The sequence below is a fragment of the Elaeis guineensis genome, chromosome 6, assembly GCF_000442705.2.
Source record: "Elaeis guineensis isolate ETL-2024a chromosome 6, EG11, whole genome shotgun sequence".
NCBI lineage: Eukaryota > Viridiplantae > Streptophyta > Magnoliopsida > Arecales > Arecaceae > Elaeis > Elaeis guineensis.
The window spans coordinates 118,544,505-118,616,593 of record NC_025998.2 but is presented as its reverse complement, the minus strand read 5'-3'; the positions used below and the strand labels follow the sequence as shown (position 1 = coordinate 118,616,593).

At 36.0% G+C, this 72,089-nt stretch overlaps 2 protein-coding genes and 1 long non-coding RNA gene across 4 annotated transcripts; 2 read left to right on the top strand and 1 right to left on the bottom strand.

Annotated features, from left to right (window-relative positions):
• The first annotated feature begins 20,648 nt into the window (after positions 1–20,648).
• Positions 20,649–43,914, top strand: LOC105032038 (uncharacterized). 2 transcript variants are annotated; one of them, XM_010906372.4, is made up of 16 exons: positions 20,649–20,893; positions 20,986–21,171; positions 22,439–22,615; positions 22,989–23,397; positions 23,631–23,749; positions 28,367–28,444; positions 28,646–28,786; positions 28,909–28,953; positions 32,725–32,891; positions 37,866–37,944; positions 38,024–38,109; positions 41,806–41,935; positions 42,026–42,158; positions 42,309–42,457; positions 42,859–43,054; positions 43,303–43,914. In XM_010906372.4, the coding sequence occupies exons 1-16, from the start codon at positions 20,774–20,776 to the stop codon at positions 43,506–43,508; spliced, it is 2,421 nt and encodes an 806-aa protein (XP_010904674.1). In that variant the 5' UTR covers positions 20,649–20,773; the 3' UTR covers positions 43,509–43,914. The 2 variants fall into 2 exon arrangements, with proteins under 2 accessions (XP_010904674.1, XP_010904672.1); XM_010906370.4 differs by having other exon boundaries at positions 42,309–42,475; positions 43,303–43,730.
• Positions 43,915–46,580: 2,666 nt separating this feature from the next.
• LOC105032037 (uncharacterized) lies at positions 46,581–48,885 on the top strand. Its single transcript, XM_010906369.4, has one exon. The coding sequence runs from the start codon at positions 46,875–46,877 to the stop codon at positions 48,567–48,569; it is 1,695 nt and encodes a 564-aa protein (XP_010904671.1). The 5' UTR covers positions 46,581–46,874; the 3' UTR covers positions 48,570–48,885.
• Positions 48,886–65,849: 16,964 nt separating this feature from the next.
• Positions 65,850–69,024, bottom strand: LOC105032036 (uncharacterized). The gene is made up of 2 exons (XR_829721.4): positions 68,885–69,024; positions 65,850–66,170 (listed from the first exon to the last, which is right to left on the bottom strand). It is a non-coding gene; the product is annotated as an uncharacterized lncRNA (long non-coding RNA).
• Positions 69,025–72,089: the final 3,065 nt, after the last annotated feature.

The window sequence follows — 72,089 nt, the reverse complement described above, 5'->3', positions numbered from 1 at the left end:
TTCCCTTGCCGTGGGCCCTCCCTTGGGCATCCACCTTACTGGTGTGAGGCATCACACCAGCAACCTCTCCTCTTGTTTGGTTGGGTTGCAAAAGTGCTTTGATTAGAGATCATGCTTTGATCAGAGGTCATCCCACTTTTCTGTGTTGTCTGGCGTGCATGCGAAGTAAAAGACCTGCACTTTCAAGCCTACGTGAAGGTTGAATCCAGATTCTGAAGATTTGATCCCCAATTTTGCTGCAATACAGGTAAGGATTTGATCTTTATTCATATAGATTTGTAAAAAAAAATTTAGATACAACCCTAGTTATCCGTGAGAAACAGGTTTTCTTCCCTTCACATGCCCACTACAGTCACGCTCGCACATGGCACCCCACATCGCATTCTCCCATGCTCACCTATGCGTCGTGCATCCGCGCTTGCAGGCCCACGCGTCAATGCATCCACCGCACTCGGCCCCATGCATTGGGCATGCGCCCGCACATTCGCATTCTTTCGTGGACCGCATGAAGACCGTGTGGACCACGCACGGGAGCCGCATGGTCTGCCTCTCCCTGCCTACACCCAGTGTCTTAAGATCCATGTGCGTATCAGGCTCCACCACCTGACAACTCTCCCACTTGGAGACTAGGACATCTAAACATGCATCTATCTGTAAAAAAAAATAACTCATATAACATAAGTTAGTGCTCTGTGCGGCACCTCCATTCAATTAGCTTCAGAAGCCAATTGAGGCCATGCATAGCCCCAATTTCTCTACAATGACTGCTTTGGTTAGCATATCGATTGAATTTTTCGAGCCCTATATCCTTTTCAATGACAAGCTTTCATTTTCAAGCAATACTTTGATAAAGTGGTATCTCAGCTGTATGTGTTTTGTTCTGGCATGAAATATTAGATTCTTAACAAGATGAATAGCACTCTAACTGTCACTAAATAACACACTGCAACTCTACTCTCTTCCTAATTCTTTCAATAGATTCTGCAGTCAAATCATCTCCTTACTGGCTTATGTGATAGCAACATATTCTGCCTTGATGGTAGAAAGAGTCATGATCTTTTGCAAGTATGAAACCTAGCTCACTACTGTCTCGCCAATCATATAGACATATCCAATAGTGCTCCTTCTGGTGTTAGCATCACCATCCAAATCTACATCTACAAAATCTTGTAGTGTTTGACTGTCCTTCTTGTAATATAAACCGACGTCCTTGGTACCTTTCAAATATCTAAGGATCCACTTGACAGCTTCCCAATTTTGTTTGTCCAAATTCGTCATGTATCTGCTCACAGCTCCCACTGCATATGCAGATCTCGTGCATACCATTGCATGTATTAGGCTGCTAGTAGCTGAAGAATAAGAAACCCAAGTGATTATCTTCAAGTCATCATCATCCTTGGATGATTGCTCTTTTGAAAGTTTGAAATAACCAGCCAAAGATGTCTTCACAGACTTTGCATTTGTCATGTTGAACCTGTCCGGCACCTTTTCGATATAGCTAGCTTAAGTAAACTTCAGAATACCAACTATCATATCTCTTTCAATCCTCAATCCAAGTATCTATTTTGCTATGCCCATATTCTTTATTATAAACTCTTTTAACATGTCCTTTTTTCATCTTTCAATCTCTCATATGTTCTGTCCGACTATTAGCATGCCATCAACATACAAGAGCAAAATAATGAAACTGCCATCGAGTATCCTGAGATAGCAGCAATGATCTTTCTAATACCTTGTCAAACCATTATTAGTCATGAATCCATCAAATTTTTTGTACCACGATCTAAGGACATGCTTCAAACCATACAAGCTTTTCTTCAGCTTGCACACAAGATCCTTCTTGCTACAAATTATAAAACTAACAGGTTGCTGCATATATATATCTTCATCTATCTCACTATGTAAAAAAGTAGTAGTAACATTTAACTGTTCTAAATATAAATTTTCAACTACTACTATACTTAGAATCACTCTAATAGTAGAGAGCTTAACAATAGGAGAAAAGATTTCAATGTAATCAATATCTTTTTTTTTTATTGGAAGCCTTTTACAATCAGTCTAGTTTTGTACCTCTTGCTACCATCATGCTCCTCTTTGATCTTATAAACTCATTTGTTGTGTAAAGCTTTTTTTTCTTCTGATAGTGCACTAAGCTTCCAAGTTTGATTTTTGCTCAAGCATTGTTCCTGGATGAGCTTGCCTCATAAAAATCTTACTTATTCAAATATATGGGGGGAGACACTCACCTAGTATATCATAAGCACCATCTTGTTGATCAGGTTATGTTTTTCCACCTTATTCTAGAAAGAGATGTTTGTGGAGGGAATACTAGTAATCTCTAAGCATAATGGGAGATTTAGAATTCATTTTTCACAATGCTACCAAAAGAATTGTCAAGAATTGCTCAGATAAAGAACGTGCATCTTAAAATTCATTACACATAATCAAATGGAATCATAGATCTGATTAGAAATTGTTCTTGCTTGTGTTATTTGCAGGGTACATATTGAAGGAGAAATTATTTTCCCCTCTCCTTATCTGTGAGTTACTTTTCGAAGTTACAGTTTTGTTTACTCTTATTGTGGAAATATTATAGTCTGATCAATGTTGAATTTGATTCTCTTAATCTTCCTCAGTAAGTTTAAGTTTGATAGTAATATGAATGTCTAATGGTATTTTGTCTGAAATGTATTGTACAGCTTTTGACGGAAGTCATTTTCATTTTTATGTGACTTAATGATAAATAATAACAGACTAAAAATAAAAATTTAATTACTAACATCAAGCAATAGTTCTATACCTTCTGTAAGTACACAAACTTTTCTTTAATACCTTAATTGAGTGAAAACAAGTGAAGATACGAGAGTTATCAACATGTTTTGATGTTTAAAGGTGTAATTAATCTTTTGATTAAGCTTAGTTGGGGGAGGGGGGTGCTATTATTCATATGACATGAATATAAGAACATAGGCCTGACAAATTGGTCTTCTTTACATTGTTATGTTTATTCTCTTATGATTGCCCTTTACTTGCTATAGGTTTATTTCATGGTGGATTCTTTATAACATGGCTTACATCCGTGATGATGAGCTTTTTAATTTACAACAATTGCATCATATGGCCATGGCCCAAATTGTTTGTGTTGTTGTTTATTGGTGGTTCTTACATCGAAGGCTTAAGAGAAAGCGACTTGAAATTTCTAGAGAAGTTATGGAGAAGAAAGATATAGATCGACAATTATTGCTTGCTGATCTTGCTAATGATATTAAATATCGTAATATTTATAGAATGGGAATAATGACCTTTCATCAATTATGTCACATTTTAAGATCGGAGTGTGGTCTTCGACCTACGCAATGAGTGACTGTAGAAGAACAGGTTGCTATATTTCTTATGCTAATGGGGCACAAACTCAAGAATCACCTAGTACAATTCATGTTTAACCGATCTGGGGAGACAATTAGCCACCATTGCCATACTGTTTTAAAGGCTATCATAGAACTAGAAGAGAAATTCCTATAACAACCCAGTGGATCTCAAGTCCCTGTAGAATACTTAATAGCTCTCGGTTCTTTTCTTTTTTTAAGGTGAAAGATATACTCTGAACTATAAGTTATTTTATAATATATATATTATATCTCATCAAGTAACAAAATTTTAATATCAGAATTGTGTTGGTGCAATTGATGGAACACATATTCATGCAAAAATTTTTCCTACAGTTGCTCCTAGGTATCGGGGTAGAAAGGATTATCCTACCCAAAATATTTTGGCTGTCTGTACTTTTGATCTCAAATTTACCTATATTTTGTCTGGATGGGAAGGGACTACATCTGACTCTAGGATTCTAAAGAATACATTAACACAAAGATTTTCATTAAAAATTTCACAAGATAAAAGTTTAAATCAACAGAATAATTTAAATACATATACATTCCTTATAGTGCATATATGATCAGTGTACTTTTTTAGAAAAATTCTATCTTACTAATGCTGGCTTCATGATGAAGGGTGGAATAATTTCACCTTATAGAGGAGTACGTTATTATGTAAAAGAGTATTCGAGAAATTCATCAAGAAACATGCAGGAGTTATTTAACCTTCGACATGCATCACTACGCAATGCAATTGAAAGGGCATTTGGCATACTTAAGAAGTGATTTTTAATCATAGCAAGTGCGATGAATATTTTTTTTTGTATTGAAACACATAAGCAAATCTTTATTGCATGTTCTATCTTACATAATTATTTGATGAGCATGGATCTAGATGAGGGACTTATTTCTGAAGTAGATGAAGAACTTAATAATCAATATCTTGAGCCAGAGCTCATTTCTGAACCTTCTAATGATGCAGAGGATGAACATTGAGGAGAAGGGATTAGGAACTCAATAGCAGCTGCCATGTGGATGGATTACATGATATAATATTTTTTTATCTTTGTATTTCTTATAATATCAAAAATTTATCATGTATTGTACTTTGGTTTCATTTACCAGAACTTATGTATGGTTAAGAAATTTTTAATATTTGAATATGTTTCATTTTTATTATGGTGTGATGGATGATGAAGTTAACTACTTCGTTGTATTACTACTTTTTACATTATACATGTAAATGCTAATTTTGTGTAGGTATCTATATGGTACCTAAAAGAAAATCTTTAGAATTAAATAGCAAAGAAGATTGTATTATCTGGACAAATACCATGAATGATGTTCTTTTAGATGCCTTATAGCAAAAAAATTATTCTAAAAATCGAGTGAACAGCACATTCACTACGTTAGTATATGACAACATTCTTCAAGAGATGTGGGACAAATTTTCGGACAAAAAAATTGATAAGAAAAAATTAAAAAATCATATCAAATATGTCAAAAAGAAGTTCGCTCCAGTATGGGACTTCTTTAAGAGTGGTTTGAGTGGTTTTATTTGGAATCGAGAGACTGAAATATTTGATACTGAAAAAGAAGTTTATGATGCACTGATTCAGGTATATCTATTAACTTCAAGGATTAAATTTTTTTTGAAATCTTTTTCTCACATTCAAGTTATCTTACTAAAGTTATTTATTATTTTATAGAGTAATCTTGAAGCTTAAGAATGGAGGAACAAGCCATTTCTCAACTATGATAAGCTATGCATGCTTTATGGAGCTGATAGAATGACTGATGAGCAAGCTGAGATAGCTTCTAAGATAAGGGAGAGGTTAAGAAGGAAAGATAATATGAATACTATTGATGATATAAATTACATGGTATCAATAAATCAAGCATCGATTCATAAGGATGATGGAAATGGTAATGATGAAAATTATGGTGATAGAATCGGTGACGATATACACAATGTGCATAGTTCTCCCTTTGACTCTTCTCCCTTTTCGCCTGATACATGCTCCCAACAATCTGATGTATCCTTTAAAAAAGCTAAGAAAAAAGCTAAGATAGATGAAGTTGAAATTTTGAGGGATGGGCTCAAGAGTGTTGTAGATGCTATTGAAGCATCAACAAGAAAATATCGGCTTCCTATTAAAGAGGATGAGATTGCTGCTCTAGTTCTTGAGCTAGGCATTGAGGATAGTCTTTTTGACAAATGCTATCTCTTTCTTATAGATAATCCAGATAAGTTGAGAGCATTGCTTGGATTACCAATAGCAAGGCGCAAAATTTTTTTGATCCAGATGGTTTTCGGTGCTAATCCCCCTCATCCACCTACTTTTTCCTCTCCACCTAGCATTTAGTTTTTGGACTTGGTGTTGGCATACGATAATATTTTGTTGGATTGTGGTATGTGTAGTAATGACATTTCTATATTATGATATTATGGTTTGTAGTGATGACATTTCATTTTTATTTTATTGAATTGGGGTAGTGATGACATTTCTATGATAATATGGTGATATTATGGTTTGTGATAATGAATGATTTTTCTATATTGACATGTGATATTGTGATGCTTTTGCTCTGAGATTATACCCTTTTGCTATGAGCACCAATTTATTCAGGGTGTGTAGCTGTATGGTATGTTATGGTTAATATATACAGCTATCAGTGTTATGTATTTATTTTATTTTATATATATATATTGTAACACATGAGTGTTGCTTATATACTTTATAAATTAATATAACCACTTTATAGGTTAAAATATCATGTCTGAGAGTATTCGGCCAAATTGTTGTTCAAGTTACTAGTCAATCGGAGACCATCAATCAGCTAACCTATAATGAGTTTGTTGATGAAAATTTCACATTCTTTTGGATTTGTTCATAGCCTGCCTATATTGTAAAAGGTGTCTAAAGGTTGGGTTATATTGGCTAAAATATTTGAGTACAGAAGAAAATACTATGGGAACATCAATCTACCTAGAAATTTATTTTCTTTTACTTAAACTATCTAAAAATTTATGTATTAATTTTTTTATTTGATCTAGATATGGGAACAAATATCTTAAAGAACTAATATTTTAGGATACACATAAATATTATTCATGAAAACCACTATGAGCAAATTTCTTCCTTTAGTATAATAGCAAAATCAAAAAAAATAGCTACTGATATATAAATTCAAATGATGATGATCCAGAACGGTCATCAAACTTGATATAGATTATTTTAGCCATTATAGATAAAGTTGGATATGATCCAGGAGTGAAATTCATCATATTAGAAAGTTGAGTCATGAATAAAAAAAAAAGAATGGGCATTTGTCAAATGAAATGGATATTTCAAAAAGTTAAAATCATTCTCGAATAGATTCATATGAATGCCAAAAAAATGAATCAAAGAGAGCAGATTTGAGAAGCATATCTGTCAAAAAGAACAAACATTTATCAAAATATCACAAATAATAAATAGTACATCTATTAATGAGAAAGGATATATTTGTCAAAATATATATAAAAGTTTTTCTACCCCTCCCTTAACCCCTCTATCCAAACAAGGATAAGGTATGTATCCTTCTTTACCCTTCCCCTTCCTTTTCAAATAAGGATTCATTACCCTCTCTCCTCCCTTTATGAACTCTCGTGTACCCCCAATCCAAATAAAGCATTAGGGTTTCGAAATTATCCTCCTCATCAGATTCGGGCAGTGGGTGAGAGCTCAAAGGTTTGATGAAGGGTAAGGAATTAGCATCCGAGGAGGGAACAGAGAACCGCTCCTGAAGGTGGCGGAGGAGATCGACATCGTCGGTGCTGCTGCTCTCACTGTCGGAATCTGATTCAGAGTAGTTGACGGTGGTGGGATCATCGTCGATGAGCATGCAGGCCCTCCTCAGAGCCTCCACGTTGTCGTCGAAGGCCTCATCCTCGCCGCTCCCAAAGGAAGTTGAGTAGGACGCCATGAGAGAAGAGAGGCTGAGGAGTAATCGAAGAGGGAATTAGGGTTACGGTTGGGGTTGCGAGGGTGTGGGAGTTGACGGTCGGAGAAGATCTCGGCTGGGTGGAGGAATAAGCCACCGTCAAGCCTTCAAACCTTATAACATAAGTCGCAGTATTTAACTGAACGAGCAACGGCATTTGGAGCATAGTGATGAAAGAAATGGGTAGCGGAATGGGACATGGCCCATGAAACAGAAAGGAACTCAGGGAGCCATTAGCGCCACTTTTATTTCTTATTTTTTATTTTTAAAAATAAAATTATAAAAATTGAAAGAAAAAATATATTTAATGCTATTATTTTTATTTTTAACTTTAAACCCACTTTCATTATTTCTAGAAAGATAAAAATAAAAAAAAATTTATTCCAATATTTTCAAAAAATAAAGACTTATTATTTTATCACTACTATCAAAAATTTTCTTCCAACTACAATTGCCACCACTTAGCCCCCACAACTATTAGTATTACCATTATGTCTATTCCTACCACCGTTGTCACTACATTTGTCATTGCTATTGCCATCATTACCATCATCACCATCTTCACTACATTGTTAACACCTCCACTACCACCACCATCACCACTATTGCTATCATAATTGTCTCCATCATATTACGACAATCATAGCTATCACCTTCACCGCATCATTGGTGCTCTTATCACTATCACTATTATCACTACTGCCACTATCACTATCTCATCTCCATCCACCACTATCATCACTATCTTTATGATACTACCATGATACTTGCTATCAACACTATCACCATTTCTGCTACTTTCGTGGCAACTATCATCATGCCCATTACCATGATATGTTTATTTTAAAAAATAATTAACTATATCCAATATATTTATATTTTTATAAATTTAAAAAAATAATAATATTTTTATTTTAAATTTTGAAAATATAAAAATTGAAAGTGATACCAAATGATACCTTAAGAAACTGAATCCAGACCAAATACATAATCAAAAACCTAATCTTCTTCTATCTTCTATTTAACATTCAGAATTTGAGTAGGTTTGGTCCGATCTTAACCCACGGGATGCCCAAGGTATGATTTTTTATTCTTTTTCAATTATTTTTGAAATGCAAGATCCTAATATATCAAATTATAATAGATAAAAGGTTTCAATTGCTAAATTTTTCTTGCATATTAAACAATAAGTTTAATGATTGCTGAGCAAAAATTTTTATCATTAATGTACTAGCATTCATATGGCAAATGAAGAATTTTGCATAAGTTGAAACTTTGTGCAAAAACTCTCGTCATTAATATCATCTTTGTTAACAGCAACTTCTCGAGGTGTATGAGACACAATTTTTTTCTCATTTTTCAACTATTTTTAAAATATAATATAATAATATAATATAATTAATAAATAGAAGTTTCAATAGTCAAATTTCTGCCATGCATTAAACAATAAACTTTAACAATGACTAAGCATATTTACAACATCATTAATATCTGCTGCCATGTCTGAGTACATTAATGACAGAGTTATTAATACCGGCATCCATATGATAAATGAACAATTCTGCACATATTGAGTCTGCATTTTAGATATATATAATAGCATATAATCCGTGCGATGCAAGGGTACAATTTGGTTGACCTTATGGTCTAGATCATATGATCAAGTATGGAACAAAAACGCTCATCCCATATGAACATATCATTATATTCTTAATCTCTGCCTAACCTAGCTAGCATTGATTCTGTATTCTCAACCCTTTATCTTATTTGGACAAAATAATCGCCGAGGCTCGCTAACTGATATTTCATGTACATTCTCTTGAAGCAAAACATCAATGTCTTGAATTGCTCTCTTATGGCCCGATCCACATGTAGCATGTCGGATGCTTCGTTAGATAATTAAATGCTCGGATCCGTTACTCAGCCGCCCAATTCTAACTCCCATAAAAAATTCCTTTGCATATGTTGCTTAAATATTGACGCCTCATATTGCTCTCTTCACTCAACAGTCCACTCTTAGCTCCTATAAATTTTGCTACACTAATATATGATCTATTGCTAGATTATTTTCTTTGCAACCTCAAGAAAAATTGATATTTATTTTACTCATCAGCATAAAAAGAAATGTAGATGTTACTGACAAAAGCAAAAAGAGTATTATTTTCTTTAAGATCTGTTCAGGGATATATCACTATGAAATTTTTCATGCATCATTAATATGGTATTCACATGGTGAATGGAGAACTTTTCATAAGCTAAGCTTTCATTTTAGATAGAAAATTTAATTCTCATACTCAAGTAAAATGTGAAACGGATATACTTCTTGCTATATGTAAGATGCAAGAAGGATTTGAATCCCATATACCACTTCTAGTTCACTGATCCTATTATCAATAGAAGCGTCCATGAGGTGAATTGAGAGCTCAGCACAAGTTGAGCCTCCACTTTTAAATATATATATATATATTAGATAATAGATGAACTAGCTTTGGATTTGGTTCCCAGATAAGTTCAGTTCTCTCTATGCTATGGTGATAGACCTTCGAAATATAATTAATAATTTGCATAAAAAATATGATGAATATAAGAGTTAAATTATTGGGCTTGAATTGGATTCAAATATGGATTGGGTCAATTTGTACAAAATGAGTCCCGCGCCTTTTTATGTTATGGGGTCCAAATGGAGTGGATCTGGGTCAACTATATACTTACTTTCTTGGTAGGCTTGGACGAGGTTTCAAAAATATGGTCCATACCAATTTAGTGGTTATGATCTGTGGAATTAGAGTCATCTAGAGGGAAAAGAAGGAGAAGAAAAGAATAGCAAGAGAAATAAGAAGAGGAAATAATGAAGTGAGAGAGTGATGCAGCCCAGGGTCATGTTTTAATGGAACTAAAGAAAGAAGATGCTCGAAATAAAAATAACAACAAATAAGAAGAAAACTCATTTCTAGAGTTTTAAATCAATATAAAAAATAGACCGCCTACAATGTTAGCCAAGAGCTTTTATTCATAACATAAAAAATCCAAACTTGATGCCTAGGCTATCTCAAATATTCCAGATTTATTCTAAATACAAAACAGGTAAAAAATTAAAACTTCCAACTTATGTAGGATCTTTCAGGCTCCTATTGACTTGTCAAAAAAATGAATCTGACTCCAAAATAGAGCTATAACGACAAAACATTAGGCACATAAAGCATGAAAAGAATTTTTTTAATTAGGATCTTATAGGCGATTCTGACACCGGATTAGAGATTTATGCTTATTTTAGTGCGGCTGGGTTAAAACCGATAAGATCAGATGTAATCAGCATGATTTCTTATTCTTTCGGATCCGATCCATCAAATTAAGATATTTACCAACTAAGGTATCTATGACAGAGCGTAAAAGGAACAAGGGTTTCTTTTTGGCCACTTATTAAGCAAGTTGAGCATTGGAGCTACATGGCTGAATGAAACCAAATTAAATCATGATATGGGATAAACAGCATCCCTTGCCTCATGTTCGAGATGGATAATCTTTCATTCTTTTCTATATATTTTTTTGCCTATCTTCTTTTCTTCTTTAAAGTAAATTCTATAATATGAATAAAAGAAACTAGGTTTGAAAAGTTATTAGATTCCTCTTCTTTTAAATAGTACTGAGGTGTTAGGATGTCTTTCTCTTTTCTTTTTTTGAATATTTAGGAAAAAATTATTGATGGATTCTATAGTTTTCCTTTTCTAAAAGCTATTGCTTGATTATTAATATTAATCTCTTGACAAAGGGAAGAGACATTGCAAGGTCTTGTTTTATGACTTCATGTAATTACATACTTTGGTATTTTCAATTGAAGAGGCAACATATTTTGAGAGAGAACATAACACATGAAAATGCAAAATCAAACCAATATGCTCCTCTATAATTAAAAGCTAGGGTAGGTTGTTTTCTTCTTGATTTTAGTATCCATTATAGTTGATACTATAATTATTAGTTTATATAGTAGGAAGGCCTTGGATGCCAACTTTGCATGGCTAGCCTCTAAGGGTTGAAGCTATATAGCTTCAACACCTCTCTATCAAAAAAAAGAAAAAAAACCTTTTGCATTTTCTTTCCACACATAATGGTTCTCTATAATACTAAAACAACACATATTTTCACCCACCATAAACTTTTGAGCAAAAATTTAAAGAATAAAACAAAAAATGAATCTAAAGTATGAAAAATCAAAAAGAAAAAAATAATTATATTAAAATATCAATATCATTAAATTTTGTATGTATTCGCATGATTTTTTTTTCAAATTTCATGCAAATTTGAATTTAATATAATGTTTGTTATTTCTACTATATAATAAAGTTTATAAATAAAATCGTCAGATAGTAAATACTATTTAATATGATAAGAGGTCTTTGAGATTTTGTGAAGGCCATCATTAGTTTAGCATTTTCCTAATCTCAGAGAAGGAAAGATTTCAAGAATACTCGAATATCAATAATACCACTTTATCAGAAAAAGAAAAAGCATTAATCATGAAAAAAATCTTAAACTATTTGAGAATTTTTAATTTTATCATGGACTTCAATTTAATGCAATCAAATCATCAAATTTTTAAAAAAATTCAATTTGGATCTTAGCCATGCATTCTGTTTGCTTGCTGTTATGAAAAAATCATGTGCGCTCATGTGATAAAGGTACATGACAGAAAGGACGGATATAGACAAAATATTTTTCTCTTTTTTTTGTTCATTTAGAATGTAGAATTCTATCATTCCTTCCATTCCTAATGACTTAATACTGGCAATGGTTGTGAGAGTGGTGGTTTGCCAGTGGGCAAGAAAGTGGTGATTAGTCCTCCCATTGGTGGTAATTTTCTTACCTTACTTTTGTTCTTTCTTATGGGTAGGCATTTGCTTTTCTCAATCCATCCATTCTTCCCATTGGCAAATGTTGATCAACTATGATTGTAACTTACAAGAGCTTCATATCAGTGAGAGAGAGATAGACAGGAGAGTTAGAAGAGATGGCATCTAGAAGAATTAGAAGGTCTTCACATAACTCTCCACTCTCTCATATGGACTCAATTGGAAGCTCCGAAGCTCTCAGTCAATGCAAGTGTGGTCTTGTAGCTGAAATATAGACTTTATGGATCGATGATAATCCTGGACGAAGGTTTAGAGATTATCCAAATTATTAAGTGAGTGTGATCAGTATCTTGAATTTATTTTTTCAATTGCTTAATTATCGAATTATGCTAATTTAATTATCGAATCATTATCAATTTTTTAATTATAGAAGTTGTTTAATTATAATGTGGATATTAATTGGTTGCAGAATGATTTGTATTGTGGATATTTTATTTAGATTTATTCGAAGATAAGAGGTCGAGCCAAAGTAGCTCTACTTGAGAGAAGGGATAAAGCAAGGGACTTGAAAGTCGATGTGAGAAGATTATCTGCTATTATTGGAAGATATAGAGAAAAAAATTTTAGTTTAAAAGAATATATGGCAAAGCTTAAAAAAGAAATAATCGATTTATTAGAAGAGACAAAAGGATTTAAAGAAAAAACTAGTGACATCAAAGATGAGGCAACAAGAGTGAAGACAGAATGTGCAGAGTTAAAGAGGAAGCTTGAAAAGCATGCTGCAAGAAAGAAGCTATATGTAACTGCAATCATATTTTTATTCATTCTACTAATAATAGTGGTCATGTTTTAATTGATTTCCATGTATGCTATTATGTAATGTTTTTAAAAATGGTAGTCATATGGGGGATAAGCTCTAGTGCATTGAAGGTTTTGGAAATCATCTTTGTAATGAATGTTATGCATCAATATTATCGAATATATACTTTCTTTATTGTTGACTATTTTAATTCTTATTTAATAAATAGTGAGCTTTAGAATAGGTTTAATGCTTAGCACATTATGTAATTGTATATAACAAGCAATGCTGAAATGGCACATGCATGGAACTAGCAAGTATGAAATGGCATATGCATGAAACGGCATATGCATGAAACTTAAGTAGGTTTAAATGGTCCCTACTATTAATTAAGCGGTAGACTCTATTATTAAAAATTATGATTTGAAATATGGAATATTAAGGTTTGAAAAATATTTAATGCAAACATTGTACTGTTATTGAAATGGTATTGTTAAGCTCAAGTTGCGTATACAACTTATAAAACTAAACTCAAATGGCATTGCTAAACTCTAGTATTATTGAACTAGTTAACAAGTGGTAATGAAATATTCTGAATCTTTTATTGAGCCACTGAGCAAGCTATGAAGTTGAAACATTAGTGCTTCTATAGCAAAACTTCATAAATGACGTATATATAGGTTGCTTCTCATACTTGAGTTTCATTTGAATGATACTGAAATATGAAATAATGAGAATTGAAAAACATTTCATGCTATTATTATTAAAATAGGACTGTTAGGTTTCAATAGTATATGCTAGAGCCACTACTAAAATGACATATGCATAGCAGTTGAAATATGAAGCAATGGACAATGCAACTGCTATAGCCACTGCTAAGATCAATGTATACTGCTATTGATACACCTATTGCTAACTCCAAACAATCAAACTAGGCTTGAATTTTTGAGATTAAGAACAACCTCTGCTCTAAATATTATGTTAAACATGAACAACCAATATTTTCTCAATAAAATGATCAAGTTTGTAAACAAATGAGCATTCTTGAACAGTATTTGAGAAGTGCCGGTGAAATATTATGAGCCTTAAATCTGAAGTATTATGAGCTCTGAACCTGAGTATGATACTGAAACATAATGAATCCTCTATTCTGCCATTGAGCTCTAAATCTAAAGTATTATGGATCCACACTGACTATAGGATCCACATTGAAGGTAATAGTTAAACCAATAACATTACAAGTAATAGTTAAATTTTGATCTGAAACATCTACAACCACAATAGATAAAACATGATCTAAAATATGTACAACTAGTAGATAAAATTTGACCTTAAAATATGATCTAAAACATTAAACCTAAAAAGCATCCACAGCCCATTGAATCATAATGAAACATGATTTGAAACAATGACATAAACATGCACTACCACAATTCTTCGAAAATGATCTAAAATATTAAAACCTATAAAACCATTGAACTATAGTGAAATATGACTTGAAGCATGCCATAAATATCATTTGACCAAGAGTCCCTCAAAGATGGTCTGAAACATTGAATATTCCTTATATATAACAAATATTGTGTCAAAAAACAATGCATATAGACTGCAAGCATTACTAGCCATAGTCATTGTACAGCCACAACCATATATAACATCTAGCCACAAAATATTACACGATCATAACCATATATAACAAAACATTCTACTAAGGAATATAGCATTATGCCAAAGGACAAAACATTATGCCAAAGGATCAATTGTACATCGAACATTACATAGCATTGAACTAACATCGAAAGTATATTGAAATTGACATTGTCTCAACATTGAATTGATATTGTTTAAACTAAAATATAAAAGATTAAATTAACATTGTCTGAAAGGTTACCACTAAAGTGCAAAGAACTGAATATTGACATCTATAAAATAAAAATAGTTTAATCTGAACAAAAAGCCGCACTCTTAATACATTGTTCCATACTTAAAACATTGATATTCTAAATCCAAAAGTATTCTTCAACAACTTCTAACATCCATATCAACCAAGATTGCCAACACTGCTACCTTGAGTGGCTGGCTGATCAGATAAAGATTGAGTGGATCCTTCATTATGATTTCTCTTTTTTACATCCACATGAGCTCTTAATGAATCCATGATAACTTGGGTTGTACTTCTTTCACTCATCTGTCTCATCCTACTTGGTCCTTACAAATGCACTCAATATTGAAATTAGAAATGTAAGAATATATAACTGAAGGGATAATAATTATCTGACTATAAAAAATCTCTCTTCGATATTTGGTGAGACATATAGCCCATAACCCTCTGGTAGGATTTCTGCTCTTGCTCTCTTCTTTGTTTGAGTAGAATCTTCAATATGTTGCTACTCAGAACTTTCATTAATAGTTACTTGCCCTCCTTTTCTCTTTATTGATAGCTTTGCCTGTCTTTCTATATTGGCTCCAATAGATATCATCTGACATATGACAATTTGATAATGTCATGCAATCAACTATATAATAAGGCATATTAAATAGAAATAAAATTATTATGATAATCTAATTTTTACTTAGCCTGTCTCTAGGCCTCTTTGGTGGTGAACAATGACTCGGATCAAGAGTTGATAAATCACTTCTGTTTAGGCCTGCAAATGGATTGGGTCGGATTAGTTCCTGAGTGATCATGATCTGATTCGATTTCTTAATCAGGTGTTGATATTGGACCCACATCCATCCCGATAAAAAATCAAATTAGGTCGGATCTATGGCCGAATTTATTGACCCATTGGATTATTCAGATCAGGTCAGATCCATATATAATCCGATCCCAATCCATAAAATATGGATTCAGTTCGGATCCGATTGAATCACGGATTTAATTTATTTGAAACCTACCATCAGTGAATACTAATGCTGGATGACAACTAAGAAAGGTCTTTTTTTTTTCCTCCAATCCTCCAACTATAACTTTAAATAATTAATTATATTGGATAGCAGAGGAAAACAAGTAATTTTTTAGAAGAATCAAGATTCCAGATGTCCACACAAAAGAAGAAAAAAAAATAAATTTTATATAGTGATATAATTGTCCCAATCTAAAACATCATACAAGAGAAATACTTGTACATGATTAAAAATGAGATTGTATATACTATAGATGACACAATATCTGTGCACATTAGAGCATGCTTTGAAATTTCTTAAAGTTAATAAAATGAATTGAAATTCAAGAAGTTCTTTTACTTTTGTACCTCATGGCACAGTAAACATAAACCAAAAGGTTTAGAAAACTGAGCCAAGCAAGAAGCCAGAAGAAGTAATCGAGATATCTTTCATTTAAATTATCAGGAATCCATCAAATCTTTTCTCCTCAGATTGTTATAGATATTACAACAGTCAGAATAAAAGAACTAAAGAGTTTGAAAAATTTTTAATTTTGGAGATTTTTAGTTTGAAAATTAGATGGAAAAGATCGAAGAATTTAAAAAATTTTGACCTAAGCCCAAACTCCTATTCGGGTGAGTAACTCTAACTGAGTTCGAATCCTATGTTTGGGTCCAGATCGGGTCGGGTTGGGTCCAAATTCAAAAAATTCAGACCCGATCAGAAAAAGGCAACCGATCTAATTTTTGAACCCGATCCGGCTCCACGGGTCTTTTAAATGGGTCCGGGTCGGGTCTAATTGGATCGGATCCGATCGGATCATGGATCAATCTGACCCATTTGCAGTCTTACTTCTATTGGGGCATTCTTAGTTGTTATGACATCTTTGAAAGTGTACTTGATAGGTCATTTGTCTTTCACATCTTGAAAGCTTACGAGGATACTTAGACTCTGTATATGGGTCTTTTCTTTTATTCTTTTTAGACCTACTTGGCAGTACTCTTAGTGGTGGAGGTAGCACTGCCTTTGCTTCAATCATAGGCTATAACTTTTCTCTATTGATAAATTAAAGGACAAACTTATCACACTACCTCCATGCATCTTTGGTATGACAACCTACCACATAATCCTCTACGTTATTATGTTTATGCATATAGCAGATATGGCATGGGCATATGGTATCCCTGTAAGGTTCCATTCATTACATGCATAACTTCTATCAATCAAACTTACTTTGTATGACTGTTCCTTACATATAACTTCATATTTTATATCACCATTATAAATTGCTTCACATCATTCGCTCTCGGACTTCTTTCTCTCTATCTTTTCTTGAATTCATGGATAAATTATTTCATGCCACATCTCTATGTGTTCCCTTTTCTTTGCCATCGGACCATTAATGCCCTCCGTATATCTTCAAACATCTTAATTAGTGACTTTTTTCTTGTTTAAAGTATGTAACCATTGAAGGTCTCAGACATATTTTTATCAATGACATCGCATTTTAGGAATGGACTGAAAAAAGTCTTGACGAACTTTCTTAGGTTTACATTTGTGAAGTCTTTCCATGCTTCTTTAGATAGTCCCTTTAGCTCATCCATGATATTTAAAAAGTCTCCTTCTATTGTACACTTGGTAGCCTAGAAGAAGGTCAACTTTAAAACTCTGCCTTTGTACTTCTTCTTCCAATTTCTATATATATATATATATGTCTTTCATAATGTCTGTGCTTAGGACATGGCAATAAATCACTAATTGATTAAATCAATCCCTATATAGAACATGCAACAAGAGGCGATCTGTGATAACATATAAATATTCTTGAATTTTATCTTTTATTGATCAATGATAAGTATAATGACAAAATATTATACACAATTTTCATGTAAATATTCTTGAATTTTACCTTCTGTTGACTAATGACAATAGTCTAATGTAAACCATCTCCAAGCTTTAGATCTTTAGCTAAGAGATTAATGAACCAACTCCAAGAATCCTTACATTCTACCTCTACAACCCATACAATTAGAAATATTTGATTGTTAGCATCTCTACCAATGATAGCTAAAAGTTCATCTTTACAAATCCATTTCAAAAAAATCTATCAAGCCCAATTATAGGATTGCAAGTACCAAAAAGTCTTTTCTAAGAGCTTCAAAACCAACATACAATCTTTGAAATTCTAACCTATCAGTAGACCTCTCAACCTTCATGATTCTTATTGTGCTCTTGTTGCTCTTTTGAATCTCTTCACAGTAATCAGGTAGTCTACCATAATATTTGCTATAAAATCCTCTAATAGTCTCCAAAACCATTTGTCTTATCTTCCAACATTTAGTCACACTTACATTAACTTCAAATCTTGTTCTAATATCATGCTTGATCTCCTTAGGCTTGTAATCAGAACAAATCTTAAGCTTTTCTTGTAATTTCTTTGCAATCTATTTAGCTGTCACTTGGCTATTCTTATGAATTCTTACACATCTATAGTCATTAATATAAGTCTTACTTTGAAATTTATCAATACTTTTTTCATTTGAACACCATATTCTGAATAGACAGTTTTTGAATGTACATTTTACCTCTACTTTAGTAGCCTCATTCTTGATAAACTTTACATCATATCTCTATGTTACACTATACTTGATCACAACATCTTTAAGCTGTTCTATAGTATTGAATGTCATACCTTTATAAAATCTAACATCTTTTATGGCAGTTTTAGGATTGAAAAAAATTCACCTCTTCCTCCTCATAAACTCATCAACATCATGGTCAGAACTTGATTCAGATATTTCAAATTTAGATGAATCATGATAGTCACTATCATACCCAGTTTGCTCTTCAAGTTCATCTATTGGAGCAATAATACTTGGTTCTATAATTTGATCCTGAGATGGTGGTTACTTCTTCTGCACCTCATCATCTTTTTTTAATTTTCTTTCCTTGCTTCCTTCAATTTGTCCCTTATAGCTATCAACTCATCATCAATTAATAGCTCATCAACTATGTAATAGTTGTCATCACTCTCTTCCTCTTCACTATCACTATATGGGGTGTAGTCTTCATCCTCAAAAGATTTCTTAGAAATTCTTTGATCCCTAGGTTTCTCAAGTATTTTTTCTTTTTTTTTCTTATCACTACTTGCTGACTTTGTTGAGTAATTACTTTTCTGCCTTTGCCCCTTGCTATATACTTACCAATTTTTTTGCTTGTCACTGGTTCCATACTTTTCTTCTCGCTGATCGTTTTAGCAAGACTTATAGTCTTTGGTCTCTCTATGACTACTTTATTCACTGATTCTTCATGCTCAACATAAACATGAAGATACTCTTTTATATCCAGTACAAATTTTATCATTTCTTTAAGCTAGCCATCTCATACATTAGCCCCATTTCCTATTTGTTATTAGGAACATAAACCCTACAAAATAACTTTACAATCTTATCCATACACGGCTTCTCTATCATATCTTGTAACTTCTTATAGTATATGCTTTTTGTCTCACAGATATCAAAATAAGCTACATTTCCTCCAATATGTCCCATACATCCAATTTTGTTGACAAACAAGCCACCATAATGCACAGCAATGGTTAGAGAATCCATTTTGCATGATATATGAAAAGATTATCATTAAAATAGAATTATTATTAAGAAAAAAATTATGATCAAAATCTATAAAGTAATCACACTAAGTTTTTTCAAAATATATTAGTTGTTAATGGAGTCAATAAACATTAAAAGTCGTATCCATGAAGGAACATTTTAAATGGTAGCTATGTTGCTTATTTTGCTTTACTAAAGCATGCTATCTTGCTATAATTAGGTACTCTCTCTTTCTACAGCAACATATATAACCGAAAATGATATGCATTCCTCTATTTTTTTTAAAAAAATAGATGTCTTAGTAAGATAATAATAGAGAGACAACAATGATAAGTAAATAATAAAGTTTTACCAAAGATGTATGACTACATGGAGATGATAAATGGCGACCATATTCAACAAAATCCCAAAGCTTTAAAAAAGCTTTCGGATGACATCGAGACAGCTTGGGATCACATCATGCTTCATTAAATGCTTTAACAAAGTTTTGGGATCATATACAAAAAATATCTTCAAACCACATACATACACTACAAAAATATATATTTTTTGGATCACTTTTTACGGAAAATCACTAGTAACATTTGATGTTAAGTCAATCTTTATTGTTTCTTTTTGAGAGAAAAGAATTATGGATTACGAAATGAATCTAAGCTAAACCCTAACAAGTAAAACCCTAATAAATAAAACCCTAATGTAACATAAGAAATTACCTTCTTTATGGAAATAGAGGATCGGTCATCATACAATGTCGTTGCTCGCCGACTGGCAGACCACCACTCCATAAGGATTATCGATTTTTGTTACCAAAAAAAGACATCCTAAATGAAGAAAGAAATAAACAGAAAGAAATTGTTGTCTATAAAAGTTCTTTTTGCCACATAAGCCATTTCTACCACATGCCTCTATCATGTGAGTGTATATGATTTCTTTGTAACAGCGAGTAGATGAAATGCATAGCTAGGATCCGAATTCATGTTTTTCAAAAATTTGATGATGTGATTGTATTAAATTAAAATTAAGGATGAAATTCAAAATTCTCAAATAATTTAGGATTTTTAGGGAGGAAGGTGGCCCGGCGCTAACTTATTCCTCGGGCACATCAAACCGACTAAAAGCCCTAAAACCCCATTCCTCGTCGTCCTCCCTTGATTTCACTTACTGCCGCCTTCTCGCCTGCAGTTATCGCGCCATCGGGAGTCCCAAGCTCGTAGACGAAGAAAGTAGAGAAAAACCTTAATTTCCCCTCTCTCAAGCAACGCTAAAGCCATGATCACAGGCGGTCAGAGCTTCGTCTCCTCCCCTCCGGCCTTCTCGCACGATGGGAAGAAGCTGTTGGTCTGTACGGGCCGCACCGTCTCGGTCATCAGCACCTCCACAGGCATGCTGGTAACCCGTTCGCTCTGTTTTTCCTACCTGTATGTGTTTTTTGTGAGGGTCGGATGTGGGTGGTGAAAAAAATTGGCGTCTTGGTGTCTCAGATAACTGAACTGGAGGGCCACGCGGACCGGGTCACGTCCATCGTGGTTGTTCCGGTGGCCGGTGCCGCGAGTAAGTTTGTGAGCTACTGCTGGACCTCGTCGTTGGATGGAACTATCTGTTATTGGGATTTCTCGGTGCCGGAGTTGGTAAAGAAGGTGAAGGTTGGGCTTCCAATCTTCTCTATGGTAAGTAGAATTCACTAAATCCCTTTTTCTTCCTTCCTGTTGCTAAAACAATTGTTAGCTTGTATAGCAGGCGGTTGCTGCGTAAACTAAATGTGAATTTAACTTTTTGTTCCAGTATTAGGTCAAATGTGACCCTTGAAATCCAAGATTAGGTCTTTATAAGATGATATTTGAGAGGGTTCTGACTTCTGACTGAATACTTTTGGTGTTATCCGTGCCGTTTTATCTTCTGGATAAGACGATTGACGTTCCCTCACTGGCTCTTGGTAAAAGAAATACTTGTCGAGGTTAATAAAGTTTCTAGCTGAAATACTCCTTTTCCTTATTAATCGACAATCAACTTGTAATATTTCTTCCTACTTTTATAGTGATAATAAAGTACAATTAGCTTCCCTTTGAACAGTACTTGTTCACAAGCATTTGTATTATATAGAGTCAGTCATATAAAAGAACAGGGTAGATGCTGATAGAGTTTGAAAGATGTAAATGGACATATGATATTGATTTCTCATGTAATCGGCCTGTGAACATGGGAGACAAGAAAAAAAAGAAAGACCAAAATTGGGGGTGTTGTTGGAGCAAAAGAATGAGGCTCATACATTTCTTAAAAGTGATATTAATGGATTTGTGTAACTGTAGGAAAGAGGTAGCTTAAGACCAGCCTAGAGGTGCCAATTTGATCATTCCAGATGATATGCATGAAAGCCAGGGGCCATGCTAAATTAGAGAATTCTTACTGTCTGGAAGGGCCTGAAAAGGGAGAGGATAATATGAAGAAAATATGGATGACATGTGATAGAGATGATTAGAAAGCTCACATTAATGGGCTGTGAGTTTTGACAGATTAGAAGAATGGATCAATAATACTGATTACGTTTATGATAATATTTTGGACCTTCTTTGTTCTAGAAGTATGTCCAATATGGATGCTTCCCTTGGGAGGTGATATTTATATTGTGGAATTTCTTTTCTTATGAGATGATTCTTATTTGAGTTTATGTTTGTTCCATACCAAATAATGGTTCAAAGCAATGCTTTTGTCGACTAAATATTTCTGTTGACTGAATATATAAGCATAATTCATGAACATGTTTGCAAACACATCTCTTCAATTGCATGCAAGTTGTTAAACAGTTTTTCCTCATTGTATTTCCATTTATTATCTTTTCATAACACAGCGATGTTTTTTTTTCTTTTTTATGTGCTATAAGATATTGATCATGATTCAATTGAGCGTGAGCCATGTTATATTATCATATTCCTTCAGGTAATCCCAAATATATCAAGAAATCCAGTTGGGAGCAAGGAGAAGACATCCGCTCTTTATGCATTTCTCTCGGTTGAAGATGTAAACAAACCGGCTGATCAACACAAAGCTTTGCGTGGACAGATTCAGACATACAATTTAACCAACTCACATCGTGTTAAAGGATTGTTAGCCGAGGTGTGAACGAATAGCAACAATAGATATTAAAATCTTTTTGCTCATAATTTTCTCATGCTATCACTTGGAATTGATTGTGATATATAGTTTTGTAGAATGCCTGCTCTGCTGTTTTCATTTTGCAATTCCTAATGGAAATGTACATTTTGATCTTTAGATCCATTATTGTATAAATTTGGTATTAATATGCAGCATCTAATTGCAATTGAATACAGTCAAATACACACACACACGCACGCACGTGCACGCGCACGCACACACATATATATATATATATTTACCATTTAATGTTGCAGCCCTTATGTCTCACTTTAGCATGCTATCTAAAAATCAGCTGCCTTTTGTCACCTAACATGGGATTTTATATCTACAGACCCTCAACCCAGTGTGCATATCTGTGAGTAAATCTGGAGAATACATAGGTATTCCTAACAACCGAAAACTTCATATATGGAAGGTTCCTGGAAAAGATTGTAAGTGTAATGAAATAAAAAAGATCAAGCTGCATCACACGAAAAAGTTGAGTTCTCTTGCCTTTCATCCAAATGAGAGAATGGTGGCTGGAGGTGATGTAACAGGGAGAATTTTGATATGGAGAGGTTTTGGAAAGAGAAAATTCTCAGAAAATTTACAAGCAACTAGTAAAGGAAGGACTGCTTATGAGGAAGAAAGACCTGGGGTGAGGGGTGATGATGATGCAGACTCTTGCGCAACATGGCATTGGCATCCAAGTGAAATTAAATTTCTCTTTTTCTCCTCTGATGGAGCTTATTTATACTCAGGTATTACATGCTTCACCTCACCATGATGAATTTTCTAATGATGTAGAATGTACTATTTTAAGTGTTAACATTTTATGTTCCTTTTTTTGTGGTTATAGCCCATTGTTCAGTTGAATGAGGGTGATCATGCGGTCACCTATTAAAGATGACATTTTCTTTTTCACGATTTTTCTAGGCATTTACTTTTTCCATGTATCATTGTTTGCCATTGATTTTTGCTTGGATTTAATCAGGTGCGAATGAAGGAGTTGTTGTGATTTGGCAACTTGACACAGGAAAGAGGAAGTATAAGCCCCGTCTAGGATCCCCACTGTTATACTTTACAGATTCTCCCGATCCTTCTCTTTCTTGTGTAAGACAGCTTTTCCCTACATATAATGGCTTTCTGTTCATGAATGATATGCTATATTTGTTGCTTTACTCGGTGAAGCGATGTTTCAAGATGTAAGTTACTTTTTCCCCCTTTTAATTTTAAGGTCAGGTTATGCTGCCAGGGGGGCAATGAAGCACTTTTTTTTTTCCTTCTGTAGGCTTTTAGACTCTTGCATGTTAGCTTAATGCTAGTTGCAACACAGGAAACATTGTAACATTGGTTTCAGAAAGATATTACCTCCTCCAGCAAAACGGATGGAATCTATACTTCCCAGAATCTTCTCTGAAGATTTCACAGCTGCTTCACCCTTGATTTTTGATGCTTTTACTCCTCTACTCCTTTTGACATCATTTTTCCTTGCATAGTTTTATTAAATTGCTTGAAACTCTTGTTCTATGTCATGTCCCATGTACTGGTGCTTGATCTTGACCATAGGTTTGCTGTTTTATTTGCTTGGCTGAGGTTACGACATTTTTGAAAGCTTCTGCTACTTGGTTATTGGCCTTGGCTTTTGGTGTTTAGTGCTGAGATTAAATTGGTGATTCACCAATTGTTTGCACCTGGACCTTGGTTCTTACTAGGGTTTTCCTTTATAGCCATGCAAAATAGTGAGTTATGGAGCTACGTGGTTAGATTGCTGTACTTCTTGGAGCAACCTGACAATCTTAGTACCTGCACGATCTGTTGTAGGTCCATCCAAAGAGATTGATCTAGGGGAATTTTGGGAATGTTAGTTCTCTTAAGCACGTGGTAAACAAGTTTTCTTCATGGCTGCAGGCTGGGAATAGTGATGGCAGCTGGGTGGGTTTTTTTGGATATCCTACCCATCCTGAACCTTGAAAGGACCCATTTAGCAAAATCCGATGGTGTTTGGGATTTAAAATTAAAACCCGTAAGGGTTTGGGATTTGACCCTCGGGTACCTGCTATTTGAACCCAATTATATATAATATATATATTTTATAGAATTTTATAAAAATATATATACAAGAGAGGGGTGAGCGGACTTGAACGCTAAATGCCAAGGACATCTAACCTCTACCATGTATTATTGATTTTAGTCGGATGCATTATTAGTTATATTATTGATTTTTTACTTGATATTAGTTATATTTAGATCATTATGCAAAAAACTTTCCCTTTGTCCCCACCCCACTTCCTTTTTTAATTTTTATTATTATTATTTTTTTTGGTACTTTTGGGTTAGGTACCTAACTCGACTAGAATAAACCCAATCTGAATAAAGATTAATTAGGTGGGTTCGGATACCCGATGGGTTTAGCGTTTCTTAATGGGACGGGTTTGGGATTTATGGGCAAATTTTTAATTGGATATGGGATGGGTTCGGGTATTAGGATTTTAAATGGGTTTGGGTAGGGTAAATTTTGTGGGTACCCTAGTTGTTCCCATTCCTAGCCGGGAAGACCAAGATTGATGGAACTAGAACTTGTGTAGGATTGAGAATTGCAAATATTAATGTGTAATTAGCAGTCTAGTTGTAAGGTGGATGCCACATTCTCCTTGATGCTTTTGGATGGGCCAGTTCTGTAATATATCTGAGTGCCATGATTTCAGTAATGGGTCCAAATGGCAGGATCTGCTTGAACTGTATGAAAACTTAAGTTGAACTCACAAGGACTAGGTTTGTTAGGTTCTGGAGACAGAAAATAAACAGAAACTGCCACTTAAAATTTTGCAAAGTGTCTTTGAATGGAAATGGAAATGTCTCCATGCTTCATCAAGGACATGCTTTTTGTATCTATCTAGCTGGACATTCTAAACCTATCCTGCTTCCATGTTGATGATTATATTATAGGACAAATGAAAGATGGTCTTCTCCTTTTTAAAACATAATACAATGTTATGCAATACTATATTTTATTATTGTCTCCTTTGGAAAAGTGTTCCTATCTCAAGCTGTTAGTTCACATTTTTAAAGCCTGCATTTAATTTAACTGATAAACATGCAGTAATAGTCCTTCTATGCTACAGAAAAGAGTGGACATGAACAGGCATTGTAACATCAGAATAACATCAGAATGGCACAACTTGTGTGACTGGCCTAAATCTGGCAACCATTCTATTACTGTTATACATACTTATCAGAACTGAATCTGGCATGCACCTGGCCATTGGCTGAGTCACTGGGTCACTGGTTCAACCTTCGGGTCAGCTGATCAAACTGGAGACATATTCAAAATATAAATAAATTAAAAACTACAGAAAAAGCAGATATTAGATAAGAAAAACATGGAAACTTTGTGGACAAAGTTCTAATATTCTAAAGTAAGAGTTTTGAAACAATTCCTTTCATGATGATTTCATAAGCAAAGAGATTGTCTATGTCCAACTCTCAGATACAATAATTGTCAAACACATCTATAAAAACTATGAATGATAAACAAAAGGCAAATATGACAATTGATGTTGCAAAAGCATTTGGAACAGCAGTGTGCATGGTGCATCACTAATTTTTCATAAGAGTTTCATGTTAGATATGTTTTAGTAAATCAAGCAAGCAGAGGTAGCAAAACTATTTAAGAAAATAAAGAAGTGCCTTTTGAAATGATCTATTTTTATGTCTGCCTAAGAATCTGTATTTTTTTCCCTTTCAAAGAGTCTTATTTGTAATTGAGGTTTTAAAAAAGCATCTGTGGTGTATAGGTGGTTAAGGTAAAACACAGTGCATCTGAGGTATGCCGGTGCATTTGTAGTTGGTATGTAGAAATTTTTAAAAACAAAAAGAATGCACAAAGTTAAATAAAAATAAGTTAAAGTTCTGAACAAATGAGTAAAAATATCAGAAAAATTAAAAAAAAATTATATTTACACTTCCACACTTGTTTAAGAGCCTAGTTTAGTATCGCATGACATGCCAAATAACATACTTCCCTATGACCTATGCTCAAATTTCAGGTATACGAGTGGAACAAGCAGTCTACAAATTGTCAAACTATGATAATTTGTTGAGCTGAGTATCAAATTATGAACAACCAGAGAACAAGCAACAAGGTGCATGATAACTCAGTTTAAAGTACGTAGATAACAAACAAGATATTTAGTATTTAAGCTACTAATTTGGAAAAAAAGAAAAGATGCTTAAAAGTCAACCTTCTTTTGGAAGTGGCTTATCATCAATCATCAACACAACCAATATGTGCTTTTGCCTTATTTGCAAGTTACTTGGGCCTATATAGATGCCTGATGGCTCACCATATGGTCCTGTCCCAAAGCGGTGTGATCACAAGCCTGCATATACATATTTGGGTGCATATGTAACTGCATGAGCTGCATTTTAAAACACATGATAGATATGGGTATGGTACTTGATGCATGTCCGCCATAAGTATCATTGTCAAAGAAAGCAAACAATATGAAGCTTTGCAACAATTTTCTAGCAGTGAAGTGCTCGTTGGGGGTTGGGGGTTGGGGGGGGGAGGTGGTCATAATAGAAGGTGAGGGAGTCATGGAGCTGGGGATGGTGTGGGACTTGGGCCAGTCAACGGAGGCAGGCAGTTGGATTTGGGGAGGGGGGGGTGGTGTCGGATGTCAGGGGACAACAAGCTGAGGCTAGAGGAGGGGGGTGGAGGAGTAATTGAGAGGAGGGGTACTGAGGTGAAGGGACCATGTCCACAATGTTGTGTTCCACACTGCTACTGGCTGAATCATTTGGAAGCCAGACTGCCAGATAGGGGGATGAATTTGGGATTGAGAGAGAAAGAGGAGAAAAGGAGTCAGAATATCTGTGAGAATCGGGGATTGATGGTTTGCTTTTATTGTTCTCATTATATCGAATTCCCTTTATAACCTTAGATTGCAATGGAGGGTAAAAATGTCATATAGAGTTGGTTTAAAATCTGGCTGTTTCTTTAGGAGCCAACTGACCTGTTCTCCAGTTCAAACCAAAATAAAAATATGGCTGGATTAATGGTTATCTCTGGTTTTCGAGCAAATCCAATCTTTTTAAGGAATTGGGCCAGCCATGGGTCTGCTTCTTTGGCTTCCCAGTCTGACTAGCCAGGCCAATCTGGTTTTGATAATTATGCTTTTATGTTAATCTTCAATTAAACCTTTGATTCATTCTGGTCTCATCATCAGTCTGCAAAATAATCAAACTGTCAGATATTAGATGGTTGCTGATGGTACTTAACAGTAGTAAAATTCCTGGCAATTCCTTAGCCGCTGTAAAACCAGGACTGTTTAGTGGTTTTGTACTAGTAGAGCAAAGGTGCACGACGGCTAGGAACAGTTATGGTGGTTGTTATTTTCCTTAGGTGCATGAGAATTCCTGTCAAATCCTTGGCTGCTGTTGCTGAAACCTGTTCTACTTAGCTACAAGCTCTTTATGAAAACTACACACTAAAATTCTTTCAATCCTTTTGCTTCTCGGGCTACCTCCCCCACCCCCCTTTCCCCCTCTCTGTAGTTCTTGTGTTGAAAAGGTTCTATGGAAATCTGATTGCTTGATGTATAGAAGTTTGTTTCTGCTCTTCTTCCATGCATTTTGATTTGGTACTCTGTTGCATCTTCTATAGTATGTGTATTGCATTTTGGCATCTTCTTAGATGATTGGTTCTAACTGAAATTGGTATTTCAGATATCTTGTGCAGATAATCAAATACATCTATTAAAAATGCCAACAATGGAGATTAAAAAGTCTATTGCAGGAATTAAGGTTTGTCATATCTATTTATACAACTTAACTTGCCATATTATATTTTATGTATGATTCAATTGTTAGTGGATTATAAGTGCCATGAGACTCAGTTTATTACTTGTAGACTAATTCTTTTGTTTTTTTTTTCTTTTCTGGTCTAACACTTGCTGATGGGATTTTAGTACTTATTAATGTAAGCTTACATTTGTCTGTTTTCAGCTACCTTTCTCATTTCCAGATGAATATAAAGGCTTATGCAGTGAGTTTGCCTATGATCATGCTGCTGGGCTAGTTGCCCTACCAACGCAAGATTATTGTGTGCAGTTCTTCAGCGTACATGACAACCTTGAGGTTTCCCAGGTAAGCTGTTTCGTCCAAGAGCAGCTTTAGCTTTATGTCATCAGAAGAATTGACCTTTTTATATTTCATTTCCTATGTATATAATTGTCAGAACTGATGGAATCATTGTTGATCTTTTCCAGGTGCAAGTATGTGAAAAAAATTTTCATCCTGTTGATGATGTCACAGTAAGGCACTAAATTTATTCTATACTATTTGATTTTTCGCAAGTGTTTCTCTTTTGCACAATTTGGCTTCTTCTGCCTCTTAGTTCTTTCCTGTTTTCTTTTCATTTGTTCTCACTGGGCAAGATAAAAAACATGAAATGTGCCATTTCTTTCCTCCCTGTAGATGGGCTATGCTGACTGTTTGCCACTATCTGCAGGAGTGGGGGGCTTAGGAGCCTAGAAGTTCCGATGATTGTCATTTGAAAGTAGTCTTCTGGGAAAACAACTACTTGATATTTGGGGAAGAAACTAACATGTCGTTACTCCCTTAGCATTAGAAGAATTATTATTTAAAATCATAATAATAATAATAATAATAATAATAATAATAATAATAATAATAATAATAACTGTTGGAATTTTAGAATATTGTGATGGAACCATATTGTACAGGTTTAGCAAGTTTTTCATCCAAGAATATTGCATTGCCACCAGGATTTTGTAAGATACAACAGAAGATAGGGTCTAGTGCTCTTCTGTATTTTAAAGCTAACACTTTAATTCTTGCCTAATTTGTATGTTGTCTAGATTGTAGATCAAATATTACAAGTTTAATATTACAAGTTTGAGTGCTTTCTATAACGGATTCTCCACCTAGTCATGGGCAATTTAGGGGCCTGCTGTGAAACCTAGAACATCATTTATTGGAAGGGAGACCTTCCTTTTTGGTAATGCAACTTAAGCTCAAGTAAATTGGGGGATCCGTTCAATATTTCACTAAACTTGGAAGAGTTTAGAATCAGGTAAAGTTCATTACTGGGAACTGCCTTTATCTTTAAATCACATAGTATAAGCTGGAGAATGAAATCTAAACACTCAATGCTGTAGGAAATTAAGAAATTCATGCCATGTTCTTTTAAAAACATCAATGCTATTTGTTTTACAAACAAATATGATAAGAAAGATCATGCCCAAGGAAATGCTTTTGATCGTCTCTATGATGTTCGATATCCCTCATGAACCTTCAGTGTATATATTCAGTGAATTCCGAAAAGCATCAAGCTGAGTTAAATTGATCAATAATTATTTAAGGCAATTACAAAGAGCTTCAATATTAACTCATTAGACTCTGGTATTGGAGGACAGCTAAACCAAAATTTATGGGCCCATTCGGGATTGTTTTTGTTTATCTGCTTTTATTTCTTTACAATATAGTGAAGTACAACTTGAAGATCAAATTTGGTAATGGCATTTGCCAACAACCTGTGCTTCTTCTTCTTCTTCTTCTTCTTTTTTTTCATTTTTTTAAAAGCTAAAAATCTTTGCTTCTAGAAGTTATAAAGATTTTACTAACAATTTGAAAAAGAGAAAGGGTTTCATCATACTGTTCAGGCAGTCCTTGATTTTTGTGATCTTCACCTATCTCTTGAAGCTATTTGAAGTTGCGATTATTCCTTATGTGGTTCTTGTAGTCATACATGAACTCATGTTGGTTGATTCGCATGGTAGCGGCCAATTCATGCAACATAAATATGATAAATGACAGACCCGATCCAACTATTTGCTGGTGCCAGAAGTGGCAAGTAATTTTGACAAATCAGAATCTTGAATTGAACTGTACTTGATTGGGTAAATGCCTGTAGCACATGTATTTGTCAAAATGTAAAATCAGCACTTTGTTGGCTGTTTGTGACTAAAATCAAAGTTGCCTGCTAGTAGGCTAAAAGTCTGAAGTTTCAGCAAATTGGACAGTCCAGCATGTACAACCATTGAAATCACATTTATGTGTGAGTTGACTGAAGATAAATATTATTGCATGCATGGCTTGCTGTTCCACCTCGTACCAACTGTACCATACCGGAGGAAACCGGTACAGAACTCAATTTTGAGTTGATACAAGCCGCATACCAATGCATACCATCCTGTACCGAGGTGTACTAACCTATACCGAGGCATATTAAGGTGTACCGAGATGGTAACGATTCGTACCGAAGTGTACATTACCTGTATTGAGGCTTACCGAGATAAAAATTGAGAAAAATGGTTAGAGATGGGCACGGCAATGGGTTGGGTACCCGCAAAATTAGTCCTACCCATATCGAAACCCGTTTAAAATCTTACTACCCGAACCCATCCCAATCTTGGCTACAAAATTGAACAGAAATCCCAAACCTGTCCCATTTAAAATTGGTATACCCGTTGGGTACCCGAACCCGCCTGATGGATTTGGTATTACACCATGGATTTGGTATCATATTCATATTATCATGAGAATAGAACATAAATTGAAAATTTTGGAGCCAAAGAAAAATCCTTTCGGTCAAAAATTCCCCAAATCACACAAAATACCATGCTTCTACCAAGATTAAGCTCTCGAAACCTCAACGTACCAACTCACACCACCACAACTCCCATGAAATCCCATATGCCGAAGAACAAAACCCTAACCAGAACCTAAGAAACCCCCCCAATCTCCCTCAGGTGCTATCCTTTCCCACAGATCTCCGAAAAAAGAGAACGGGATGAAAAGATAAAGAAGTGAAAAAGAAAATAAAATGATCAATCTATGTGGGAAAAGGTCTTATGTTTCAATTTTTCCTGCTTTTCCTTTGTGTTCCCTGCTTTTTCCTTTGTTTTTTTGGGTCCCTAGCAGTCTCAATCGGGTTGGAGGCTTGGAGTGGCCGAATAGGGAAGCTTAGACGATGGCTAGGGTTTTCATAGATTTTTCCTATGTTTTTCCCTGGTATTCCCTTCCATTTTTCCTGTCCTACAAGTCGTAATCAGGTGGGAGGCTTGGAGTGGCAGCCGAATAGGGAAGTGCTGAAAGCTTAGACGATGGGTAGGGTTTTATGTTGGTGTTTATACATAAACAGGTTCGGGTAGTGGGTACCCAAGCGGCAAATGCCAAACCTGTTCGGGTTTTAAGTTTCAGTCCAAACCCATTCCAAACCCTATAGGATATTGCTAAACGGGTTCTATTAGGGTTTGGGATGGGTTGATACGCAGAAATACCCACCTGATTGCCATCCTTAATTAGAGATCTATTTTGGTACAGGATGCATACTGTACCGTACCGAACCAGTAAGAAACTAATACGATATCTGATACTGTGATTGCGGGCACGATGAACATGAAGAAGTAAAACCAGTAGTTTTCTGATTGCCAAATAATTTTTTTGTTCAACATGTGTTGCTGAGAATGCGTTTCACTTAGGACTGAAGTGATGTGTATTCCAATTGGTATACATGCCCCAAAACTCACCAATATTGGCTACCATTTGTATGTACCAATGATTAGTCATCATTGTTCATGTTTTTCTGTTTATTTATTTGTAAAAAGTGACTAGCAAGGCTTAATAAGATACAAGAATGCGCCGTACATGTAGAGAAGTTTGTTAGATGTGACTTTAACTATCTAAACAAAATAACACAAAAATTGGATAGAAATTTCCATTTATTCCAATCATGGAAAATTAATTGTAACTTTTTTGAGATAATAAATTGTAACTTAAAGAACAAAATGCCTTATGAAGCAATCTCTTGAAGGGAAGTGAAATCAATATTTTTTTTATTGATATCATGCGGTCATACTCATAGATCATACCGATAAGTTTCTGCTATGTTATGTGCGATTTTGACTCGGCATACATTGTTGACACTATCTGGTTAAATACTGAGTAGAAGGTGCTGTTGCCTTCTATTAAATTATGCCAAAATCTTTTTGTTTTTAACTATGAAGTTCTTGTGGTATACTCCAAATTGTGATCACATTCCCTACTTCTAATGGTTGCAGATATATGTGGCTTTGATATCTCTTTCCACTGATGGCTTTGCGATGGGCACGGTTGATGTTAAGCTTCCTGAAGAAAGATTAGGAGGTCTTGTAAGTCTAAAATTTTGGAAGCATGAGTCTTGGATCGGAGAATACTCTCTATCAACTGTAATATATGAGCCTCACAGGTTAATGCAATTTCAGAATCTTCACTAATTAGACTCTCGAATTCCTGATATCCTTATATATGTGCTTAATTGCTGATCTTTTAATTATAGTCAGCTGCTCTTTAATTTTAAGGTTGTCCTCCTGAGATGTCTCTTTTATGCTCTGTTAGGAATCAGTTCACTTGTTCTATAAACAACTTATCTTCTAGCTTTATAAAATTTAAAAGACGTCTTTTTAGAAAAGTATGTAATGAAGCTAAGATGTTAACACTTTCTATAAGAAGGAAAATTGCTCATGACCCTAAAAGGTCCATAACATTACATAGGGAACAAGCCTCTGAAGCTTCTTTTTCCTATACTACCAAGTTGGACACCACATGAAAAGCGAACAGGGCACACAATATTTATTGGAAACACCTAATGCATTACATTTGTGGAGTCTTGAAGAATTGGCCAATTCAAAATTCCAAAAATTCATGGCAAAGTGTAGATTAGTCTCAAACAGTGGTATCTTATCTATGATTGCCTTCCTAAAAGGGACTTCCAGTTTAGAAGGGGCTATGAGTAGTCCAAACAAAAATAATTTGGTTTTAGGGTACATCTTCATTAACAAAAAATTTCATCATTAATTTTTAAGAAAAGGGCACAATTAGTTTGGATTTTCTTTCATCCTAAGTTGACATTTCAAACTTTTTTTTTTTTGATTCTTGAGCTCTTCATGCAAAGACACCTTTATTCGCAAGAATTATAGTGTGGAAGTTCGACACGTATCTTTGCATTGGTAGTGAGGTTTGCTAATCCATGCCAAATTGGATTGGTCGGTTACCGACATGGTTCACTTCTTATATTTGGTTTGGAACTTCTCCCTCTCCCTTCCAAAAAGCTCCATTGCTCTATCGCTGAAACCTTCCCTTGAAAAGCTCTCCTCCCTAGACAGTTTGATGATGGTGACAATGCCGATGGCAAACCCACCCCCCCACAACAAAAAAAAAAAAAGAAGAAGGATGACAAGGTCTTTCAAGCTTTCTCTCTCCCTCTCTTCCTTTTTCCTCCCTCTCTCTCTCTCTCCTTGTTGAAGCAGGGGGTTGCCCCTATTTTGAATGAAATAAGGCATGCCCTAATTTTTTTTTTTTTTTTTGTGTATGTAAATTTCGAATTGAAATCATCAAATGATTTTCTGACTTTACTCAGAAGAAAGCTGGCAAATGGTTTGCTAATTTCAATTTGAAATTTACAAAAAGGATTAGGGCATCCATTATTTTGAAACAAAATAGGGGCAATCCCTATCATGGCTTTGGAGCCTTCTCTCTAACTCTCGGTCTTTCTTTTCCCTCCCTTTCCCTTTCTCCTTCCCTCCCCCTCTCAATCTTCCTCTCTCCCCTTTGTCACGGCTTTTCCTGTACCGGTACATCCTAGAATGGCATGGTACGGATCTGTACTGTGTTGAATTGATCGCTGGTCGGTAACCCCTCTAGTATTGATTCAGCAAACCTTGGTTGGTAGTGTCCATATTATGATTGCAACATAAATTTTTTTTTCGATTCATCATATTCATGCATTCAGTGATATTTTCATAATGGTAAATTATAATGTACGTGCTTTATTTCCTAGGACACCTCGTACCTGTTGTTTTCAAATTTAGCACATAGGATCATGCGCTTCTTTTGCATGAGGTTATGTGTATGTATAAATTGCATTTCTGTTAATGGTAGATGATATGTTGACATATCTATAGTATGTGCAGAAGATTGGTTTGTTAGATTATCGCAATACTTCACCATTTTTTCTGGAGAGATGCATAGAATGCAAAAGCAACATTGAATCTTTGACAAAAGATTTATTGATTCCAAAAACAATGAGAATCCACTCAAGTTGAAAATCCACACCTTGAGTTTGATCTAATATCTTTTAAAATTGGCAAAAGTAGAAATCATTAGTTTTTGAGACCTTTAACCTACACACTGGGTGAGCACAAAAATGAGCAATGCCAATTATATTAGAATGCCAAGGTATATAATAGGGCAAATAAATTGAAGATCCACTTCACTGATCATGATTTGTGTTTTGGAACATGGGTAGATTTGAATTCAATAGATTTTGGTGATTAGATCACAACAAAACGTAATATTATGTTATGACAGCTATTTGCATCTTTCCCATTCAATGCCTTGGTTAAAGACCACCAAAACACATGATGTGTGGTTTCTAGGCTTGTTTTATAGTCTAGACTCTAGATCATATTAATGATTGAATCTTTAATTTGGATGGTTCATCATTGATTTAAATTGTTAATTTCTTTTACCAAAGATTTAACATTTTTCATGCAATCCAACTATTTATACATATACGTGAACAACCTATCATGTTCAATGCATGTGCAACCTCCGTATATGAGCTTGGTGGATTGGAGAGAGGGTATTCCCAAACCTTTTAGGGTCTATTTGGCTGTTTAGGATTTATAACCTTAGGATAAAATTCATGATGGGATGTGGGTTTTGATTCCATAGGATCATACGTGAAACCCTATTGGGAGAAAAAATTTATTGTAACGAATCCTATTCTATATTTGGATAATATATCAGGATTTCCTCCCCATCTCTCCTTCCTCTTTCCCCTTTTCTCTCTCCCCCTTGTTTTATTCTTTTCAACATTTCCAACAATCAGACAGATGACTCAATCTGATATGATCTTAAATATCAAAATTATTGCAAGAGTTATATGGGAGAAAGATATGAACTAAAAATAAAATTTAATTTGCTAATTATTGGAAGTTCTTTAAAATTATGTGACTTAATAAAATAGGTTTTTGAATTTTAAAATATTCTATTTAGTCTTTCACTTCTATTCTTTTAATTTTGATTGGGTTGGAAAAAACTTGCCCCGTTTAGATCAGGTCAGATCAGGTATATGATGGGTTGACTATAATTGTCATCCCTATATGTGATTTTGTGAAGTATGAGGAAACTTGGGAAGGTCAAAAAGATAATTTTTAAAAAAAATAAAAATAGCAAACTAGAAGAAATCCCATGAAATCCCCCATCTCTATATAAGCCAAGATCCGCTATCTCGATAGCGGATACCGTATCGATACCTTACTAGTTCAGTATGGTATAATCGGTGTAGTACGATATGTATCCTATGCTGAAATAGCTTCCAAACTATTTTTCTCAATTTTTATCTTAGTACATTTTGGTTCAAGTTGGTACGCACCTTGGTATAGGACAGTATGCCTTAGTATGGGGCGGTATGCCTCAGTATAGGACGGTATGTCTCAGTACGGGGCTTGTACTGACTCGAAGTGGGCTTTCGTACTGGTTTTCTCCCATAGTTCCGGTACAATACGGTATGCCCCTGTATCGGACAGTACGACAAACCATTATAAGTACTTAGGCACATGGGATGAAAATCTTGAGTGATAATATTTTTTAAGACTTGACCCTGACATTGGTTAATTTTTCAAGATAAAATGATGCTTAAGGCATGACAATTAATGCTCAAGGCATGGTTTCTTTCCATCCCCCAAATGACCATCCAAAAGATGACAAAGAAGTCACCTTAATTAAGCTTGTCCAGTAGCAGGCCCCATTATCAGGCAATATCTTCAGGATAATTTCGATCTCTCTGACGGTCTATGATCATCTATCATATATATATAGCAGCATTTGTCTCTTCTAATCTCTCGGTTCGCTTGCTCCCCTAAGCATGTCAGGCATCTTCCCTCTTGGCTCCCACAACCAATCCTCATTTCTTGCACCATCGCTGTTAGCGGAGCTCTGACCATGGTGGCGATGAGCTGCTTCTCCGCCTTCATCACTGGCGAGCTAGCTCTGGTTGCGCTCCCCCATGGGGCTCGTCTGCCCTTCGCCGTGCTGCGGTTGAGTAGATAGGTAGCTGCGGTGGTGCTATGCAGTGGTGTGCATCGGACGTTCGAGGGGACGGTCGGAGATGGTGATCGGACTTTGGAGGAGGTAGGGAGAGATGTTGATGGCTGTTGGATTCCAAAAGAGGTAGGTTGAGAAGAGGAGCCCAATTCCATCAGAAAAAGAAGAAGAAGAGTCCGATGAAGAAGGGATAAAAATAATGTCCTCTTGAGGACATTATTTTCATCCTAAGGATAAGCATATACCTATAGGTTAAACATCCTTAGGTTTAATCATCCAAACACCCCATTCCCATTTTTACTGTATTTTTATCCTTGGGATTGTTAAATCCTATAGGATTAGCCTAAATCCCATAGTATCCAAATTGGGCCTTAATTTGAATTTAGCTGGGGAGATAGCTCTAATTCTAGAAATAATAACAGAAAAGAAAAATTTGAAGGAAAATCTTGGGATGTGGTCTGGGTGGATTGGTTAGAGTACTCCCAAATCATTTAAATTTGAAAGTTAGTTGAGGGAATCAATAAGATAGAGCAATACTAATTTGCATAGTTCTCAAATAGAAAGATAAAAAATAAAATGGATTGCTCTAGATATTTATGAAACTTGCCACCGTTAACGTGATTTATAATTTTTTTTCCTGAAAAAGGATACTTTGGTCAATAGACTTGATATATAGAATCTATTCAGCATATTCCCCTCTCTCTCTCTCTCTATATATATATATATATATGTATGTATGTATGTATGTATGTATATATATATATATATATGTATGTATATATATATGTATATGTGTATATATATGTATATATATATGTATGTATATATATATATATGTAGAAAGAGACTAGGATCTGGTTGGCCGGTTTACGAGTTGGGTCCCGTCAGGTGAAATTGGATCATGAGGGTTCAACACCAATGATTTGAGCTGTTGAATGTGATCTATTACCTCTAAAGTGCTTACATACTAAAAATTATGTAATTTTGAGACAACAAGCATCTGCAACCTTATAATTTTAAATGCCTATGATCATTGCTAGTGTTCTTTGCTGTTGAAAGCCTTTTGACTTTGATATGGAATTTTCTTTTAATTTGCCTGTTCTTTTTCATATAGTGATGCTGGAATTTCTGCTCTTGCATTTCGTCCTGGCCATGACATGGCCGTGAGCTCTTCTTTTGGTGGTGACTTTAAGGTAACCGTTGTTTTTAACTGTTTCTTGGTTTTCTCTTTCTTGATACATATGAACTTACTATTTAGTTTCGATTTTGTAGGTCTGGATTCGTAGTTCTTATGCTGAAGATACAGATCAAATGCTTCAGAAATCTGGTTGGAGATGCCAATCTGTTGGTTCATACAAGTATGCTTTCCTTTCACAGGACTTGATATGATGGCTGATCACATTCTTTTATGAATCATTAGTTTGTCCGTTTCACTTTTTATCATCTCTTTTGACATGGCAGAATTGTACATCAATCTGATTCAAGAAACCAAGTAACTTTTAAATTAGCCTGATAAACATCATTCACCGATTGATCTGTTGATATTTTCCCTGATTCAGACTGGTGAAGGCACAAGGGGGGAAAATCCATACATGAAAATAGTCGAGAAATCACTTTTCATTTATATATGCCTTAGTGACGCCTTTTTGCGCATGGTTGCACATGCATGCTTGTATGTATTCTAATATTATTTATCTGAAAACGTGATTCTCAGTTCTTAAATTGGGGCTTAATTTTGCGGACATGTGGTTGGGAAATTTAATCAATGTTCTATTTCTGGATCTGATGTACAATCTGTTACAAAATTACAACATGGGTTAGGGATTAGGTCCTAATTTGCATGGGCAGCATATATCTGAGGAGCATATATGCTTGAAAAGTTATGGTTCTTTTATTTTTGACATCTGGATATGGACTTTTGAATCATCCTTTGTTGTGAGTCTCAGTTGTCCTTTTCTGCAGTTGGTATTCTGGATAAATGTAAGGCAACAATCCCATAGGAAAATCTTGAATCGGACCAGAGGCAAAAAGTTTGGAGCTCGTCGTCAATAAACCAAAGATATGGGCTAGTGAAGAGTACTTGGAGGGGCAGATACAGACCGCATGGCCTGTCAACTTAAATGAAGTAGCCTATGGCTGAAGAATGTGAAAGAAAACACCACTTTCATTTATAGATTGATCAGTGCATGAAGAAATGCTATGGAGACTCAAAGAAGTTTGTAAAACTGGTGGAAATTATAGAGAAATTCACGAATTGTTATACTCAATGGGGTTTTATTCCTCAATAATGGAGATTGGAGTCATTGGGCATTTATTCTACATATATAATAATGAATTGATAAACTACCTAGGAAGAGTCTGAAGTGAGATGAAACTTTTGGGGCCACTATTGGAGCAATAACTTTATCTTAATTAGGAAAGTGAGACAAATAAACAAAATTACAAATATTCACAGCCAATGATCGAGGCACGATCTTATGTGGTGCATGTCCATGCAACCATGTTCATGTAATCCACACAGCTGCATATAAGCAATGATGGAAAAATGTGACGTTTAAGCTAAGATACTTGCATCTCTTTACAGATGGAATGGTTTGCTGTAGTTTCTTTAGCAGTGGTAACACTGACTGTGAATCATGCATAAAGAGTTTGTTGTGAAAAAGTGCACATACTGTATAATGGATTTTCTGGGGGAAAGGAGAATGCAGGAGGTGTAGCATGGCAACAATCTTTGGGTAGAACAGGACAAGGAGTGGCCTAGTTCTTGAGGGTCTTGAGGCCATAGGATGAGTTGCAATGTATTTGAACTTTAAAGACAAAATCACAAATGAAGGGTTTAGCATAAATAATCACCAAAATGGCTGGTAATAGAAGTCACAAGTAAGGTTTTAAATCCCGTGGAACGGGACTGTCCTGGTTTTCTTGGATGGGCACTGCTAAATAGCAGGATGGGGACTAGTAAGTGCAAGGCGTTAGATACAGTGTTGCTTGAAATATATATTTGAACTCCATAAAATATCATAAATTAGGGGCGATAACATGTGGTCCCTCGGGCATCAAGGTGTTGGGTCACCAATCCTTGACCAATATTTTCTAATCAGGCATGACTTCGAACCAAGATCTCTAATTGTATTTGGTGCAAGAGATCCTCCTTGTATGGTGGTGGCCTTTATGGATGTAATTAGGTAATATTGGTTCATGCGAATGCAGTTGCTCTTCATGGATTCTATTGAGAACCCTCCTTATGTCGTTAGTGTTCTCTTTTGACATTACTAAGGGATTGACAGCAAGGAATGGGTCCATGAAGCTTGTGCAAGTCGTCAACAGCTATCTTGGCCTCATGAAAACGAAATTCCTGCTCATGCCTCATTGTCTGGATTTCATGTATGCTTTGTTGCTGGCTTGGATCAAGTGAACAATGGAAACCACCAAGGGTGCAAAAATGTCCTATGCATTTGAACGTATCGTTTGGTGAACTTGAGTGAACATCCATCAAGCCATGTCAGGGACCTTGATCAGATGGAGGTGGGAGACACCAAGATACCCCTGATTTGGCTGAAGAGAGCTTGGAGGAGCGATTCTGGTTGGAGGAGAGCAAAACTCAAGTAGCTCTGGCCAGCAAGCGAGGCAGGAGAAAGAGAGAGGGCAGGAGGGAGCGTCAAAGGGGGGTCTGGGAGCAAGTTTGGGTGAGGAGAGAGCTGAAGGGGATGGGGCAGCCGCCAAGGTCGTTCGGTTGAAAGTGGGAGAGAGAGCTGGAGGGGGCCTAGGATCGTGTGGTGAGAACCAAAGGGGAGCTAAGGGATGGTTGATGAGGTCAATCATCTAGATGGGGGGAGAGAGGGTTGGACTGGGTTGAGGTGTGGAGAGAGTTGAATTGGAGCTGTGGTGGACAACAAGGTTGGTTGCCTAGAGGTGCAAGGAGTTGGGCAAGGGGGTGAGAGGGATGGGGGTAGGTCAACTGTGAGCAAGGACAGACCATGTGGACTTCGTGTGTGGGGCAGGGTGGGGTTGGGGTGTTAACGGGGTGCTACGTTGGCACCTGAACAGTGCCATCAAGGTACCGTTTGCAATGTATCTGAGTGCTTGGATTCCAAGGAGATGCAATGCCTCTGGACCCGAGTGGACTGGCAGCAAGGTCACCCAAGCTTACCTTATCATTACTCTCTCTCTCTCTCTCTCTCTCTCTATATATATATATATATATATATATATATATATATATATATATATATATATATATATATATGTATGTATTTATGTATGACAAGAGATCTGTTTCTACTGTTCCTTAGTATGAGACTGGTAAGTGTTTGCATCTCGGTTATACGAAATAACTAAGCGCTGATGCAGAGCTTCTTTTTTTTTTTTTCTTCCTTGGTTAACCGTAGTATAGTTTCTGGCATCCCGGAGCAGTGTAATTACATTGCTTCAAGGCTGTGTTATGTGTAAGGTAATAGCAGCATCTATGAAGTTGCATAGGCATGATGTAGCCAGCATTAAAATTAACCTTGTTGTTTTATGCAATGTAGATTTACACTTGCACACACATATGTAATCTACAAGGTCTAAAATGCTAATCCATAGAAGATCATCTGTTTTGGAAATGTCTTGCATATGATTCAAATCCTCCCGAAGACAAAAATTCTAATAGTATGATGTAGTGTGTTGATTTTGGGGTTTCTTGATTTATCGGATATGGATCTTCAAAACTTATGGTTTTTGTATATAGGCATTTAGAATATTATACCTGATGTGCCACATTTTGGATTTTCATTTCACTTGTTAACATTGAATTTTGCAGTGGGTGTAAAATCCCCTTTTTCCATCCCCACAAGCATATGCACAAATATGCATATCTCTACAAGTATGCATGCAAACATGTGGAGCTGCTATTCTAAATTGAGATCTGACACTGTTGACATGCTCTCCATCTTATAACACTTCTATGAACCAAAATTCTCTTGTTTGTGTTTCTGTCCTGTGAGTAAATGATAAATTTGAGCCACCATGTAGTGATCAAGATTGCAAGTAAATGCTATATTTGTAACATGCAGGAAGAAACCTATGACCGCTGCTGCCTTTTCCGCTGATGGATCTGTTCTAGCTGTTGCAGCAGAGACTGTTGTTACACTGTGGGACCCTGATGCAAATACTCTTGTGGCCATAATTGGAGATACACTCTCGGTGATCCTCAGCATACCTGGCTTATGTTTACAATAAAAGCTTGCTCAAACAAATTCCAGAAAATGATTTTTAAATCTTTTCATTTTGTAGCCAATAACAAAACTTTCATTCATTGGGGAGTCAGGATATCTAGCATCATTGTCGAAGGGTTCAAAACCACAGCTCTCTGTTTGGAGCACATCAAATCTGTCAATGTATTGGTCATACAAGCTTTTTGCACAAGGTATGGATTTTATTTATTGTAATTGTACAAGTCTACCTGGACTAATTTGTCATTTCTTTTTCATGAAGCATGAATTTAGCTCATTTGATATCAAGTTATCATATCAATAGCCTGTCTTCTCTTTTAGAATTTCACACTATTTTCGTACAGATGTAACCTGTATGGCAGATGGATCTCAATTTGCTGTCCTAGCTTATCGTAATTCACCAGATGATGCTACTACAAAAGATGGAGATGGAGTAATATTATTATTTGATGTAGAAAATCCAGTTCCTTTGGCCACATGGTCGGTGCAGAAGGTGCGCTTACCAGCTAGTGTATGGATCTATTACTAAATTCACTGTTACCAGCTAGTGTATGACAACAAATTCTCTTAGCATCGGTTTCTTCATTGATCAATAAGATAATTGAAGCTGAAGCTGTGAAACTGGTTTGCAGCAACATTCAATCACATGTCTGGGTTAATGCATATATAACTAGTCAAGGATCCAATTTTATATATCTTAACTTTAATGTGTGGCCTTGCATCGTTTTCCTCTTCTAAATGTTGACTTTGGCCAACTTGCACTGGTACCATTTGTTTTAGTCCCTTTTTCTCTTTGATCCCATGATAGAACTTTGAATTCTTTAGAAACTTCATAAGCATTAGATGTGCATTTTATGAGTCTGATTGTTAATTTGTCTGCTGTTCCCAATTCAGGCAAAGAGAGGTGGCCTCACTTTTCTACCTCCCAACCCATCTTTCCATGATACCAAATCTATAGAGGGAAAAGACACTTCATTGCTGCTATACATAAATGGCGATCATGAATACGTCATCTTTGATCCACATAGCAATGAAGAAAATCAGATGAGGAGGAATGCTCAGAAAAGTCAAGCACCACCTGAGGAAGCAGGTGAGACTTGCATTATTATATCTTTGCTAGCAGTGTCACTAATATATTCTCTAGCTTAATATTTGCAGGGCTTTAATGGTATTTATAAGTTTGCGAAAGTTTCCCATCCATCATTTCGTGTTTCTATAATTGGCCAATCTAATCTGCATTCCCCTGAACCATTTCAGTTTGCTATTATAAACAAAATCCAGCTATATGAAAAATTAGAAACAGGGTGTTTTACTCACATTCTATTTCCCCTGCTGTAGTGCGGTTTGGATATGCATCAATCTATGGGGAGCTTCCTGACTTCAGTCTGAAGAAAGAACAGACTCCAGAAATCCCGTTTGTCCCATCTGAAAGACCTTGGGAGACCATATTCAGTGGGTCATCTCATGTTCTTCCACCCCTCACCAAACTTTGTTCAGCATTTTTGACATCCTTGCTGGAGAAGAAACCAAGCAGCAATGAGTGACGTTCTAACATCTCCTGGTGTTCAAATTTGCCTTGTGAGAAACCTGCAGAGCTCATTGGCCAACCTTGCTGTGTAACATTAGGAAAGCTGGTGGGTGGGATTGACAACTTCGATGCATGTGAAGGTAATGCACTGCATATCAAATGGGTCAAAATCATTTGTATTTTAAGATGGCCACCCCTGTTAAGTGTGTTGTGGGAGCCTGATGGTTGGCTTTGTATCATGTGATGAAGGTAATGTTGGTTGGAGTATGGTATTTTTTGGGAGATTCAGTTTGCTGCAAAGGTGAGAAACCCTGGGTGGGTGGTTAAAGGCTCATGTGGGTCATGAAAATTTTGTAATTTAGATGACATTTTTTTGACTAAAGCAATTATTTAACCATGTGAAAGTTCTATTTTTCTTTTCACACGGGCAACCGCGTCCATTTAAGTTAGGATGTCTTTCCCTTCTATTTCTTGTTGATATTCCCCATCCTGCATGTCCGCACTTATCCATTAAGCGTATGGCAGGATGGTCTTTTTTGTTTTTCTAAAAAAAGTTGGAATGTCTTTTTAGATTTTGTCTTCGCTTTCTTGCCAAATGTGATTTGAAGTTGGTTCCTCAAATCGCTCGTCACATCCCCATGGATGCTCCCGTGAACCGAAATATCAGGCAGTCTCGTCGACTGCAGCGTCGGTAAGCTGTAAACGAGGGAAAAAAAAGTAGCATGGGTGATGTTTATTTGGATAATTTGGATATAGATAAAAAATTAAAAATTAAAAATTTAATTAATATTAATATTTATATTTATATTTAAAAAAATGAATTGATAATTATGAGATTTATGTCTAAACATTCGAATTTATTTATAATTTTATATAATTTTATATAATATTTATTAATTTTTTAAAAATATATTATCATATAAATATATTATTAATTTGATTTATTATTTATTTACTAATATTTTTATGGTCAGAAAGTTTAATTATCAACTATCTATGATTATATTCATATTTTTAGTATTTAAATTATATCTATATTCGGTTAAAACAAGTATAATTATAATTTTTTACATCTAAATAATATTCGTATTTATATTTATCAGATAAAATAAATATAAATATAGATATATTAAAAATAAAAGTAGTGTGGATATTGTCTGTCCGCATTTATTTTTGTATCCGAATCAATCTGAATATGGACATAAATTTGAGAATTTGAATAATATTCATATCTGTCAAAAAAAAATAGATATGGAGATGGATAGACAACTATCCGATCTATATTCGAATATCCAAATCTATGTATAATCTTATATAATTTTATGTAATATTTATTAATTTTTTTAAAAAAATATATAATCAGATAAATATATTATTAATTTGATTTATTATATATTTAGTAATATTTATGATTCTGTAGTCATAAAGTTTAATTATTTAAGTTATATCCATAATTATATCTATACTTTCAGTATTCGAATTGTATCCATATCTGTTTAAAATAAATATGAAAATAAATTTTTTCATTCAAATAATATTTATATCCGTATTTGTATTTTTTAGATAAAACAAATATGGATATGGATATGCTGATATTCGATCTGTATTCGATCTGATTTCAATTTTAAGATATACTGACATCAAATCCGGTTTCAACCCTAGGATATACGGATATTGTAAATGGGCTTGAACATTTGTGGTTCATATATTTAACGGGCATGACACAGGTTTGTTAGATAAAACAGAACCATGATGCAAGGAGTATCTTATAAAACAGTTGCAAAGATTGAAAAGGACCCTTATCCAGATGCTAAGGTTGCATGTCCTTCAAAAATTATATTAGTGCACCTTCCCTAACACAGATCTCTTGCTAAAAAGTTGCAATGCCGGAGTATGACTTTTCCATTGATGAATAGAAAATAGAAAATAGAAAATAAAATGCAGCTGCATCACTCTCCGTTTAGCAAGCTACATTTGTGGTGCTGCTTGTGCACGGATAGCCACCATGTAAGTTTATCGCATGAACGAGTGGCTTGAAGCTTGTAGAAGTGGAGAGTTTGGATGGGTAACGGATGACCGTAATTGAGTAGCATGTGCATGGAATTGTGATTTTTTAACAATATTTTTGAGAGGTAGTTTCTTATATAATAATTTGAAGGTATGTTTGGTCAAGGGGAGTTGGATTATGCAATAAAAATAGGACTAAGTGATTTTTATTCCAGCTGATTGGTTGGAGGAATTTCATTTCAATTCGAAAAAAAATAAAAATTACTTTAATTTCTCAAAACTCAATCTCTATTCTTTTTTACTATTTAAATTTTATTTTAATTTTAACCACGAATCAAATGTGTTGAGAGATATGATTATTCTGATTTCGATTTTAATAATAAACCAAACATGCCCTACATCCTATTCAGGTACGAACAAAATTCGAAGAATTACATGGTCTTCATAAGAGCTTTATCTCTAAAAAAAAAAAAGAAGAAAAGATCTGAATCATTCTATCTGCACCATCTAATAAAAAATTACTATACCACTCTAAAAAGATAACTTTTTTCATTTAGACCAACGCAAGTTGTTAGCAAATGATTAAAATAAATTTTTTTTCCTTCAAAATTTTCGGTGTATAGCAGTGCCCCTTTTTGATAAAAAATTCTGTAACAACTTTTTATTGGACAGTATAAAATACATATGATAAAATTATTCTAAGCAATATTTTTTCCTAAAAGAATCCCAATAAATCACTCAGAGTCCAGTACACCGTTGCCTCCTGTCTCCTCCCCCAGTCCTCCTCACCCCACCTCCCGCGGGGATCCAGCCAGATCTTGTGGATTGTACAGTAACCGGTCCTAAGATCTAATAAGACCACCTGAACTATCTCCTCTAATTTTCACTTAGCAAGTATAAAATCCCATTATTGGTCCATGGTCAGAGTAACGCCCCCCCCCCCCTCCCTCAGTTGTTAGGGCATAAAAAAGCCTTCCAAGATCCAGACAACAAGGGTCCCGCTTGGACTACCACGTGGCACCCGACTGGTCATCAGACAGCAGTATAAAAGGCTTTCTCAGATAAGAGAAGGCATCCAAATGTACAAAGATTTGGGTGGTAAACAAGTAGCTGCGGATGGGTGGTGCTCTGCTGCTCACCCTACGATATCTTAGCGCACCAGAAAGGAAAAAAAGGTCCTCCCCTCCACTCAGTACATATAAAAACTCAACCTTTTCTTTCTTTCTCAATGCAAGTCTCCTCATTTCCTCGAAAAAATTCCAAATCTTTTCACTATTAACCTCTAAAACATAAACCAAAACCCTATCTTTCTTCTTCAGCAAGGTTCTCTCTCTCTTTTTTTTTTCCTGTAGACTTTCCCTGAAAGAATACGGCCATGTCGGCTTTGCTTCACCCCATCCCTCCCCTCCCAAGCTCAAAGACCTCGGAGCCCACCAGAACCAAGCCTTGCCTAATCTCCTGCCCCCCAACCCTCCCCACTCCCTCCATCAGCAAGGGTTTTGCCAGGGTTTTAGCATCCACCCACAGCACCATCTCCCCAAAAGATGCCGCCTTTTCTCTCCCCAGCTGGAGGAATGGGAAGAACGAGTCCAGGAGCAGAGAGCTCAGGCTCCATGATGCCTTCCTCTACCTGGAGTACATGGTGGGCAAGGGCCACAGGCCTGACACCGGCCAAGCCACTCAGCTCCTGTATGATCTCTGCAAGTCCAACAAGATTCGGAAGGCCGTTCGGGTCATGGAACTGATGGTCAGCTCTGGAAGCACCCCCAATCTATCTGTCTATAATTTCTTGGTCAATCAGTTGTGCAAGAGGGGGAATGTTGGGTATGCAATGCAGCTAGTCGATAAAATGGAGGAGTACGGATGCCCGCCGACTACCATCATTTACAATTCTCTGGTCCGAGGGCTTTGCATCAATGGAAATTTGCAGCAAAGCTTGCAGCTTCTGGAAAGATTGATGCGCAAAGGATTGATACCGAATGTGTTCACTTATTCGTTCTTGCTGGAGGCCGCTTACAAGGAAAGAGGGGTCAATGAGGCCGTGAGGCTGTTGGATGAGATCATTGCTAAAGGAGGGAAGCCTAATTTAGTCAGTTACAATGTATTGCTTACTGGGTACTGCAAGGAGGGTAGGTTGGAAGAGGCGAAACGGCTTTTCAGGGAGTTGCCATCAAAAGGATTTAGTCCCAATGTTGTGAGCTATAATATTTTGTTGAGGAGCTTGTGTTATGAGGGGCAGTGGGAGGAGGTGGAGGAGCTTTTAGCTGAGATGGGGGATAGGAACTGTGCTCCGAGTATTATTACATATAATATATTGATAGGTTCACTTTCTTATCATGGTCGTACAGAGCAAGCACTTGAGATTTTGGAGGAGATGATGAGGAATCAGTTGAAGCCTGTCGCTGCAAGCTATAATCCAATAATTGCACGCTATTGTAAAGAGGGGAAGTTAGATATGGTGCACAAGTGCCTTGATATGATGATGAATCGGCGTTGTTCAGCTAGTGAAGGGACTTATAATGCAATAGCTGTGCTTTGTGGGGAAGGGAGGGTGGAAGAGACCTTCTCCATAATCCAAAGCCTGGGCAAGAAGCAGAGTTCTTCTATGCACGAGTTCTATAAAAATGTGATCTCATTCTTGTGTAAGAAAGGAAACACCTTAGCAGCTTTACAATTATTAAATGAGATGACAAGGCATGGATTTACTCCAGATTCATATACCAATTCATCTTTGATTAGGGGTCTTTGTATGGAGGGCATGCTGGATGAGGCAATTGAAGTTTTTTCAGTGATGGAGGAATATGGTAACAAGCCGGACATAGACAATTATAATGCACTTATACTTGGATTGTGCAAGGCTCAGCGGACGGATCTTGCTTTCGACATTTATGAAACAATGATTGAGAAAGGTTATGCACCTAATGAGACAACATACACAATACTAGTGGAAGGAATAGCTCATGAGGATGAAATTGATTTGGCTGCACAGGTGTTGAAAGAGTTGTACTCTAGAAATGCTGTGAGCCAGAATACCATGGAGAGAATCACCATGCAGTATGACTTGGAGTAGCTTCTGGCAAATTTGAGAGTTGCAGCTGCAGACTAGGGACAAGAATTTCAGTCCATGACTCTATGATTGGTCAAACAGTGGCCTGCTCTGGCATTAGAGTTGCAAACAGTGGCAGAACATTGACTTTCTAGTTATTTTTGGGTTGTTTTTGGATCATCATATTTATCTAGACGGTCTTTCTGGTAATCAGGAACAAACTGAGTTGCCACTATAGCATGTAAATGTACTTTCATTGCCAAGTTAGATGAACTCTCTATTACCAGCATTTTTTTTAAAAAAAAAATTATTAGTAGCACCAATTCGAAATATTTTTAAATCTGTCATCCTCTCTCTCTCTCTCTCTCACGCGCGCACACGCGTGCATGTGTGACCACCTGGTGATCATTTTTTTTTTTTACCAAAAAAAGGTGTACCTGAAGTAAACTGAATTAAAAGTTTATGCATGTTTTTTGCTCATTTCTCTTTTTCATAGAAGATGCAAGGGTTTAGACTATTAAGAAGATAAGGAGCAGGATGGACTGATCATTGATATTCTGGATATGTTTCAGTTCACCACTGTTCCAACTTCCAAGTAACGGGTACCATTCTCATCCCACTTCTTATATTTATTGTGATATTAATTGAATCTGCATTGTTCAAAAGATTGATTTCTGTTCACTATATTTGGCTGATATAGGCTACAAAGTTAGCAAATGACTTAGTTATATATATAATGTTTGTTTGATGTCAATAAAATTTACACTAAGACACTGTAAATGCATGTCTTTAGCGTGAGATATACTTCTGTCCAGATGCTCTGTGGTCACAATTAAACATTTTTAAACATTATTATGAAGTTTAGGATAATAAGCTTGTCTTTGCCCATTCTCTGATCAATGTATTCTACTCCAATTTCGACGTATATGCTCACCTCATGTTTTGTGCCTTTGTGAAAAATTACCTGTTTATTTGCAGAGGGTCTCAAATAATACTGCATTTCTTTGCCGAAACTCATGCATTGTGCAAAAAATACTAGATGATCTATCTATGTCTTATTGATGCCATAGAAGTGTGTGGAACTTTCTTGCAGTTATTCAACAAGGTAGGTTAGCTCACACATTCCTGTGAACAGCCAAGCAACTTAAAGCACCCAATATGAGGATCCAGTTTCCCATTAGAATCACCCCTGCCGCAACATAGTGTGGCACATGTGATAATCCGGCCCACTGGGCCTAAAGCCACAAAGTCCACCCAGAAAAAAAAAAAAAAAAAAAAAAAAAAAAGAGGGAAGAAGACTCCCGATCGGAGTCTTCCCCTTCTCTGGTTCCGATCAGGAATCGGAGTCCTAGGGCCATTAAAAGATCCTAGGATGAGCCCTATAAGAACCCCCCTCCTCTCCTCTAAGAGAGGACACAATAATCACCAACGATCGTCGGAGTTCTTCTCCGATTTTTTCGATTGAAGCCGCGGCCCCTCGACTCGTGCTCGCCGCGATTTCACGTCGGTGGGGGTCATCGGAGGCTGTGGTAAGTCCTTCCTCCTCTTCCTCCCTTCTCTCCCTTCTTTTCCGTGCCGATGGGCATGACTGCCGGCGACAGGAGTCGTCGGATTTCGTCAGAAAAGGGAAGCCCTGTTTGACCGGCCACGTTTCTCTCTTTTCCGGCCATCGACGCCGTCAATTTCGACGTCTCATCCCCGAGATCGGACCTCCATCCATCTCCCTCTCTTTCCTTGAGTGTTTGGCTGCCGGCGACCGACCCATGGTCGGAAATCATGAAGAAGAGGATGGATCCTCTGTTTTTTCGAAAAAAAGAAAGAGGAAGGAAAGCTTGCCGGCCGAACCCCATCGCCGACCGGCTTCGCATGGTCGGCTGTCGTTGCCAGACCTCCGGCCAAGCCGCCACCCCATCGGAGCCCGAGCCACCGAGGGGGGGGACCTCACGGTCTTCCCCTGTTTCGGCCCAAGAAGGCCGCGGGAAGAAGGAAAAGAAAAAGAAAAGAAAAAGGAAAAAGAAAAAGAAAAGAAAAAGAAAAAAGAAAAAGAAAAGAAAAAAAAAAATAATAATAATAATAAAAAATATATGTGAGAGAAAGTTTCTGTCATCTCTCTCTCTTAAGTCTTTCTCTCTAGAATTGGACTTCCTCTCTCTACATTCTTTCTCCATTTTCTCTCTCTAGATTTTCTTTCTATTTTCTCTCTCTAGACCCTTTTATCTCTTTTTATGGATTTTATCTCTCTAGGATCATTCTCTCTCTCTGATTGCATCACAGATCCTAGGATAAACTTGAGATGAAAATATGATGATCTGAGACTGCTCCGAAATTTATGCAGTAGATTGGATCCCGATCCGATCCTTATTCGAAATTGATAACATCAATCATGGTTAATCCATATTAAGTCACCCTGATATAACCTCTAATGATCTCGATCATGATTGTCACTTTTGAAGGATACGAAGATTTTCTCTTCACTTTCTCTCTATACTTTCTCTCTCATGATCGATTTTCTCTCTCTAAGAAGGTCTATGAATCCTGTATCGAGTCATACATTCATCTTTTAGAGGCTCATATTGACTCTAATAAGATGATCCAAAGTTGCTTTGATATCCGTGCTGTATGTCGATCTCATTTGGCCATATCAAGTATTTTTCAAATCCATTATTAAAGAACCCTATTGATTGATCTTGACCTTAATTCAATCTGTGCTTCACGATTTCTTGATCAAGTCACTTAAATCTGATCCTCAGATCAGAGACCCTGAATTTCTCTGGTATCTGGATGGTCCGACACATCCGGACAACAGTCCTCTTTCTTTATGATTTAATTTTATTATATTTATGGAATAGAAATTGATGATGATTTGATATTTTAAATAGGATTAGCTGATTCTTTTAACGAAGTTTGAAGATCTAAGATGAACGAGGTAAGTAGATCTTATGCTCCTTATTTATTTTTAAATGATCATGTTTTTATGCAAAGAATTGTTATTAATAAAATCATAATTTTTCATAAAATAAGGATCGGCATATGTAATATGAAAAAGCATGTTTTATTATGAGCATTGATTTCATAAATATGTCTTATGAAAATAGTATGATTATGAAGCATGAATTTTATTGTTTTTCCATCTATGTATATGTATGTTTTAAGAAAAAGATATAATGATTTCAAAGGCTCTCAGATGGCTATGAATGAATTCCTTCGGGAAGGTCGACATTCGGAGCTAGCATCCACATGAAACATGGTCCTGCCAGTGGGTATAAAGTTGGCACATGAATTAAGAACTCTGTCGATTAAGAAACATGGCCCTGTCATTGGTATAATAGTGACCTTAGCACGAATATCTGTGAGCAATGTTTTGAAACATGACATGAATTCATGATGAAAATGATTTATGATTCATGATTGTAAAATATATATGATTTATGCATGCATGATGAGCTTATAACTTATTTTATTACATGCTCTATGAAATATTTATTTTTACAATAATTGTTATTTGCTAAATGATGTATTATCATAGAAAACTTATGCTTGTTCCGGTAAGGAAGCGGAAGTCTACTTACTGAGCTGGTGTAGCTCATATTCTTTTTGTTTTCTTTTTCATGTCCAGAGAAATAAGGCTAGGACTGATGGAAAGAGAATCCAGGCTTGGAGATCAGCAAAGCAAGCTTGAAAATTTTGCACTAGAAATTCAGTTTATGTTTATGGATTGTAGTCATTATGAATTTTAAGGCTTGGATTATTTCATCTTTGGATTTAGATGCTCTGAACCAGTTTTGGTTGAATTAAATATTTGAATTGAACTTTATTATTACATTTATTTATGATATACCTGTTATTATGTTAAAGAAGATAAATTTTGGCTTCGTGTTATCGTGGGTCCATCCCTCGGTAGCATGGCCGTGTTATGTCCCAGATTTGAGGCGTGACATTTTATGGTATCAGAGCTTAGGTTATAATCATTGGAGATTATGATATAAATGATATAAATAATTAGGATATGATAGAATAATATCAGAGCTTAGGTTTAAGATCATTGAGATTATAAAGTGATATCAAAACTTTATGTATGATCAATAGGATTTGACCGAGTGGAGTATAATGGATAATATCAGAGCTAAAGATTATGATCATTAAGGACGTGATAGAATGATATAAAGTTTAGATTATGGTCACTAGAGAATATGACTTAAGTGGTATTTGAACTTAAGGTTATCATTATTCGGGATTGTGACTTTATTGATATTTGAACTTGAGGCTAAGATCATGAGAAACACGATCGATATAAAAGAAAGGATTCAATAATTTGATTTCGAATCAATAGATATTATGATTAAATTTATGCATAAGTGGCATATGATGTCTATAATAGAATTGACGAGTTATATCTTAGATTTCAATCAGCAAGGTTGACCTGAGTACGAGAAGTGTTGACCTTAGAATGAAGTGAGAGGTATTGATATATTATGTTAGATATATTTGATGACATTGGAATACTAAACCTATACGGATAAAGGACATGATAACTTTGCTGATTTTTTTATGTTAATTTCTTTGCAAAGAAAAGTTGGTTTGAAAGTTGTCTAAATGATTGTAAGGTAAATCGAAGGTTAACTCAAATTAATTCTAGACATATTGGATTCTTGAGGAGTGGTGAAGCTTATGTAATAAGTTCAAACATAGAAGGTAGATGAAGATTTAATTTTGATGTGCTATGCCTAAGAGATAGTAATGACAAGTAAATCTTAAATTTTATCCTAAATTGTATATGAAATCTGAAAGTTGGATCTATGTTTGATTGATTTAATATACAAAGATATTTTTATTTTTGATAGACTTAGATAAATTGGTTAGTTGAGATCAGAGTGCGCGGCAAAAGCGTGATGGTCTGAATTGATTAGAAATATTAATCCTTTAAATCAAAAGATATTATGAAATACGTTAGTTGTAAATAAGGAAGGATTTTACTGATAATAAATGGATGCTAGAGAGAAAATCTATCTAATTAAGAGAAGACTCAAGGCAGCACAGGATAGACAGAAGAGTTGGGCAGATAGAAAAAGAAGAGAATTAGAATTTCAAGTCGGTGATCATGTTTTTCTAAAAGTATCACCTACTAAGGATGTCATGAGGTTTGGGAGACATGGCAAGCTGAGTCCGCGATATATTGGATCTTTTGAAATTTTAAATCGAGTAGGAGATGTTGCTTACGAACTAGCCTTACCACCAAATTTATCCAAAGTGCACAATGTCTTTCATGTTTCACTACTGAGAAAGTTTGTACCTGATCCAAATAGTATGATAAAGTATGAGCCATTGCAAGTTCATGAAGATCTAACCTATGAAGAATTTTTTCTCCGAATTATTGATCGAAAAGAGCAAGTTCTAAGACGGCGTATCATTCCGTATATAAAGATTCATTGGAGTAATCATGAAGAGAGAGAGGTTACATGGGAGCTTGAAGATGATATGAAGACGAGATATTCATACTTATTTGAAAATGAAGGTATGTTAAATTTCAAGGACGAAATTTTTTTTAGGGGGGTAGAATGCGATAATCCGGCCCACTGGGCCTAAAGCCACAAAGTCCATCCAGAAAAAAAAAAAGGGAAGAAGACTCTCGATCGGAGTCTTCCCCTTCTCCGGTTCCGATCAGGAATCGGAGTCCTAGGGCCATTAAAAGATCCTAGGATGAGTCCTATAAGAACCCCCCTCTCCTCTAAGAGAGGACACAATAATCACCGACGATTGTTGGAGTTCTTCTCCGATTTTTTCGATTGAAGCTGCGGTCCCTCGACTCGTGCTCGCCGCGATTTCACGCCGGTGGGGGTCATCGGAGGCTGTGGTAAGTCCTTCCTCCTTTTCTTCCCTTCTCTCCCTTCTTTCTCGTGCCGGTGGGCATGACTGCCGGCGACAGGAGTCGTCGGATTTCGTCAGAAAAGGGAAGCCCTGTTCGACCGGCCACGTTTCTCTCTTTTTCGGTCATCGACGCCATCGATTTCGACGTCTCATCCTCGAGATCGGACCCCCATCCATCTCCCTCTCTTTCCTTGAGTGTTTGGCTGCCGGCGACCGACCCATGGTTGGAAATCATGAAGAAGAGGACGGATCCTCTGTTTTTTCGAAAAAAGAAAAGAGGAAGGAAAGCTTGCCGGCCGAACCCCATCGCCGACCGGCTTCGCATGGTCGGCCGTCGTTGCCAGACCTCCGGCCAAGCCGCCACCCCATCGGAGCCCGAGCCACCGAGGGGTGGACCTCGCGGTCTTCCCCTGTTTCGGCCCAAGAAGGCCGCGGGAAGAAGGAAAAAGAAAAAGAAAAGAAAAAGGAAAAAGAAAAAGAAAAGAAAAAGAAAAAAGAAAAAGAAAAGAAAAAAGAAAATAATAATAATAATAATAAAAAAAATATATGTGAGAGAAAGTTTCTCTCATCTCTCTCTTAAGTCTTTCTCTCTCTAGAATTGGACTTCCTCTCTCTACATTCTCTCTTCATTTTTTCTCTCTAGATTTTTTTTCTATTTTCTCTCTCTAGACCCTTTTATCTCTTTTTATGAATTTTGTCTCTCTAGGATCATTCTCTCTCTCTGATTGCATCATAGACCCTAGGATAAACTTGAGATGAAAATATGATGATCTGAGACTGCTCCGAAATTTATGCAGTAGATTAGATCCCGATCCGATCCTTATTCGAAATTGATAATATCAATCATGGTTAATCCATATTAAGTCACCCTGATATAACCTTTAATGATCTCGATCACGATTGCCATCTTTGAAGGATACGAAGATTCTCTCTCCACTTTCTCTCTCTACTTTCTCTCTCATGGCCAATTTTCTCTCTCTAAGAAGGTCTATGAATCCTGTATCGAGTCATGCCTTCATCTTTTAGAGGCTCATATTGACTCTAATAAGATGATCCAAAATTGCTTTGATATCCGTGCTGTATGTCGACCTCATTTGGCCATATCAAGTATTTTTCAAATCCATTATTAAAGAACCCTATTGATTGATCTTGACTTTAATTCGATCTGTGCTTCACGATTTCTTGATCAAGTCACTTAAATCTGACCCTCAGATCAGAGATCCTGAATTGCCCTGGTATCTGGATGGTCCGACACATTCGGACAACAATCCTCTTTCCTTATGATTTAATTTTATTATATTTATGGAATAGAAATTGATGATGATTTGATATTTTAAATAGGATTAGCTGATTCTTTTAATGAAGTCTGAAGATCTAAGATGAACGAGATAAGTAGATCTTATGCTCCTTATTTATTTTTAAATGATCATGTTTTTATGCAAAGAATTGCTATTGATAAAATCATAATTTTTCATAAAATAAGGATCGGTATATGTGATATGAAAAAGCATGTTTTATTATGAGCATTGATTTCATAAATATGGCTTATGAAAATAGCATGATTATGAAGCATGAATTTTATTGTTTTTCCATCTATGTATATGTATGTTTTAAGAAAAAGATATAATGATTTCAAAGGCTCTCAGATGGCTATGAATGAATCCCTTCGGGAAGGTCGACATTCGGAGCTAGCATCCACATGAAACATGGCCCTGCCAGTGGATATAAAGTTGGCACATGAATTAAGAACTCTGTCGATTAAGAAACATGATCCTGTCACGGGTATAATAGTGACCTCAGCACGAATATCTGTGAGCAATGTTTTGAAACATGACATGAATCCATGATGAAAATGATTTACGATTCATGATTGTAAAATATATATGATTTATGCATGCATGATGAGCTTATAACTTATTTTATTACATGCTCTATGAAATGTTTATTTTTACAATAATTGTTATTTGCTAAATGATGTATTATCATAAAAAACTTATGCTTGATCCGGTAAGGAAGCGGAAGTCTACTTACTGAGCTGGTGTAGCTCATATTCTTTTTGTTTTCTTTTTCATGTACAGAGAAATAAGGCTAGGACTGATGGAAAGAGAATCCAGGCTTGGGGATCAGCAAAGCAAGCTTAGAAATTTTGTACTAGAAATTCAGTTTATGTTTATGGATTGTAGTCATTATGAATTTTAAGGTTTGGATTATTTCATCTTTGGATTTAGATGCTCTGAACCAGTTTTGGTTTAATTAAATATTTGAATTGAACTTTATTATTACATTTATTTATGATATATCTGTTATTATGTTAAAGAAGATGAATTTTGGCTTCGTGTTATCGTGGGTCCATTCCTCGGTAGCATAGCCGTGTTATGTCCCGGATTTGGGGCCTGACAGCACATGGCTCGTTGATGTGATTTACAAGGAGCTGTTGGATCTTATCCACTGCCCCATGATAGGTTTGTCCTGTGCTTGATCATCTGCAGGAAACTGCAAGCTGTGCCATATCAGTATGCAACATTTGTGTTAATTTTGATTATATGATGCTCTCATTCTGGGGAAAGCATCAAGGTTTTATACATTCACAGTTGGTTAGTTTCCATGTCAAGCAATATGAGTTCAAGGACTTTGCATTTCAGGGACAGAGAATTGTAGTTTCATACTGTCATAAGCAAAGTAGCAGTAGGTTTATTCAATTTTGGGAAGACTGGTTCAGTAAATGCTATGACCACCTCATTGGTCAATTGCTTACTTTGATAAGCATGATCCGTTGACTGACTATGTTGTGGCAATCAAGTGCCACAGGCTTTCAGTTGGAACCGCTTGCAAGTCTGTTTAGAAGCTCATGTCGATCATTCTATTTTTAAGCACTTACCTTAAAATCATGTCAATGCTGTAGCAGCTTTCCTCCGGAATTGCATGATAGGTTAAAAGTGACCCATCGGCCAAGCTAGCAAGAGTAACTCAGCTGTTCATTGGATGGACTTGCCCTAGATTTACATTCATATTCGATCAAATTGGTAATCGTCTGCACTTTTGCTTTATAATTCCTCTTCCCAGAAGCAGGAAAACTTCAGATGCTGATGGGGCACCTCAAAAACTAGATATAGAATCTGTGCTTCATATCTGTTACCAAGCAAATAAAGATTCTGATAAGATCTTAGATTGTACTCAGCAATCATAGCCTTTTTGGTAATGGTTCAATGACTTGAGGGTGGTTAATACATAGTCAATATTTCTTCTGCTATTGTTTGAATTGCAATCAGCAAGGGAGGTTCCAGAGTTACATTTTGGTAATTAGTGCAAGTGGTTAGTTGATTCATGATAATGTCCTACTCGGATTAGAAGCAAGTCTAACTAGTTTGCTGCATGTCATTTTCTTCCCAGGACGACAGACCAAATACTAAGTTACAGAAACTTTTGTTGTTAAACATTAATGAGTCACCAAAATTACTGTACAAGTGCTCAAGGTGAGTGTGAGCATACTGTGGAAACTTGAGGTTTCTGTGGGGAGCAGATTTGCTATCAGACTCAAAAAATTTAGGATATGTATCAGGGGGTGAAACGCCAACTATCCGGTTGACTATAATCTTTCTCTAAAAGCTGTTATGTTGATAAAATGAGAGAAGTATTTTCGACTAAATGGTCATTAATGAAAGCTAGAACACAAAGCGTAGATCCAATAATCCTGATTGAGAAAGGGCCTTGTGGTGCAATCTGAACGACGTGCATACTAATACGTAAGGAAGATGAAGTTAGAGGATAGAAAATTGATTGAAGAAGAGAGTGTTAAGAAGATAATAATGGTTGCAAGTGTCACCCTCAAGGAAAAAGATTAAAAAGCTGAATTTACCTTACAAACATTAGCCAATAAGCCCTTTATATTTTCCACCTCTAGTTGCAAGAGATCTAAATATATTTATATGTCAATAGTGATTTTATTAATAGAGAAACCACCCACTGTTCAGTGAACCACAAAACCTATAAATAATGATCATGAAAAAATATCAAGACATTTGATGCCTGAAAACTTACATTGCTTGTTTTACAACTTACTTTCATGATGGCACCAAAGAAATACCCTATAGATCCTGTATTCAGTGAAACCACAAAACCTATAAATAATGATCATGAAAAAATACCAAGACATTTGATGCCTGAAAACTTGCATTGCTTGTTTTACAACTTGCTCCCATCATGGCACCAAAAGAAATACCCTATAGATACTGTCTCCAGTCCATGATGCATACTGCATACGTACATCATTCTCATTTACCTCAAATTTAACAATTGTCATGGCTGTTATGCTTCCACCAGCAAAAGTAGCATGCTATAGTGAAGTTGTTCCTACTATCCTATTTCAAATTAGACCTAGGTGCTTTATATTTGATCTTTGTAATGGCCTAAGAGGTTGGAGACTCAAAGTTGAATTGATGCACATGAGAATAATATCAGCAGGAAATTTCTTCAGAAAGTCCCAAGCAATTCCATTTACTCAATTGACAATTTGCCTTTCCATGTCAAGTTTGAAGGCCAAGAAAGTTCAGTGACTATCTTTTACAACCTACTTTCATCAAGCTACCTAAGAGAGTAACTTGAGAAATTCAGGACGCACAGTCATTCCATCTATTAAATGAAACTTGTCCTCGAGTTTGAAACTAGTCAATTTACAGCAAAATAAGAAGGATGGCTGGGGTGTGGGTGCTTTAGAACTGACTTCTAAAATGGGCTTGAGTCTCAAGGAAACAAATAATGCACTTGAGAGTAGACATGAAAAGCAAGATTTCACTGAATCAATAACTTGCTTTCACTTATCCAGTTCTAACGCTCTGACAAAACTTATTCACCAGGCAATTATCCCAGCAGCCTTTCAGATTATCACATACCAATGGATAATGAGGTGATACCTTAGCAGGTGGGATAAGGCTTGTATCTAGTATCAGCACTATCAGTTACATATGCAAATTCAGAAGATTTGATTACTTTGTACCATATATTTTGCTTTCTCAATCTCACCAAAACCCTACGAATTCTTCATGAGAAATGTTAGTCAAAATGATTGGATTAATACTGTTTTGCATCTTTCATATTGAGCTTTACTCAAGTTTTCAAGAGCACTTCTAAGCTAGAAGACTTATGCTTACCAAAAAACAAGCTGGAAGACTTAATATGAAACTAAAAGGAATAATCACATCGATGCACATTAGATCATGTAGCAACGCACCATGCTGGATAATCATGAAATTATGTGGAATCTAAAATTATAGGTGCATTGGTGCAGTGCATCCATATTAGCTTTTATGCTGGATCCAAACAATTCACTTGTCAGGAATATAAAATTCTAAAACTGCAAATTACAGGATACCATAAATCACCAGCTAAAGTTTGGCTGTCAAATCTCACCTGACTCTTTCATATTGTTTTCTGTCTATACCACAATTTAGAAGTGGTCAAAAACAAGTGGTCAAAATTGGGTCTTGAGACAGAGTAATCAGTCTCGTTTTCCATTTTTCCTACTCTCACAGCAACCAAATATGGAAGAATTATTCTCCCGTGGGAAGTTATTTTTGTAAAACTTTATAAAAGTTTTGACTTTTGAGTGAACTATCTGCTCTTTGGTATTGTTTTTTTGCGGAAGAAAGAAATATCTATGCTTCACCAAATTGACAAAATGCCCCTAAATCACTGTCACATTAAAACAGCTCCTTCTTGTTAAAGCAAGCATGCCTTCTTTGATCATTTTCTATGTGGAGTCAACCAGGGCACTTAACACACTAGCTGCTTTATTCACATTCTTGGGTGAAACCACCTCCCGTTTAAAGATGAGCTGTTAGACAAGCTTTACTATGATTGTTTAAATGGTCTAGGTCAGTGTTTATGTGCAAATTCTGATGGATGAGGAAGCAAATACAATCTTCATCCTTCGGAATAGCTTAGCCCCTCTCAAGAGTCTGTTGTGCTATGGTTCTACTCAAAGGCTATCTAGATGCAAGTTAATCACTTGACTCTGAAGATGGCAAATACCACCATGTGGATCATTGTCTATCATATTAATCCTCTGTGTCATCGTTCTTTGCTCATATACTATGTTCTCAAGCATTTACCAATAGAAGGCAAGCAAGGATACTGGGAATGAAACTCAAAAGCTAAGGATACAACCCTCATCCAAGATGATAGTTACATGGAACCAATCTGCTCAATGCTACTCTATGCAATTCGTGTGAATGCTGTTAATGGTTCTGTGGGCATAATCACATTCATCCCTGTAATTATGGAGCTTGAGTCACCAAATTATGTAAGAGTTGCCATGATGGTGGCATCAATTCTTTACCTCCTTCTTGGGTTCATGGGCAGCTATTGTTGGAGTTCTGGTCTGGAAGACAGCAAGGGCATCTGTGCGTCCTTTATGGGGTGGATCAAGGTGTCCTGGATGCTCAATCTCCTATCTTGTGGCACCTATTTCTCCACCAGCAACCTCATAAACTATAAGACTGTCAATTTCTCTCTACATGATGCTAGACTTCTGTTGCTTTGTCCATGCATTTCGATGCATCTCACACTTTTGAAAGGATACTTTGCTGCATAGGTTGATCTGATCAGTTTGCCAACTCTCCTTCTCAAATCCAAAAAGGTACTACAGTAAGGAACAATTGGCCATGGACCTTTAATGTCTTTGCTGGTTTTCTTGCCTCATTAATCTGTTACTTTGGGATATGCATTTTTCCAGGCACTTGGTACAGAAGCTCCCTTTTCATGTTCAGGCTCTTGCTAGTCATAGTGGTCCTACTCATGTCAAATTTTGTTTCATGTTTAGCCCTGATTCAATACAGCTCTACTCAGGAGAACCATGTGGGTGGTTGTGGAAACCATTATCATCTCTTGGGGTTCCTTTAATATCAGTATATTGCTATGAAAAATGAGTCAGCAGGTAGTTGTCATCCAGAACTCAGGCAGCCTCACCTTGTCTGAAGCCAAGTTGGTCGGCTCACATATCATGGGTCTAATCAGTACAGAATCCATTGGCATGCTCAGCCTCATCTTTATCTGTTCTCTCTATTTCAAGATCCGAGATAAGTTTCATCTGCCAATAAAATTCCGCAGACCATGTCCAAGACTATCCAAATGCCTTTCAGATGGAGTGGAAGAAGTAGCTGCAAGAAATCCGTGCTTAAAACGTTTTATGGTACTGGTAATAAGTAAAGAAAACTGTGATGAGTTTCATTAAGATCTGCAATAAAGATTTTAAGCTGTCATATTTTCATTATCCAGCAAGGCAGCATTATCTTGATATTATGTCACCAATATTTTCTGCTGTAAAGTTTAATTCCAATTCAACAAGTTCTGTTTGTAGTTGATAGGCTAAGCTCTTACTATATGCTGCTCAAACGTAGCTAAATTTAGGTGCATCTTTTCTTGTCACCAACAAATGAACCGAATGTAATTACAAAGTTCACAGACTCTTGTGGAGCTAAACATCTTGATGAGTTGACAAAATGATCTACTGTATCAGAATTAAATGTTAGACTAATATTACTGAGAACTAGGTTCTGGTGGGACCAATATTTCTGTTGACTCTGAAACAACTTTACACACTTCCAGCAGAACCATAATTTCATCTGTCATCTCTGTTGGGTGTGGATCAGGTGGTGAGTTGCCTTCTACCTATTTGATTGTTGTCAGCAAGGCCGGATTACAAAAGGCTGCAAGGTATCTTGTATTCCTACAAAATTAAGTACTGTGACATATATTTCCGTTATAGCACAGCAATCAGCAACTGCTTCTGCTTGGAATGACAGGCACTACACAGTTGAAACAACCCCTTATTAAATTTAATTTTGCTTAAGAAGACCTTGGTTAGCTGGGTTCACTTAAAAAGTGTGATGGCAAAGAAACATAACACCAAAACCAATTCCTTCTTTTTCGTTTTGACTTCTACCACTCTGCCTCAGTCCCTTATTCCCCTTCTCAAATCAACTTAAGCTGTATCTATGCATAAGAAGCAAGGCTCATATGAACTTTAGCCCATTCTCTTTCCCATACACAGGTACCTTTCCATATCACTATTTAGAAGTAGACTTCCAAGTTTTCACTTTCTAGTTATCCTAGTTCAGCTTTAAAAGCCAACAATATGATTGGTTAGACTGGGGTTTCTGTTTCATGTGACTTTCCTGAAAACCTGCTTAAATCAGCAAAAAAATAATAAGTTAAGATGCCACATGCAAACAAAAAGAAAGTTGAAAACGCTTTAAGACTTCAAGGAGAGGATGACACAGAGAATGCCCCTTGCAAAATACTGACTTATGTCCAAGTTTTCTGTAACAAAACCTTTAGGCCTTAATCCGAGTAAAATTGATTGTAGTTGGCAAGACCAAATATCAAGTAATTGAACTCAGCGAACAGATCATAGATTTTCTCCAGAAGTTCTGATTGGATTGGTCTGATGGCTAGGATATTAAAATCAACATGCTCTCAACAGAACTGGCTTTGACCTTCTGACAACTCTTTCCATATTAGTATTTTGAATTGCTCAATGCTACTAAAGGTTCTGAGCACACAGGCTACCTAAGAACTCTTTCTTAATCCCTTTATCTCTTCCAAATGAGCATATGACATTTACTACTGCCGATGTAATTAAACGAAATGAAAAAAGATGAGAATGATAATTAATTTAGAAGTTAGGATGGATTACAAGGTTTCAACCATGCAGCAGACCACTCACATTGATTTGACCAGCCCAATTCCAATCCAAATTATCCTATGTTTCCATAGTCACCATCAGTGCAAGAATGTGGTTCCTGTATGTAGAAAATGGAAGTTTTATGTTGAATATCTGCTTCTCGATCCTGCATAGCTTATGCAAGAGTACTGTGTACTTAATTGAACAGAATAAAACCCTCTAATACATAATTACCTGAATGCTTGATTGTACAGGTAAGCAAAGCCATCTTTCTCTTAATACAAGAGTAGTATTTCTTTATATTGTTAACAAGTAATTGCTACTCTGATTCATATTCACTGTCCTGGGTTCAACCTACCACTTACAGAAAAAAAAAAGTCATAATAAAATAAAGGGCATCCTAATGTACGAGGCTCTTATCATTACGGAGCCATGAAGGATTAGATGTGTGCAGCATATCCTTGCATATATGCTGTTTTTATGTTTTGAACTCGTGACACTTAAGTTATGGTGGATCAACCTTTTGTGCCAAGGCCCGCACTCAAGCAAAAGTGTTACTAATATTATTTGGATGATCTCCATCAGTGCTTGTGACAGCAAACTTCTTCATCCTGCTTCTCTTAGACTCAAAAGGCTCCCTTATGGTAAGTTGATCACTCCCAGCATAGACCAGCATTACTTGTCAGCAATCTGGATTATGCTGTCACAGCAATCCTCTATGTAATCTATCTTTGCTTGTCTTAATATGCTGCCAATCATCTGGCAATAGAAATGAGCACTATGTTACAAATCATCTATCAACAGAAATAAGCAAGGAAGCTGCAAGGGACACCCAAAAATTCTCCAAGGTATGCACAACATGTCCGGGGAACCGAACTGCTCAAGGCTACTTTGTGAAGTATTAGGCAGTGGTAGACAGTCCTCAACCTTTCCTGGCAAATACAGTCACATACCTTGTGGGGACCTATTCACCGTTTTATGCAACAACAGTCATGGTGGTGGCCTCAATTCTCTCTTTCTTGGCTTTGTTGCAGGTTATGTTGGTGTTTTTTTCTGGAAACCACATAGAGGGGCAGCTATGCTTCCTTTGGAGGGTGGATCAAAATGTGCTGGCTGATCACATTTCTGTCCTATGGGTCATATTTCTCCATCAGAAGCTTGTTGGAGTATGACGCCATCAAAGTCTCTCTGCCCGACGCTAAACTTATGAGCCTTTGGTTCTGCATGTCAATGCCATCCATTTGCCGGTTCTCGTCAGAAAACAACAGTAGTTCCCATCCAAAATGAAGATTATTTCTTCTGGGTTTTAATCGTAGTAGGATTTCTTGCCACATTTATCTGTGAGTTTAAGGTTATGATTGTCACACGAGCTCCATCAGCAGTTCTAATCCCTTACCAGTCATGGCAAACCACTTTTTTTTCATCGGCCCTGAGTGCTTTGTTTGTTCTGATCCACTTACGGTTCTATGAAGTAGAGCCATTTTGGTGCTGGTGAAGAACATTTTTATATTTAGTAGATTTTGGGCTTCATTTTCAGACGACCACGTTCATGTGCTTGCAATTAGCTTCTTTGATTACATCAGGTAAATTTTAAAGAGAATACTTCTAAGGACAACAGCAAATGCATAAACTAAAGTATCCTTTCGCATTGCTACACTTTCACTGTAATCATCTTCATCACAAAGATTACATAGCGGAGACAGAAGAACGAGCCAACAGATACCTGTTGCGGCCAGCCGGAAATAGCAGGTTGCTAATATCACAGACGAGAACCCAACCACTGACACAATTTCAAAAGAATATTGGCCTGCATTTGATAGATAAATATTATAAAAAATTAATATTTTTTCATTATCCTACTCATGTTCTCATGCTTCTTTAAATGAATAAATTATTTTTTTATATGTAATATTTATCTGAAAAATAGAAAAAAATTTATCTACCTCCAACATGAATAAATCATTTTTTCATTAATTAAAAAAATAATCTTTTATAATATAATAATATATTATTTTTAAATATATTCATATTATACATTATATGATAATATATATTTTATTTATTATATATAATATAATTTATCATCTATATTACATTATATTTAACATATACTATCTACATTTTTTTTTTGAATATGTATCATATAATATTATATATTATAATATACAAAATATAATATAATATAATATATTATTATACATATAATAATATTTATGTAATAAAAAATATTATGAAAAATACGGATAGACTTTGAAATATAAAGAACATAGATAATATATTTTTAAATTATTTTTCAATATATAAAAAAAATATGAATAATATATTTTTCTATCTAAACATTATTTAAAAAATATTTATTTCAAAAAATATAAATTTTTGGATAAAATTTTTATCCTCAAAACAACGGCCCTTGAGAGCAAAAGGGCAATAAGCAACAGTACATCCTACAGGAATTCAAGATGGTCTCCATGGTCGCAACGGACATGACCACCATCGCTTTCCCACCATCCTACAGGAATACACTGATCTTCATCACCACCATCGCTTTCCCCAAGAGTAGCAAGCTAACAAGCGACTAAAATCCACATTTAGAAAATTCGCAGCAGTAGATATGGAAACATAAATCTCAGACACTACATGAGGAATGAAACCAAGAAAATAATCCATACAACCCGGGTGCAACCATCAAAAACATATCCATCTATCTTACTTTCTCAACCAAGCCATGCAAAATATAAATTGGACCTCCCCACTAAATATACGCATCATAATAGAGACAGTTTTAAAGTATTAGCTCCAAACAAAAAGGTATCTTACTCAGTCAAAACCAAACACAAGGTTTTCTTGCTAGACAAATCAGATGCATTACTACCTAAAGTGGCAAAACAAGCACTTGGAAAGACGAATGACAAGGGTTTTTTCCCCAGGAACACCATTCCCACACGAACATGCTCCCAATACCACATCCAATGAAGAGAGGTGGATCCATAGAGATTGTCCTTGCATTTGCCCATCTACTTCGACCTCTGCCTCATCTTTCGGCGCTTCCTCTTGAGCCTCCTCATGCGCTTCTTCTTCCACTGAAAAAAGCAGATGAATCAAGATTAAGTTTTACAAATGACTTGATGAGACATAAGCTACTGTCAAGAAATCATGGAAATGGAAACAGAGCTGCAGTAGCAAAGGATTCTTAGAAACACAGAAAAAAATAACAGATGGAGCAGAAAAATAAAAACTGTCAATCTGCTAGCTGCATGTTGACTTTCATACTACTTGCATTACAGAATCCCCACAAATTCCATAAGGTTATTTATCTATTTTTTGAATAACATAAACATCACATAATGATTCATTTATATTAAAAGACCACCAAAATTTTTCAACAGTCAGTTTCCCAAATACCTCAGACATATCTGAGTTTATTTTGATATTATTCTAGAAAATGGATAAGCGATAGCAAAAACAGATCCTACAGTATCTTTAACAGTTAATTATAAACAAAGTCCTGTTCCACCACAATAGTTGCACCTTAAATGCTTGCACTATAATTATCTATCAGGTCATTATCCACCAAAGGTTTCATCAATCACTGAATTCTGAGCTCAATATCTAACAATATATCATCTGTAAATAGCACATGTAATAGCATCTCTTACATAATGACAATACTAAATACAGAGTACGAAAGCAGAAACAAAGAACTACTTGATAAACCCCCATCAGAAGTGAAATCCAAGTCATTGAAACAATCATCAATGCTCAGCAACAAACAATTTTAAAATAATACCCACATGCGTTCCCCTTTCTTTTGGTAGTAGTACATACATCTTCCTTGGTGTCCTCCAACATAAACACTAGCACCACCTCATCATACGTTCAAGCATGATAAAACAACAAACTGAGATCCTCCATATTACTCAAAATTCTTGCTGATGCACCTTAACAGACAGTTACCATGCTAATTGGTGTTATTTTGAATATCCATCATTTTGTAATTGAGTCAGCAAACAAAACCATTTTGCATCTGTCTCTGGCCTACTTTTTTCAGTTCTAAATCTCAACATGCTGATCTCCACAAGTTAATCAACAATCCAGACTTTGTGCTTACCTTTCAGTAAGGTTTCAAAGAATCCTCTAAATTATTAATCCATATTCATATTCACCAGACCTAAGTGTGTTTCCTGTTAAGTATATTGCTATATCACTTAAGACAAGTCCTTAATACAATCGGTTAACATTGCTCTCACATACACCGCAAAGTCAATGCATCCTCTCAAAGTGTCATCTCAAATCTTACCATTCTAATTTACAAATATTCATAATTATAATCTCCCCTAAACCCCACCACTTGACACAGGAACCATATATCCTTTCCAGTAATGCACCTGATTTACTCAACTATTTTTCTTTCCCCACACCTCATCACTCTGTATTTTCTCTAATCGGTTTGCATCTAAAGCCACAACTTATGTCATCACAAGTCACCTACCCTCATACTAATAGTTCCAATATACTTTTTTCTTCTCAGCTCATTCCCCCTTAAAGGCCCTATTGGAACGAATGGGCTGAAAATCCTATTAGATTCATGAATTGAACCAATAAAATCCGTTAGATAATAGGCTTATAGTCTGGGCTAGGCTGATTGGTTTTGGAGTAGGTTGGTCCAAATCGCATAGATAAAGAGGGGGGGGGGGGGACTGCCCCTCCTATGGGATTCAAGCCAGCCCACTCCAAAACCAATTCTAGATAGTTATAGAGATAGGCCCAGCCCAACCTATAAGCTTATTATCTAACTAATTTTATTGACCCAATCCACAAACCCTAAAGAATATTCAGCCCATTCATCCAAACTTGACACTATGTTATTTGTTCCCCACCATGTCTTAAAATTCTAACCAAAATCGATGCAACCTAGTTTCTTTTTCTTTGATCCTTATTGCTTAAATACGTAATTGCAACCTAGAAATCATTCTAGCAAACAATCCAAGACTATTTTACCCGCAGCATATTTGGTGAAATCCTTGTAATTCAACTCTTCCATTCAATTGTCTACCTTAAAAATAGAATCTCCTCTACAACTTCCCCTATTCTATCTGCAGCACATTCATACAAACATATATTGTTTTCTGTCTCCAGATATAAACCTACAACCCGACAAAGTCCAACAAAAATAAAGATAAAATTCCATGCAAAGGATTTTATCCATGCATGTACCATCTCTTCGAGTACTGCAACCATACAATAATCATATATTTGACAAATTCCATACTAAAGAATTTGTTTGGAAAAAAAAAAATCAGGTTCCAGCTTCAAAAACAAAGAAGAAACGATATTCCAATACAACAACGTTTACAGGAAAAATAAAATGATAAAAACGCGATATCCCCACCTATCCAGTATTATGGAATAAGAACCATTGTATAGCGACAGAAACAAATGAATCTCATCATTGGCATCAAAATTCGCGGCGATCTCCCAGAAGATCGAGCAATCAAAACCCTAACCCACGAATCCAATCACGCACGACTCCTCTTGATTCCAAGAAACAGAGACATATGAAAAAACTAAATCGATCGGGAGATCCATAGCCTAAACAATCATATTACCCCCACTCGATCACACGTAGATCATCAAGAAAGTCCCTATTAAATCCGCAATTCCCCAACAATAGTAGATTAAATCCCAATAGTTAAGTTCCACGATCAAAAATTCAAATCAATTACGATCAAACCAGAAAAAAGAAAAATAAACGCAAAGAACAAGATCTGAATAGAAACCAAGGAGATTTTCTTACCTTCGCCCTCATCGTCTCAGCAGTTTCGACCTCTCAGACCCACGCTCTGATCTCACTTCGCGGCCGGGCGGCTTCCAGTTTTGGGGAGAAAGGAACGGGCTTCGCTTCGTGGATATTTATAGAGCTAGGGTTTACAGGATTCGAGAGTGAGGGTTTTCTTTTCTGATATGAACGGACGTGATTTGATCTCGATCTGATGTTGGATACTGGCGACCGGAAGATCCTGGCCACCCGTTTGGTGTAACGTTATCACAATGGGAACTAAAGGTCCACCACGTTGTCTGCATGTCAAAATTACAGGCCAAGGCACTCTCTAATCACATGATATAACTAGCATCTTAGTCTTTATTATCTCACAACATATACATCGATATTTTTCAATAGATCAACCAATATGATATGAAAATTATAGATCAACCAATACATCTCATCAATGTTTATAATGAAAGAACAAGAACAACAAAAAATCATGTTCTTTCTGGTTTGTTTTAGTCCTATTATTTCTGAAGAGAATCAATGTTTTAACGCTTGCACCTCTAGCTCTATTCAAAGATAAGTCTTTTGACCATTGATAGTCATTAATCCAGACAATTCATACCAAACATTACAATGAGCAATAGAGTCCGAGGTGGATCACATTTACGATAGGTAACTTTCAATCCAACTCCTAAACAAAAGGCTTTGACTGCTCCTACATATTTATGACTCAAAAAAATTCATTTTACCAGAAAAAGTTGAAGCTTAGGGAAATAGTTTCAAAGAGCACCATACTTGGAGCTGCCAATTTCTTTTAAAAAAAATGTTATAAACATATAAATGATAGCTACAATACCAAGATGCCTAATACAGTTCATTCAATTGCATTGTGTCCAAGATTTGAAGATCAATTGAATTTACTATTATGCCCTTCATAGCATGGATTCCAATGAGGCTTTTGGGCCGGATGGGTTCTAGCCTTTCTTTTTTAAATATTGTTGGCATATCATCAAATGTGATATTCTTTAAGCCATACGTCACTTTTTTGATATAGCTACATTGCCTCTAGAGGTCAAGCAAACCTCCATTACATTGATCCCTAAATCTAAAAACCTGGAATATATCAATGATTATCGATCTATCAGCCTTTGCAACACATTCTATAAACTCATTGCCAAAATCTTTGTTCATCGGCTTAAATCGATTCTATCATCTATCATCTCCCATGAACAAGGTGCCTTTCTCTCTGGTAGATCTATTATGGATCAGATTCTTTTTAATTAGAAGTTGATGCATTCTGTTTCAAGACCTTCATTCTCACGAAGTTTGATGGTGATTAAACTTGATGTGGAAAAGGCTTATGACCGAGTATCGTGAGAGTTTTTCTTTGCTTTGCTAAGGCAATTTGATTTTCATAGTAAATTTATAGCTTATGTGCAACAGTGTGTTCCACAATCTTCTTTTGTCTTACTTATTAATAGCTCTCTCATATCATGGTTTTTGCCAACTAGGGGCCTTCGCCAAGGGTGCTCACTATTTCCATTGTTGGGATGGATTCCTCACGAGTGTTGAATACAAATCTCCCATCCAAGATCACTAATACAAATGATGATGTGGATAACACAACAGAAAAAAAGATAAAAAATAGGATATAATCAAATACACGGATCAATCCAAGTGCTACCTCCACAGGATATGCAAACTTTACTATGAAAGAAAATAAATACAAGATGAGATCACATACTTAACTCTCATAAACTTTTCTTTTTCAATAAGAAGTACTCATCCCTTACAATACTCTCAAAGAATCCCAAGAAGAACTCTCTGATTGCTCTTTGTACTGCATAGCTGCTATATTTTTCTCTTAGCTCATGTACCCTTTTTTTATAGGACCTCAAAACTACTCTAGATCGAAATTAGAGTTATATCAGGACTCAAGAAACCTCTGCAAGCTCCCAAGCCATCCGATCATGCCTACAAGCTTTTTGACCCTCAGATCGCACAAAAATACCTTTGGACTGTGCGTGGACCATGCCTTATGTGAATTGTGGCCTATTCACGTGTGCCGCATGTCACGCCCTTGTCCGCACGCGCATGAGCCATGTGAAAATGTGTTTGGACTGTGACAGTCCATGGAGAGTGTGTGGACTACGTCTCCTTCTGCGGTCCATGGTGGACCACATCATGGACTGTGTGGGCATGTGCCTAGACCATGCACCCGCACATGTCCTGGGCCACACGCACCTACATGCTGGCGTTGGCCCAACGTGCAGCAAGCCCTGCCTGAGCCGCATGCACTACAGGCCACATGTGCTGTAGCGGGCCTGGGCACCCGCAGGTTGGGTCTGTGGGCCATGCGCTACGGGCCTTTGCATCTGCCAGTGTTGTCCGTCTTGGGCTTGCATCCATAGGCTTCTCCGCATCTGGACTTCGTTGCAATGGGTCAAATTCGATGTGCCAAAAATCTAATATCTATATATATTTATTCTCTGTTTTGAGGTGTTTTTTCTTTTTTTCACCATTGCGGTTCATTAATAACCGATTCAAGTTTATCGACCTAGTCCTAGAGGCCCAGTTATATCTCATCTATTTTTTGTCGATGACTGTTTACTCATTTGTAGGGCTACGGTCACAGATACTATTGTTTTATTCTCTATTATAGATACTTACTGTTCTCTTTCAAGGGCAAACTATTAATTTTCAAAAATCTCATGTCAACTTTAGTCCTAAAATATCTTCAGCTTTGAAGAGACAGATCATATCCTTATTACAAATAAATGAGAAAAGGGATGGTTGGAAGTATCTTGGCATGCTATTATTTGAAGGCGAGCTTCACACATCTGATTTTAAATTTATTAAGGAAAAGTGCTTGCTCGGATTGCCACCTGAAAATAGAAAGCTCTTGCATTAGCAGGAAGAGCAACCCTCCTCCAGTCTGTATTAACTTCAATTCCTATTTACTCTCTTTCGACGGTCCCCGTGCCCATTACCTTTCTATCTAAGCTGGAAAAAGAATTCAAAGCTTTCTTATGGGCCATGATCGGGGGAAAAATGCTTTGCATCCCATTGCTTGGTCCACTATTTGCTCACGTAAACCTCATGGAGGACTTGGTATTGTGGATTAAAAAACAAAGAGGGAAGCTTGTCTTTCTTAACTTGCTGTCTGGATTATCCTGAATCCTAACTCTCTATGGGCCCAAACTATTTTGGGAAAATATCATTTCAAAGG

Bases quoted from the DNA above. Each gene is read 5' to 3' on its own strand.
- LOC105032038 (XM_010906370.4), top strand. From the start codon at position 20,774: ATGATCACAGGCGGTCAGAGCTTCGTCTCCTCCCCTCCGGCCTTCTCG. The intron at 20,894-20,985 runs GTAACCCGTTCG...TTGGTGTCTCAG, and splicing joins GCACCTCCACAGGCATGCTG to ATAACTGAACTGGAGGGCCA. The intron at 37,945-38,023 runs GTAACCGTTGTT...TCGATTTTGTAG, and splicing joins CTTTTGGTGGTGACTTTAAG to GTCTGGATTCGTAGTTCTTA.
- LOC105032037 (XM_010906369.4), top strand. From the start codon at position 46,875: ATGTCGGCTTTGCTTCACCCCATCCCTCCCCTCCCAAGCTCAAAGACC.